This window comes from Ambystoma mexicanum, chromosome 2p (genome assembly GCF_040938575.1).
Source record: "Ambystoma mexicanum isolate Mex_15411 chromosome 2p, UKY_AmexF1_1, whole genome shotgun sequence".
Taxonomy (NCBI): Eukaryota; Metazoa; Chordata; class Amphibia; order Caudata; family Ambystomatidae; genus Ambystoma; species Ambystoma mexicanum.
Genome location: NC_090923.1, coordinates 291,972,980 through 292,045,068, shown reverse-complemented (window position 1 = coordinate 292,045,068; position 72,089 = coordinate 291,972,980). Strand labels below are relative to the sequence as shown.

Here is a 72,089-nt window from a genome sequence, read left to right as displayed (position 1 = left end):
CGACATCCACACAACAACAATCCCCACGGACCCTGGCATGACTCCTGTGTTTGTGAAGCAATATCGCTTGCCTCTCGCATCCATGGAGTCCCTTACTGAAATAATTAAGAACCTTGAGTCCCGGGGAATAATCCGTCCAGTCCACAGCACCTTCAATAATCCGGTGCTGGGAATATTGAAGCCAAACGGCCAGTGGAGACTCTGTGCTGACCTTAGGGAGCTCAACAAACGGGTCCATACTTCCCAATGGCCTCTTCCCTACATTGACCAAGGGCTGGCCCAGATTCAGGGGTCACAGGTATTCACCGCAATAGACCTGACCAATGGATACTGGACTGTGCCTGTCAGTAGGGAGGACCAATACAAACTGGCTTTTACCTTTGGGGGCCAGCAGTACACATGGACCCGGACTCCCTTCGGATACCTCAACTCCGGCAATGAATTCAACATTTTCCTACATAAGGCCATGCCCGACCTGGGTGCAAGGGGTAACCTGGCTTATGTAGATGATGTCCTCATCAAAAGTTCATCTGTGGAGGAACACATAGCGGAGATCCGTTATGTTCTGACACAGTTGAGGGCCGCCGGAGCAAAACTTTCCTTTCAGAAAGCACAGTGGTGTAGAACCCGTGTTAATTTCTTGGGGCATGAGATTACTCCTCAGGGTCTCTGTCCCCAGGAAAAGAAAGTGGAAGCACTTCAGAAACTGAAAGACCCCACAACTCTGCGGGAACTAAGGAGCCTCCTTGGACTGACTAATTACAGCAGAAAGTTCATTGAGGGCTACGCAGAGATCACCAGACCCCTGATTCATCTCCTGAAGGGGGGGGTCAAGTGGGAATGGGGTCCAGAACAAGCCGAGGCAGTAAAACAACTCAAAAGAAGCCTCTCACAAGCGCCTTGCCTAGCTTACCCTGTCAGAAACAAGGAGTTCTTCCTGGAGACAGGGTTCTCTAATACGTGCTTGACGGCAGTATTATATCAAAAGCATGACAAGGTCAATAAAGTAATCTCCTATGCGAGCAAAGCTTTATCCTCTGTGGAGGAAAAATTCAACGATTGTGAGAAGGCACTCCTGGCAACGGTGTGGGCATTGAAGAATTACCGCCCGTTTATCCAGGGGGAACACATCATAGTGGAGACTCCACACCAGCCTCTGCAATATCTCCAAAGTGACAGAATCCGGGCCGGAAATGTGAGTAATTCCCGAATTACTTCCTGGATTCTGTCAATGCAAGGCTTTCCTGTGGAGGTCCGATATGGCCAAAACAAGAAGAGTCCCCTCGCGCAAGGTCTGGCTGACTTGCATGATTGTGCCAGAGAAAACTGTCTCGAGGACGAAAGTCTAAAAATAAAGGACAACATGGAGGCATACCTTAATTCCCCCCACAAAGTCTTTGAAGAGGACAAGTGTGAGGGAATGCCCACTGTCTATGTGGATGGATGCTCTTACCATGTTGACAACGACGGGGAGAAAGAACTGGTGGCCGGCGTAGGGAATGCATGGGTGAATGAGTCCCCAGAACCCTCCGCTGGATACAAAAATGGTCCCCGAAGTAGTCAGGTGGCAGAATTGATGGCTGTGCATCAGGCCATCCTCGCTGCTGTCCAGCATCAACTCCACGAACTGGTCATAATCACAGATTCGGATTATGTACGGAACGGGTTCGTGGAGCACCTGGTTAATTGGAAAACCAGAGGCATGTTATGTGCTAACAACAAACCCTTGAAACATGGGAAGTTGATCCAAAACATTGATGATCTGGTCACCTCGAATGAGATGACCATCTATTGGAAAAAGATCAAGGGTCATTCCAAAGTAGAGGGACCAGACAAAACTGGAAATGACTTAGCTGATCAGCTGGCCAAAACCGGGGCCATCCAAGGGGATCTAATTGAGATTGAGTCCCTGTTGGGGGAAATCCAGGTCACTGCCATCACTAGGTCCCAGACAAATGCTCACAACGACCTTTCAATGGCACAATGGAGTAAGGAGACCCCTGATGCTGATTTGATTACTGCTCAGAAGGGGGATCCAATTATTGGTAAATTTTACCAGCACCTTGAGGACCCTGAGAACTTTCCCCTGACGGATACCGATTACATTGGGAAAGAGGACCTAAGAGTGTTGATGAAATGTCCAAAAATGTTCCGGATCCAAGACGGTTTGTTGGTAAGGAAATCCAAAGCTGGCCACGATCAGTGGGTGGTTCCTACCTCATTCCGAAGCCTGATGTTAAGTCACGCCCATGATGCGGCCACCGCCGGTCATAGGGGGTTTCACACAACATTGGAAATCTTAAGAGAGGTTGCATACTGGCCACACATGGGGCAGGACCTCGACCAATATTTGAAGGGTTGTCTTGTGTGTGCACAATTTCAGCCGACATCCCTCACGCACCGGGCGCCTTTACAAAAGCGGGGGATGACACTGCCATGGTCAGATTTACAAATCGACTTTGTAGGCCCTGGGATTCGCTCGGCTAGGGGGAATAAGTACATGTTGACTGTGACATGCTTGTTTACCAAGTGGGTGGAATGTCTCCCAGCCCCAAATTGCAAGGCAGAAACTGCAGCTGCCTTGATGATTAACCACATCTTTTCTCGTTTTGGTCTACCTCAAAGGATTGAGTCAGACAGGGGTAGCCACTTCACCAGTGAAGTAATGACAAAGATGTGGGAGATACTGGGGTCAAGAGAAAGCTGCATATTGCTTATAGACCAGCTTCTTCTGGGGCAGTAGAGAGATATAACCGGACAATTGTGAGCATATTAAAGAAGTTTGTGGCAGATTCTGGGCCAAGTTGGGATATCCGATTACCTCTGGTCCTAATGGCTATCAGATCTACCCCTTCATCTGCAACCAAAATGTCACCATTTGAGTTGATGACTGGGCGCAAGATGGTGCTTCCTCAGCATTTGCTCTACAGGACCCAAGAGCAGACACTGATAAATGCCTCCACTACTCATGAGTATGTGGAGAATTTAAGGAAACACCTTCAACATGCTTTTGCTTATGCTCAGCGGAATCTAGAAAGATCGGCTGATAGCATGAAGACCCATTATGACCTGAAAACTTCCAGGAAGGAATATCAGGTGGGAGACCGGGTCTATCTATACAACTTCCAAAGGAACCAGGCCAAGCAGCGCAAATTTTTGCCTACATGGAAAGGACCCTTGGAGATCATCGACAAGATCTCCCCTGTGGCCTACAAAATCCACATCCCCAAAGGTCCTTCGGCAGAGGGGGAAGACAAGTGGGTCCACATTAACCAGCTAAAGTGTTGCCATCCCAGGCACACTCTGCAACAACTGGAGGAATCCTCTGGAATCCTAGCGGGTACTGTCTCAGACTAATTCAGTTCCAATCATAAAACATACCACATCTAGTCTCTAAATATTGTGATTTGCATGAAACTGTCTCTTAGTTATACTGTTTTTTTTATCAAAATAAGAATGTAATGTTTCGTCATGATGAAATGCATATGCTGCCCCACTATCTCAACAGTGGTGGAAAAACGTCTATGAGTAGGTATTGCCGCTCTTCCTTTGTCGTCCTAGGAGAAAGAAAACCTGAAGACGGGCCAAGGAGGGCGATCCGGAGACCGGGAACGAAGATCCAATGGGCCCAGTGGACCGCCCAATATTCCCATCAGGACCGGCGAGGAGAACCGATCGATCAGTACCGGATGGAGAAGAAGATGATGAACTGTGCCATCTACAGAGTAGGAAGAAGATTATGCGGACAGACCGGTGCGTGGGTCAAAACCCTTTGGCACGCGACTCCCCATCGACTCAAATTCAAAGTGCAGTCGCGTGGGGGGGCTTGTTGGGTGTCCTGACCCACGTTTAAGCTATCATGCTACAACATTTGGTGCTGTGGGCTTAGAAAATTCAAGATGGCAGAAAACCCACATGTGCGCCGAAATCCAGGAAAGCTGCGCAGTTTGTGCGCCCACCGAAATGGTTGCCTCACTTGCCACCCACCAGTGCGAGAATGAAAGGCTGGGTTGCCATGAGGGAAATGGGTTGCCAAAGGAAAAACCGTAGCGCCGGTTAGCTTCAAAGCGCTTTAAAACCACCATTGGACTACCCGCACAGTAGTCTGAAACCATTGGGAATGGCAATGCTGATTGCCAAATGCAACCTAGAATTGTTGGGAATTCATTCTTAAATCCCAAAAATGGGTGCAGTACCAGTACTCACCACTATCCAAAAGCCGGCGTTTTAAAACCACCCTGTGTTTCTCTGAAGGCAAGCCAAAGTGTCTATTTTAAACATTGCAACATGTGCAAAATATTCACTGAACACCAGCAGACATTTGGCAGAATGAGGTTTTGTGTGCTTACAAAATCTGGGAAATGAAGAGCCCAAAACAATGCTTATAACAAAACTGCTATGGAGTCAGCAGTTTAAATTGCACTGGATTTAAAGACACTAAAATCGAAAATGTTTAGATTAAATGAGTGACCTATGTTTGGTGTCACATGCCTTTGTAACTGTTGAAATGTCATAGTTTAAACTTAGAATCAGCATTCTAGCTGCATGTGTAAAATTGCAAGTTAATTTAAAAAGCAACAAAAAAACATGACAGTTAGCTGAAAGTCTGGCTTAAGGAACTGAATTCTGCCTGGCAACTACCCCCATCAGGAGTGAAACTTGAGTCACAACTGTGTTCCCAGGCCCATCTGCCTTTTTGCTGGCCACACTAAGGATATGCCATCTATCTGATAATTGAATTACCTGTGCTCTGCAGGAAAGTGAACAAAGCCCTGTCCTGGCTCAGGCAAAGGTTTTATTGGCAGGAGTCGTAAATGGTCGTAAAAAGTGGCTTCCTCCTGAGGAAAGGGGAGGAGCACTGCCTGTGAGAGCAAGCTGGCTTGGCAGAACTGGAAAAACCAGAAATTCAACCTTGTGCTGAGGGTAAACGACACCCCTTTGGAGCCAGAACATAACTTTAAAAAGATGAATAACTCATAGAGCGGACATGTGAAAATTTTATAAATGATACCATAATTCTTGTGATTTTTCTGCCCACAGTTTAAAAGGTTTTTAGAACCGGTGGTATGTTCAGGGGGGTGTCAGCGGAAAAGTGGATATAACTCTAAATGTATGCATGTTAAAAATCTGAAACTTCATCAGTTAATGTCCATACTCCCTGCGCACATGTATGTAAAGTTGGGTCAATGTCAGAAATTGAAAAATCAATTAAAAAGTGAAATATGTGCCATTTCTGAATGCAAGCTCCCAGGAAGAGCAGAGTTTGAACAGGGGATACCTCCTGTAATGCATGATGGGTGCATATGATTTTAAAACAATATGTACCTCTGCAAATATGTATTTGTTTCAAATCTAGATTTGTGTGTAAGTTGACAGGAGGAGTGGACTTTCTGCAGGCTGTAAAATGACATCACTCTGACCCAACCTAGCTCCCCCAATCAAATGATAAATGGAAGTTTGACCAATTAGAAGCTGAGAGAGAGGTAGGGTCTGTGATGCTAGAACACACCCACATTCTAAACACATAAAAGCAGACAGACAGGACAGATAGGGACCTTCAAATCCATCTGCCGCTGGAAGCTCTGCTGGAAATATCCATACTTTACCTCCATCAAACCTCCAGAGAGCCAAACTAGAGACTTCAATCTATCCAGAACTAGAGACCCAGACCAGAGAACCAGAGAGAGCTGACCCAGATCACTGTGAAGAGAGAGACCAGAGCCCAGTCTAAAACCTTGACCAGATCCGTGATGAGGCCCATTTCACTCAAGAATATAGTGTGAGTACATAGCAAAGCTGTGCAGAACCAATCTCTTAGTTAAAATAATATAATTCAATCTATTTAATCTAAGTAGAACTGCCTCCTAACTGTCACCTGTCATTTGTAAAGCTGTCACTTGTCATTTTCTAGTTGCAAGCTGCACTTGTCTTTTTGAACTTTAAAATTTCAAATCTGAAAAACGACCTTTATTTAATCGCTCATATCTCCGCGACCGTTTGTGCTAGAGACTTGCAGTAACTTTCCTCAAAAAGCTGGGAATCGTGGCTTTTCTACGAACCTAGAACCGCATTCCTACCCCATATAGTTTTGCCGCAATCGTGAAAAACGCATTCGCGAATTTTACCGCGATTTGCAAATTTCTTCATGTGTAAAACTCAGCTGCTGCTTGCCTTCCATTTGCCAGAAATTCGTTTAACCTGCTAATCATTCCTGAATCGTTGCAAGAGTGAGCCTGGACTAATATTAACTAGATACCACTCACCCTGAACCTCTGAAAGGGAATTAAAAGCATTTCCAGCATATTTCTCATCCATTGCTAGCACATATCAAAGCATTTGCCTGTGTTTTCAAAACTCCTATCTGTTTTCTGTAGTGTAAGCTTGCTGGGGTGAACTGAATCACATTTGATTGCATTTCTGAGAACTGTGTGTTTTCCTTCCATTTCCTTGCCTTGCATCAAGGGGGGGGAGGGGATTGCCAGAGAAAAGTGATTACATTGTTTTGTTGAAATCATATTGAGTATTTCTATACTGCATTTCATTCATTCAACCTTGCATCCATTTGAACTCTATAAAGCATTTTGTACCACCTTCTTCTTTTGTTCCTATTCACCTGTGTGCTACCTTATCCATTTCATGTCAACTCCTTATTGATTATAGAGAAGCGTGTTAGTGCCAGATTCTCCATTGTTAATCTTTATCATATCAGATTAAGTGTGATATTCAATTATTAATTTATTATAAAGCGTGATATAATATATATTGTTTAAGTTATCAAATAAACCTTTTAACTTGCAAAACAGAACTACTTCTTGGCTCAGTGGGGTCAGGGGGATTCCAACAGAGGGGTGTTATATAGGGGTAGTCATCCAGAACGCATGCACTGGACATAAAGATATATCAATAAGGGTTTTCATTCAGTATTCTAGACTAGACGTTGACTTGGCTGTAGTGCTGAATTGAATCCTCTTACAGACAGTAGATAGAACTGCATAGATATACGCCGATGACTGCCCAAACAGAGAACATGTGGGCATTTCTTGCATGGAAGGTTCTGAACATTTAACATTTCTGTTTGACTGACGTCCATAGTGCAGTGAAGGATTCCGATGTGCAGCAATCATTCTCCGTTTACGAATATTGCAGGTTTTGCCAAGAAACAAACCAAAAGTGGAGAAACCTTACTCAGATAGTGACATACAATGTCACCCAAGGTGACGTCTGCTATAATATGGTTCCATGTGATCATAACGAATCAAATAATAATTAAAACTTTTTAGCTAATCATAAATAACGAATAAATATAGATATTTTTTGTTTTTAAATTTGGGGAGTCCCCCTCAACCCCCCGTTTCCCTTACTTTATTACCACACCCAACCCCCTCCCCACCCATGTTATTCCCTTACCCCAACCCCATATATACTTGAATAGAAAATTCTGTGTTTTTCGTTTTTTAGGGTTCGTTATAAAAGTCATTCATTATTGTCGATTCGTTAACATCACTGTACACCCTATAAAATGACCTGTGAACCAAAAGAGGCTGGCAAATGTCAACAGCTGAACATAACCAAAGAGAAAAACGGAACTGTGTTTGAGAAGCAGTTGTGTTCAAGCGCTCCAAGCACATGTATCAATGTCAATGTCAATTTGTAATCATACAGTTGTAGCTGCTAGCCACTTGAAGCATGTTAAACTTCTGACAGGATGGCTTTATTGTGTGGTAACTCTGCATACATTTCCATTCCAGCTAATATTTCCAGAGGACCATGTGCTTTAACACGGCTTAGTTTAATGATGTTTCCTTTGCAATCAGCATTACATCTAATAAGATGATCAACTTTTGAATCTATAGGGCTATCACCAGACTATAATTCAAATGTGCACATGTTGTCAGAATTAGAGGTTTTAGTTCTTGCAAATTCATTTGTCAGAGTTTGGGGATTCGCTTCTGGGGGCTATAAATCATTAAATAAGCTAGTATGTTTAGTGATAAAGGGACTCAGCCATACCTCTCAAGCCTTCAAGGAATGTCTTCTAGATAATCAAACTATTAGAAAGGCAACCTTACAAAATTGAGCTGCTATTGATTCATTGGAGCTGAAACATAACCTGGGTTGTAACGCATTTGAAGGCATGTGCTGTTTTAATTTAAGTGACGATTCCCAACCTATTGAAAATCACATTCAAAGTCTGAAAGACTTAATGGAACAGGTAACCCAATATCATTCTGGGAATTGGTGGGATTGGTTGTTTTCTTTGATTCCAGATGTTGGAGGAACTCTGCGTTACACCTTTGCTTGTTTTGTGTGTTTGTTGTGATCATATTTTTTTGTTGTTGTTGTATTTGATGTATTCCTAACTTCATTATGATGTTTTGCCGGTTTCAGAAGTGACTTTAGTGCCACTGAGTTATGGAAGTGAAATGTTCAAGGGTGGATTGTAATGCTTTTGACTAAAACATTGCACCTGTGTGCAGTGCATATTGGGCATTTGATCCAGGCCTCAGTGGAAGCTGCACTTGATGCAAACTCGTCTCATATTATTCCACTGGTAAACATGTTTTCAGCGCTGCCTATTGCTTAGGGTATTCTGCATTGCTCCAAGGACGTCTTGGAGAGAAGATGCATGCATAGGCTAGAATGAGCTGGTGATGGCTGGTACCTGATAAAGTTGTTATGGAATTTGCTAAAGCCAAAGAAATGGTATGTAGTTGTTTTAACTGCTTCCTTGAGAAAGGGAAAGGTTTTGCCTCTTGAACTATGGTTCACTCTGGCCGGGGGCCCATGAGATCTGTCAACAGCTAGAGACTTGGAAATCCAGAAAGTTCTTGAAAATGCCATCATGCATTTGTGGATGGCTTAAATATAGGTGTTCCAGAGCAATCAGACAGAAAGCTTCACTGGAGGATGGACGTATCGCTTCAGGCCCATTGATGCCAAGATCTCTCTGTCTGACTATTTGGAATCTTTTCAGGGACTGCTGGCGAGATGATGGTGTGCCTTGTGGCTGTGTCAACGGTAATGTATTTTATCTAGATTTCTTTTATGCATTTATATATGTTTTTATGAATAAAGAGGCTGTATAAAAGCCATTTTATGCCTAGCTGAGTGTGTGTGTGTGTGTGTGCGTGGGTGCGTGTGTGCGTGCGTGCGTGCATGTGTGTGTGTGTGTGAATGTGAATACTTGCCCTCCAGCACCCAATGTTTTTCATTCAGTGTACTGGGGAGAATAATGGAAATATATACGTGCATCCTGTGAAAGGCAAAACAAATGGGAAAGTTGGGGTTTGAGCCCAGTTTTCAATGTGTTACAGTTTGTAATTTGACAGCAGGCTACACCTCCTGCCATCCCATCTCATCTTTAGTTTTATAACACCGTAAAGAGGTGGCAAAGCTAGAGAATTCATTGGTAGAGCAGAGCCATTGCTGAACTAGGTGTTCTTTGTTTGCTCTCAGAGTCAAACATGAGCTAGCATGGCAAAAGACCCATACCTGGTTTCCTGTCTCTCCAGGCCGAAACAAAAAAAACCCTATGTAACCCCACTGCACAACCTAAGACCCACACTTGTCATTCTTCCTCTTCACTAATATGCTTAGCAGAAATTGTTACAATTGTAACAAAATGTATAGAGTAACACTATATGGTATAAGCACATATATGTGAGGATTTCTCTACAAAAGAAAATTCAGCACAGCAATGAAAAGGTATTTCCTCAGGATCACATAATGGATGAAGTGCGGAATGTGAGGACTTGATACCTGTCTTCCTGGTTCCATAGTTTCCAATTTAGGAAGCAGGGTAGACTTCTTCTTCTCCTATTCCATCTTCCATATTAGAAACAAAAAAATGCTTTCTGCAAAGTTGTTATTCAAGGGCTAAACTAGTATACTGTTCGATAAATATGGTTTTCAAAGCACCAGTGTGGAAGGCTATTAATCGTCTATATCCTGAGGCAAATACATGTGAGAAGCAGGCTAAGATTATAATTATGATGAAAACGCACTATAATTAAAATATTAGTCTGTACAATTGTGTGTACTTTCAAAGAACCAAGTCAAATGATAAAGCAACCTGAAAAAGATATACAAGAAGTAGCAGTTAAAACATATATTCATAGAGCAAATATGCATCACTTAGTTAGACAAAAGAAAGGTCAGGCCAGTCCCACAATTGGGTGCAGTAGCATGCAGATCAGATAAAGATCTCAGCAACAGTCAACCTGCTGACCTACCATTCCAGATGAGTACTTTTGTCTCATTTACCCTATTGTCCTTACCCGTCACCCTCTGGTGTCCTTCCCTTGCACCACATTCTCAATGCCCCCCTTTAGTGCCTTCATTTAACTATTAACTCAACCCCTTTCCCTTCCCATGCACACACCTCCTTCCCCTGCCCGCATTCATCCGCCACCAATTCCTTGCCACTCACACCCTCTAATTTCCCATCACACCAAGTCCATGCTTTGCCTCGCACTTCCTTCTGTTTCCTTTGCTCACAGTTAAGACAGTAGGCCCCCTTGATTTGCCAGTCAGCATCTGCCAGAGTGTGTGTGTGTGTGTGTACACAAGATTCGAAGGATTTTGCCTTTTTTGATTATTTATTTTTACATTTTGGAGCTCTGGCCCCTGGAACAACAGCCCAGCCAGCCAGAGTGTGCGCCAAGGTCGAACCCTCTTGCTGTGCATTCATACCAACTCAAGATGGATAAAAGGGAACCGTGATGGAAGCAATATCTTTGCTGACGACCCTGCATATGACCTTGAGTATAGATGAACATATAAAGAATGCAGGTCACCTGGGGGGTGACGAAGATATGGATCACAAAGAAATGACAGTATGAACAGAAGATGAAGGAGATTGAAGAGCAGGATATAGTTGAGGACTCAACCAGATAGGGGAAGGTAGAGGAGCAGGTAGATGTGTTTTCCATAGCCCCCGCCCCCTCAACACCATCATATTTGAACAGCAGGAGAAGAGCTCTATGTGGTACCCTATGTTTTGTCCCTATACCTCATCGAGTGTATGAAAGATGATATGCACTCAGGCAACCATACTGAATGGACCCTCATACTGAAAGAGTGGAAGGATGTCAGCACACACCTTTTGGAAATTATGGAGCGCTGAGTGAAATCTGACGAGGGCAGAGTGATGTCATGAAGAAGATATACAAGGACATACTGAAACGGTATGAAAATACTTAAGATTGACAATGTAACTGGAGTAACAAGAGAAACATGTACGAAAAGATAAAGTAATCATATATACAAAGATGATAAAGTAACTTGCTGACCAATAAGTATAAATACGCAGTAACGCAAGGTAGATGAGACTTATAGAAGCTTGTTATAGAGGAAAATATAAGATGGCCAGGACGGCCATGATAGGAAGATGGATGACGGCTTGTGTCAAGACTCAATTCATCTACTTCAGAGACAGACCAGGGATGCAGAGTGAGGAGACGGTGGAGAAATAGGTTTGTGTTCAAAATAAAGAGGAGTCTGGTTTGGCAAAGATCAAGGGTGCTATTTTAAGGAAAAATTGCAAGGCACAAGGTGAGGCAGATGGATGAGCCATGGACATGAGACTTATTTCTCTTAGATAAAAGAATAAGAAAACATTTGCAAGAGCCCAAGTATTGGACAATTAACAGTGGACAAGAAGAGTGAGCAAGTCTCTAAAGGTATAAGAGGAGCAAGAACACCCAGTATGAGCAAATCAAATAGCAGTAAATAGGAGGTTAACATTGACAAATTTGCAGTCTCCTCACACGTGATTCAGAAGTAAAAAACAAAGGCTATTCATTAAAGTTTGGATGAAGATAGTGATGTGCTTATACTCCCTCAAATGTCCCAGAACAGAGAGAAGACTACAAGGTCAACTACAGATGGGAAACTTTGGCTTATGGCCGGACTGATGAGAGATGATGGATTAATTGCAAAAGTGGGGAGTAATCTGACGAGTAATCTGACATGACTCAAGCACCTGGGTTTCGTTTTGCTTGCGTGCTGCTAATGAGCTGACCAACCAATCAGTGGGTCTATGGGGCAACATGCTATACAATGTTACATAGACCAACCCACTGCCGTTTTCTCTGTTATAATCAATATTATACCTATTCAGAGGTAGATTGAGGCGTGCCTTACAGATAAGGGGCAGCCAATGAAGTACCAACCCCTATGTATATCATAGGTATATATGTTCCCATAACCAATCCTTCCATTCAATAGGTTTTGTAGTTTGCCACATAGGATGATGTGATAGAGGATGCATATTGGGGTATATAACATCTGTATAATCAAGTTTTTGTGTGAGTGTGCAACTACCTGTCCGATGTCTACCAGTTTGCCCTGCTCTTAACTCCCTGCATATGGCCACTGTACTCTCGTGACCCCTGTGACTCTCTTTCCCTCACAATTCCTCCCTCTGGTCCATCCCACTCTGCCGGACACACCTTGGATACTCTCATCTCATCAGATATCCCTCTCTCCAACCCTCTAACTACTCCTTTCTCCTGGTCTGACCACCCTCTCCTCTCACCTTAAGCTCCCTGGCCCACAGACGATGCCTCTACCTGCACTGCCAGTCTCTTTCTCTGCCATTTGACCAATGAAACTTCTGGCAGTCGTTGCTTTTGCTTCCACTTTCGTCCCTCCTACCTACCCTACCTCTGACTCTTCTACTGACTGTGCACTGGCTAACCTCCAACTCTCCATTATTAACACTCTCGACATCCTTGCCATGAGGATCCGCGTGAAGCCTGCCTCCAAATGCAACTCTTGGTATGACTCCGACTTGGCAGCTTTGAAACGCAAATGCAAAGTTGCCGAGTGGAAGTGGCAGGCCTCAGGTACATCCTGTGGAAAACTGGACTGCTGCCTGCTCCAAAGGCAATATGGTCTCACCATCCACTCCAAGAAGAGAGCGTTTGTCCAAGCCTGCATCTCTGGGGCAACTAATAACATGGCTGAGCTTTTCAAAATCTGCAAGGAATTTACCAATCCTACTGCAGTTTCCTCCTCTCCTCTTCCTTCCCAGGCCCTCTGCCCTGCACTGCCTCCCACCTCTCCACCAAAACTCAGGACATCCTGTCCTCACTGTCATCTACCCGCCTCCCCACCCCCCTCTTCTCCTGCCTCCCTTGACCCTCCTCCTCCCCCGCCCATGCTCTCCTTCTTCTCGCCCATTGCACTGGATGAGGTCTCTAGAGTAGTCCCCTCTATGAAAGTCTCCTCCAATCAGGTGCTCCCCTAATCTTCCAGAACTATCAAGGACAACATCTACTCTCTCATCCCTTCATTGGTTGACCTCTGTAACCACTTCTATGCCACTGACTCTTTCCCACAACCCCAAAGGCACTCCTTTGTGCACCCTCTCCTAAAAATGCCATCTGCAGACTCTTCATGCCCAGCTAACAATCACCCTATCTCTATCACCCCTTTCTTGGGCAAACTCATGGAGAATTTGATCATTCCCCAACTGACCCATCACACCAAATCGGCTGGGTACCTCCATGACCACCAGTCTGCCTTCACAGCATCCAGGGGCACGAAATCTGCTGTCCTGAACACCCGTGAAGACCTGCTCCTAAACCAAGACACTAACTCTCCCTCTGTTCTCAGCTTTCTCAATCTTTCCTCTGCCTTTGACGCTGTCAATCATGCCATCCTCATAAATCATCTCTGTGACACACTTGGCATCATGGACCAGGCATTGGCATGGCTGGCCTCCTTCCTTTCAAACCGACCCTCCCAAGTGCAATTGGGCCCTTTCCTTTCCTCCACCTCACTCTCTACCTGTGGCATCCCTCAGGGCTCTATCCCATCGCATTGGCTTTTCAACATCTACCTTCTCCCCCTCACCCACTTGATCTCCACCTTCTCGCCTCACGTCCAGTGTTATACTGATGACACTCAGCTTTCCTTTAGCTTCCTTCATATACCTCCTCCCCTTCATCTCTCACACCTGACTGCCCAGCTGCTATTCAAGCATGGTGTGCTGCTAACAATCTCTGCCTTAATGTCAGTAAGACAGTGATCCTTCTCATTGGGACCCCTGCTCCCTGCCCCCCCACACTCTCTGGCCACCCTCCTTGGGTCTTCTCCCCTCATCCTCATGTGAGGCTAACAATCTTTGGGTCACCGTTGACTCCTCTCTCTCCTCCCGTCCACACATCACGGGCCTTGCCAAGAAGTCCAACTTTCTACTCCACCTCCTCAGAGGCATTCTCCCTTTCTTCACCTTCCGCCAGAGGCTCAGTGTCTCCAGAGCTCTGGATCTCTCTAGCTGGACTACTACAATAGCCTCTTCCTCAATCTGCATCTTTCTTCCCTTCGCCTGCTCCAACTAATCCAGAATAGGGCTGCAAAACGTATCCTTGACCTCAAGCTCAGGGACTGCAGCTCTCCAGACCTTTTGCATCATCCGCAAGGCTGTATGGGGCCTAGGACCTCTCTACATCCAGCTCTCTCTCCCTAGAAACATCCCTGCTATAGTTATTCAGTCCTCTAGCCCCAACTCTCTGCTGGTCAGACGCTTCTCCAAGTAGAGTGGGAGGTAGACCCTTTCCTTGGCAGGAGCCTCCCTCTGGAATGCCTGCTTGTCGCACTCAGATTTGAGCCAGATCTTCTTAATTCCGGAAACTGCTCGAGACTTTGCTTTTCTCCTCCTCCTTCATTCCCCCCCTCCTATGCTAATGTCCCTCTGAGGCTGCGACTGGTGCCTGGTCCCTTATGAGTCTTACAGTGGGTCAGGCTCTCCCTGACCAGTCCCCCCCCCTAGCATCCCTACAGCACTTGCCCTTGGGCACCCTTGCTGGACGAGCCTGATTCTGGTCCACCCCATCCATCGCACACTTCCTTTTCCCACTTGCCCTTCATGGCTCCACTCAGCACTTGCTTAACCCCCTGCACCCCCACTCCTGCACTCCCCCCCCTTGTCTGCTCCGCAGCCATGCCCCTGCTTCCATCCCTCCCTTGCACTTTTTTGTTCTCTGCACTTGCATGGTAAGAACATCACAAGGACTAGTACGACCGTTAGGTTTTTTCCTATGTTCCCTCCCCCCCCTTTTTTGTCTTGTGACGCCTGGAAACACTTGTGTATACGCGCCATGTATATGTCCAATAAAAAATAAATGCAGACACACATTACTAAATTACTGTGAATGTAAGCAGACGTCCAACAGAACAACTTGGATTATTGTACATCACTCAGGCTAAACTGTAAACAGACAGAACATCTCAAAGAGGCCTAAACCCCAAAGTTCAGCCATCCATTGCCTGCCAAGTGTATGGCCACAGACTGGAAACATCCACTGACAAACACAAATCAAACCAGAAAAACGATGGTCTGGAGGCTAACCCAGAGCTGTGTCAGTGGTTATGAAGGATTAAAATCTTCCAGCCATTACCTTTCTGTTTTGCTTATTTGGTAAGTAACCTGCCGTTTAATTTTGTTAAATGGGAAATAGAAAGGAAGGGTGTTGCAGGTCAAAGTAATTGCAGGGTTTTTTTTATTTGAAAATGTAAAAAGCATTAGCAGCTCTATGACATCACCCAACAAAAGGCCAGTTTTGTGATCTTCTTTGGTCCTTTATATCTTGCTTAATGGCAGCCTCCTCCAGCTTCTAAGCACAGGAACCGGAACCGGACCCATTTTGCACTGCATCCTCTTGTTCAAGCAAGTGCATTGCCCCAGAGCTATCCTTCCAAATATATTTTTGCTTTGCTTTAGGGGAAACAAATGGTTTACTACAAAGGTGTAAGGCAACTTCATGCAAATGAATTATTTCACCTTGCGTCTATCTACAGTGTGCCTGTGATGCAGGTCTGGCAGACCTCGGTCAGTTCACTCAGTGCCCAGGCAAGATTAGTGGCAGAAGCCACTGGGGCACACCCATCTCAGACCAAGGGAAACACTGATGAGATTTGTGTTCATGCTGTGCTGTCACCAAGTACTGCAGGTTGCCCTTACCATTCCCAGCTAGCTAGACCTAGCCCCCACTTCCTTCCTGTTGCTACAGTACTGGGTATGAGCTGCACAGACAGCCCCACCTCTAAACCCAACCATTCAGGCATTCTTCAATAAGGGACTGCCAACCTGTTAGAGATGGCAGCTTTGGGTTTTCTCCTGCATCCCTGTTATTTCTCCAACTAACGAGATCTAGAATCCAGATTAAAAAGGCAGTGGCACATTTCGCTGCATTTACAACTACCTTTTTCAGCTGCAACACAGATATCTGATCTTGGCACGGCCTCTTTGTCCAGTGGCCCAGGGATCGCAAGGGCAGGCCTAGGGGTAGCAGAGGGGGAGCCAGGAGTAGCAGCTGCTACCCCCGGCAACCCCCAAATGGTGTCCCTGGTGATCCTTGCTCCTTCCCCCTGCACGTGATGTTGTACACCCATTTCACCAAATCCCAGAGTCAAAAGAACATCCGCTCTTCATCTAAAAATGCTGCTGCGCGTGACGTTGGTGCATTCAACGCTGCGCGTTCCTGTCGTTAGCATTTGTCGGAGTTCATGTTCAACTGTTGTCTTGGAAACGCCAGTTTGTTATTTTCCTGCACTATTTTTAATCTGCGCCAGATGCAATTAGCGGCTCTTGGTTTTTAATTGCGGCTTTTCCAGTCAGTCCCGAAAATTCAGCCACCCGAAAAAATCTTCGAGTGTTCTTTGAGTAACAGACTCAAAGTGCGATAGTCTGTTCAACTTGCATTACATCCAGTGCACGCTCCTGACTGCATGAATAGTGGCATGTGACGAAAACACACTGTGTTGTACTATGTACAGTGCAGAACTGGAGTGCCCCTAAATAAATAAATAATTGCTAAGTTTAATATAATAACATACAAACATCGAACGAGTTTGGTCCTGGATGTGGTTTGCACAAGCCCTGGGTTGTATTAATTAGGTGCGACCACTCTCCGGTGTTTCTATTCCGCCGCCTCTCTAGCGAATGTACGTGTAGTAAGGAGCGCCACCGCCCCCCCCCCCCCCAACCCCTGCTGCCCTCCAGTTTACACTCCTCAGTCCCTGATTCCCAGCCCTTCAACCAGAGACCATTGACCGCGCGCCCAGTTCCCCGGTTTCTGTAACAAGGGCCCCCATTGCAGGCAGGGAGTGTGTCCGGGGCATCCCAGGTCATGCTGCCACAGTGGCATCATTGTGCATGATTGACAGCCTGAAGAGGCGGCGAGGAAAGGGCAGCCTGGAGTGCAGACCACCTGTGCCGGCAAATTACAGGAAGGGGTTCCCAAAAAAGCCCAGGCAATCAGGGCGGGAGGGCGGGCGTGTGTGTGTGTGTGTGGAGGGGGAGGGGAGAATCTTACTGTAAATTCATGAGCGGGAAACTGACTCAGTGCCTTGAAAATAAAACTTGTACCAGAATTAGTCGCTTTGCCAAATCAAGCTTTTTCAAATGTCAAACGACAGTGGCATATATGGACTGATATGTATACTGTCATTCTGAGGCATACGACGTGTTTCTACGTAAACACGACCCTTTTTGTATTATGAACAATACGGCGTTTGTTTACGTGTTGCACTTATCGTCTTCTCTTGGTGCTGATGTCCATAACAGGTGTTACTGTCCCCCCGTGTAACGGAGCGTAGAAGGTGCGAGTAACTGCAGTCCTTCCAATATGCCATGACTGGTCACACGCAGATCTCAGAGCCAAACTATTGACCCACTGAGCTATCTTGACAGCTGGCTCATTACTCTATCTGAGAACATAAGATACGGCAGGGACTGCAAATTGCAATGGACGCTTGTGCCATGAAATGTGCATGTCTGTCTGGCGCCCCTGTCTCCCCATGACATGCATCACCTTCCGTAACATGCGAGGATACGCAGATGTGCATGTTGTGTCGCGTAGTACACCGATAATAACCAACACACCCGTGTATTTGTGTTAAACGGGCACGCCGTCGGCCCTCCACGGAGAGGTGTGTTGCTCTCAGTCCCGAATACAAAGTAAAAATGAGCACTACTATCAAACACTTACTAGAAGGGCGATCGATTAAAATAAAAATCGATCTTCCCTCTCTCGTCTACTATACACAACGCTCTGTCTCATGACAATCACACAAATTACACAATGCTTGCGAACATGATTTCTGGTGCCATCATACCTGCCATGTCTTCCCACCGAATATCCCAATATCCGCTTTGTCCCACTGACACCATTATGTTGGTATGATATGATATGGCATTTATAACGCGCCTATACACAAGTGTTTCAAGGCGCAACGAGGCAAGGGAGGGGGAACAGAGGTAGGAAAAACAAGGATCTTACTAAGCCAAGTGACATTGAGATCACGCAAGTGCAAGGGAGGGGGGAAAGGGAACGTGGACGGAAAGAGGAGTGGGCAGTGCAATACATAGGATCAAGGGTGAAGAATAAATAAATAAATACATAAAAACAATAGGTAAAGTGTGGCCAGCGTGTGGCAAGTGCAGGGGTAAGTGAAGACATCAACCGTCAGGAGCTTGGGGACTGTAGGGCTACAGAAACAGATTTGGTATCTAAATCAGAAATGATTTCCTGGCTCAAATACTTATTGACACCCGAGGAGACCATGTTTAAAATCCTGGCTTTCCAGTTTAACAGAATGTGTGATCCTGGCTAATTCACTACACTTCTTCTTGGTCAATCCGCTTATTTCCCAGACTTGAGGGTGTTTCATAATGCCGTCTCTTGCTCACGATGTCGATTTAGGAAGCACGCTTTATAATTCCCTCTCGCTCGTGGTGAAAAAACCGCATTATCCTGGGCAATGTGGTATCTCTGCCGACTTAATTGTCTGCATCCGCCAAGCCCGGTGATGTTTAATAACAGACTGATTTACAAAAATGTGCTTAATGGGAATTTCCCATGTTAAGACATGTTTTGTAAATCAGGCCCTAAATGCAAGTACTAGGCGTACTATATATTCAAGCACATGGTGTATTTATTCTGATTATAAGAACAAGAAAATAACCCAAACTTGCAACGACACAATACAGGAGAGGATAACAGAAGCACCAGACGAACCGAACAGGATTACCAGACACAACCAAGACGATGCTGTTATCTATATCCATGACACACAACGATGACGCAATTGTAAACAAGTCGCCACCTAATTCTTGAAAAAAATACAACGTTAAAATAAATAACACAATGGTTAGACCCTGTGACTGAACAAACGTCTCTTGAAATGCAGAAAAACAAAGTACATAATGGTTCACAAATTCACAAACAATGAACTCTCGCCAGGTTCGTTATACAATGCATGTTCCCAACGTGCTGTGTATCTGGCTGAATCGCTTTCATGGAGCGCTGCATGCGATGTATCTAGCTGAATCGATTTCATGCAGCCCTGCACGCGATGTATCTGGCTGAATCGCTTTCATGGAGCGCTGCATGCGATGCATCTAGCTGACTCGATTTCATGTAGCCCTGCATGCGATGTATCTGGCTGAATCGATTTCATGCATGCGATGTATCTGGCTGGATCGCTTTCATGGAGCGCTGTATTGTGTGCAGGCGATTTCACATAAATGTGATCTTTAAAATTAAGCAGCCCTTCAGATCATAAAATACTTTATTGGAAAATCGTAAATATAATTCGCTTTAAAAACTGCTGGCAGAAATGCAGCTGGTACTCCTTTTAACACCACAGGATCGTAGACAGCACTGGCGTCTAAAATAACAGGGACAGTCTGCTGAGGTTCCTCGCGTTATTATACATTAAAAAACCCACAATGCAATCATGTACATTTCGGCAACGTTTAAACCGGTGCAGAAGAAAAGAGCTTCAGTTCGGGCAGTGTTCATATGTACAGGTGACACCCGGATCCCTATCGGATATGGCATGTAAAGGGCCTCCATTATAAGAATAATCCGCGAAGCCCGTGTGTGTCACATCTCCCGGGCAAATCAGTTGCTCCTGTGCCGGAAAACTGCGCGTGTGTGCGCTTATTAGGAAGTGTCCGGATTCTCAGTGTAAGCGAAATCCAATTCTGAAGACTAGGATATTCGAAATTGACTGGTGGGGTCTGCCATAGTCAAACGACCCCCGCTCTAACTCTTGGTGGGGTGCGGAGGGTGACTAGTCTGTAGTTTATAAAACCAAACGCTGACTCGAGTCTTTGACTCAAGTCTATCACACGAACAAAGGCAGCAAGGGGGGCCCTGGTCAGGGTGGGCTGCGGGACCGTGTTCCCAGCGACTGCGTTGGCCTCAGCCTGGGTCCGCTTCTGAGCAAGGGCCCTTTGACCGCTGGGTATCGCTTCTTCTGTAGGAGCCCTGTCCTAAAACGGACCCCTTCGCAGTCGGGCCTTGCTCTGGGCCGATGCCCCTCCTCAGCAGGGGCTCTGTCCTCGGCTTGGCCCCTCACTCCTCCTGCGAGCCGTCGCACTCTGGGGAGTGGAGACTGTCTGTCTGTTTCTCGGCCTCCTTGGCCCTCTCCTGCTCCGACAGCTGCTCGCTCGTGGGGATGGAGTTCTTTTTTGGACGGCCCTTGGGTTTTGTCGGCGACTCCAAACCTCCTCCTTGCAACACCTGTAAAGAGACCACGTTTTAAAGGCTGTTTTAAGGCACGAAAAGGTTTACAAATACCCGCTAAAGAGAATTCGGATAATACTAAATAGAAATATATACATTCATAACCTTCTAATGAAACAGCTGTTCAACGTCTCAGAATCAATAGACGCGTCCAATGTGTCAGTTTCTAGGGTGCCATGATGGATGCATGCTCTTAAGTAACATTGTATCGTTATTAGACCACTCAAGATGCGCGCTCACTCCCCCGCCCCCCTTTGGTTCTCAACCTAGCAATCTATGTATCTATGTGCCTACATGTCGGTCCCATGTGTCCGTCTACCTGTCCGTGTGCCCCACTAGGCCCCCCAGTGACTGGTGTAACAGCGCCGATACGTCACTGGTCAGCGACTCATAACGGATGCCTGCAAGCGTATCTACTGGTTCATGGTAATATTGGAATAACACTATCACGTTAGAATCCTCGGTTGGGGGCGGGGGGATAGCTCAAGGGCAGCGCGCGTGTCTTGGGAGCAAGACAACGTAAAGCAACACAAGTGTTGAACGTGTTGCATATGACATGCTAGTCGTTTGCACGCGGGCCTTGCTTTTACTGATGACGTCATTAGGAAATGTTATTGTGTATTGTTGTTTTCCCACTCTGCTGGCCTGATCCTCAGTGCCCTGCCTAATACTATCCGTCATACGCACAATGGATACGTGCGCGCTGGCCCCCACAGTGGCGTGGACTCAGAGTAGGCGGCCACCAGGTTATGTTTTTACTATTTAAAGTACTGTTGCACACATTTTCGTGAACATAGTGCGCATATCTACAACCCTGGCTCACCTTTGCCTATTTCTTGTGTTTTTTGCACGTCTACAATGTTTTTAATTATTGACCGCTTTTGACATTTTTTCTCCTAACAATGGGAGCGGCTTCGATGCCACGTCTGTTTGCGCCATTACCTTTGCTGGCTTCGATGCCAAATCTATCTGGGCAATTCCCTCTGCTGGCCCGATGCCATGCCTGTCTAGGCCATTCGCTTTGCTGGTCCTGCTGCCATGTCTGGGTGCGATATTCCCTTTGCTGGCTTCGATCTCACATCTTTCTGGGCCATTCCCTCTGCTGGCCCGATGCCATGCCTGTCTAGGCCATTCCCTTTTCTGGTCCTGCTGCCACGTCTGTGTAGGCCATTCCCTTTGCTGGCTCTGATTGCACGTCTGTCTGAGTAATTCCCTTTGATGGCGTGATGCCACGTCTGTGTGGGCCTTTCCCTTTGCTCAACCGATGCCAGGTCTGCCTGGGCCATTCTGTTTGCTGTCCCTGCTGCCATGTCTGTCTGGGCCATTCCCTTTTCTGGCCCTGATGCCACATATGTGTGGGCCATTCCCTTTGCTGGCCTTGCTGCCACATCTGTGTGGGCCATTCCCTTTGCTGGCCCTGCTGCCACGTCTGTCTGGGCCATTCCCTTTGCTGGCCCTGCTGCCACGTCTGTCTGGGCCATTCCCTTTGCTGGCCCGATGCAACGTCTGTCTGGGCAATTGCCTTTGCTGGCCCTGCATCCACGTCTGTCTGGGACATTCCCTTTGCTGACCCCCCTGCCACGTCTGTCTGGGCCATTCCCTTTGCTGGTCCTGCTGCCATGTCTGGGTGCGCCATTCCCTTTGCTGGCTTCGATCTCACATCTTTCTGGGCCATTCCCTCTGCTGGCCCGATGCCATGCCTGTCTAGGCCATTCCCTTTTCTGGTCCTGCTGCCACGTCTGTGTAGGCCATTCCCTTTGCTGGCTCCGATTGCACGTCTGTCTGAGTCATTCCCTTTGCTGGCTCCAATGCCATTCCTGTGTAGGCTATTCCCTTTGCTATCCCCGTTGCCACGTCTGTCTGGGCCATTCCTTTCACTGGCACCGATGCCACGTCTGTGTGGCCCATTCCGCTTGCTGACCCCGCTCCCAGGTCTGTCTGGGCCATTCCCTTTGATGGCGTGATGCCACGTCTGTGTGGGCCTTTCTCTTTGCTCAACCGATGCCAGGTCTGCCTGGGCCATTCTGTTTGCTGTCCCTGCTGCCATGTCTGTCTGGGCCATTCCCTTTTCTGGCCCTGATGCCACATATGTGTGGGCCATTCCCTTTGCTGGCCCAATGCCACGTCTGTCTGGGCTATTGCCTTAGCTGGCCCTGCATCCACGTCTGTCTGGGACATTCCCTTTTCTGGCCCTGATGCCACATATGTGTGGGCCATTCCCTTTGCTGACCCCCCTGCCTCGTCTGTCTGGGCCATTGCCTTTGCTGGCCCTGCAGCCACGTCTGTCTGGGCCATTGGCTTTGCTGGCCCGTTGCCACGTCTGTCTGGGCCATTCCCTTTGATGCCCTGATGCCACGTCTGTCTGGGCCATTCCCTTTGCTGACCCCCCTGCCACGTCTGTCTGGGCCATTCCCTTTGCTGACCCCCCTGCCACGTCTGTCTGGGCCATTGCCTTTGCTGGCCCCCCTGCCACGTCTGTCTGGGCCATTGCCTTTGCTGGCCCTGCTGCCACGTCTGTCTGGGACATTCCCTTTGCTGGCCCAATGCCACGTCTGTTTGGGTCGTTCCCTTTGATAGCCGTGACGCCACATCTGTGTGGGCCGTTTCCTTTGCATGTATTTTATTTCTATCACACTCATACACAGCTGTTTAAGAGCGCGACTAGGCAAGGGAGGGGAATGGGGAGAACAAAACAACACAACAAACGATCTTACAAGGCCAAGTGATATTGAGAACTAGTACCTGCATGGGAAAGAGAAAAGGGGGGAAAGTGCATGGAAGGGGGAGGGTGAAAAGTGCAGAGGAGAGCAGATAAATAATAATACACAATATAAAAAGAAAATGGAGGCAATAAACAGTGGTAGTGCAGCCAGCAAGTGGCAAGTGCTGTGTTGAAGGCGGCAGACTGGGTAAGCCTGGTAAGTGGACAAAAAGAAGAAAATGGAGGGCCTGTATGGGGACAGATACAGTCGCCAGTGCACGGGGTGGTCAGGAGGCAGTGCAGGAGGGTGGCAGGGTGAGCAGGTACCTGGGCCCTGGTTACAGAGGGTGGCCAGGTGCACAGTGCCAAGAGAGAGCAAATCCGCAGGGGGAGGGGGAGTGAAGACAGAAGCAAAGAGGAAGGTTTTGAGGTGCTTCCGGAACCGGAGATGGTTCTCCTCAAGTTTTAGAGTGGCAGGGAGGCTGTTCCAGAGGGAGGCCCCAGCCGAAGATAGAGATCTACCCCCAGCTCGTTTCTTTGAAAAACGATTGACCCGGAGGGAGTTAGAGGTAGAGGAGTGAAGAGCTTGAGAGGAGAGGTATTTGCGGAGGGATAGCTGAAGGTATTTTGGACCCAGAAAGCCTTGTGGACAATGCAGAGAGTTTTGAATTTAATCCTTGCATCCACTGGGAGCCAATGGAGAGATTTTAGAGCTGGAGAGATACGATCCTAGGGTTTGAGGCCAAGGACAAGTCTTGCAGTCCTGTTCTGGATAAGTTGCAGAGGGAGGAGAGTAAAGGCAGGTAGATTTATAAAGAGGCTGTTACAATAGTCCAACCAAGAGTTTGGGAGACAGTGAGCTACTGAGGGAAGGAGAGGAAAGGCAGAGTACCTCTGAGGAGGTTCAGTAGGAAGTTTGACTTTTTAGAGACCGCAGAGATATGGGCAGAGAAGGAAAGTGTGGAGTCAAAGATGACCGAGAGGTTCTTAGTCTCGCAGGTAGGGGTAGGAGGAGGGCCAAGGGAGGCCAGCCAGAGAATGAGGGGAAAAGGATGGAGATGGTGTGCCGATGAGGAGGATCTCAGTCTTGCTTGCATTCAGACAAAGATCATTGGCGGCACACCCATCTTGAATGGCAGTTAGGCAGTCAGAGATGAGAGAGGGAGAGGAGGTGAGCGAGGAAAGTCAGAAAATGAGTTGAGTGTCATCAGCGTAGCACTGGAAATTTGAGCAGAAAATGGCAATGCAGTGGCCGAGAGTTTGCAGGTGTTGGTTAAAGTGCCAGGGTGAGAGGTTAGACCCCTAGGGAAACCCACAGGTAGAGAGGAAAATAGATGATAGGAAGGACTCAGTTGGACCTGGGAAGGTCGATCAAAGAGGAAAGAGGTCAGCCAGGCCCGAGCCTGACCAGTGATACCCAGGTTATCACAGAACGGTTGAGCACGATGGTGTGGTTGACCGTGTCAAAGGCAGAAGAGAGATCAAGAGGGATGAGGACAGAGGGAATGTTAGAATTCGGGTTGGAGAGCACATGCACGTCTGTCTGGGCCATTTCCTTTGCTGGCCCGGCTGCCACGTCTGTCTGGGCCATTCTCTTTGCTGGCCCAGCTGCCACGTCTGTCTGGGCCATTCCCTTTCCTGGCCCTGCTGCCACATCTGTCTGGGCCATTCCCTTTCCTGGCCCTGCTGCCACATCTGTCTGGGCCATTCCCTTTGCTGGCCACGCTGCCACGTTTGTGTGGGCCATTCCCTTTGCTGGCCCCACTGCCACATCTGTCTGGGGCACTCCCTTTGCTGGTCCCACTGCCACGTCTCTGTGGGCCATTCCCTTTGCTGGCCACGCTGCCACGTCTGTGTGGGCCATTCCCTTTGATGGCCCCGATGCCACGTCTCTCTGGGCCATTCCCTTTTATGGCCCCGATGCCAGGTGTGTGTGGGCCATTGCTTTTGCTGGCCCCGCTACCACGTCTGTGTGGGCCATTCCCTTTGATGGCCCCGATGCCACGTCTCTCTGGGCCATTCCCTTTGATGGCACCGATGCCAGGTGTGTGTGGCGCCACCAGCCGAGCACCTGACGGGAGAGCAGGTGCCTCTCGCATGAGCAGTCCCTCCCGCGGTTTCAACCTCTCCCCCACCCCCAGGCAGAGCCGTGTAAAACTGAATGTTGTCTTTGGCTGCTCTGTAATTTATACGTCCCAAAATACAACGAGATACTGGATAAATCATATATTTGACTATGATTTGCACTTTCAAACAGGTGCGGTCAGGCACGTGTGCACAAACGCTATTTGTTTAACGTGAATTCAAATTCCTCCCCCATGACTACAACTACCTACAGGGTGCGAATCACGAATTACATGGGCATTAGTAGTACTACTATAAATAATCTCCCCTCGCCCCTGCACCCCACTCTCTGTCTCTCGCCGTCACCGTGTAACTCTTTCCTGGCTTCTCGCTCCTTCTTTTCCTCTGTCTGGTTGCACCCTGTCTAATTTTCTAATTTTCCTCCTTTCTTTGATCCCCCTCACCCCCCTCTCAACTCCTCTCGGTCTCCCTCTGTGGCCCTGATTTCCTGGAGGAGAAGGAGAGACACCCCTCAATGAGGAGAATGATATAACAGGTTATTCATAACGCTCTTAATACCCAGAGGGTTGTAAGTGCGGAGCCGGGGATCGAACCTGTGTTGCTTCGTGACGTCTTGTTACCAAGGCGAGCACGCTCCCCTGGGCTATTCATCACGAGGTTGGGGACTCCTCTTGATAGCAAATATACGCAGTTCAGGCAATTGGAGGGGCGGTGCAACAGTCATTTTACTGCTGGCAGGGGTTCAAAATATAATCAAACACTTGGAAAACGCGCATCGAACCTTTAGGGCGTCTGCGGTACATTTTAAAAATACACTCCCTCGAAATCTGGCGGGAAAGTTAGAAGACCAGATTCCCGATCGTGTGCCAGCCTTCGCCCCTTCTCATGGGCCGCCGAAGTTACCGTGGCATATACTATTAATCTGGACATGCCCACACGAATCCTCGTGTATCCTGGCTTTAAAAAGATGAACTGAACTCACCCCCAAACATAAGAGTTGACCATTAACAACATTCTCAAATTCAAAAAGGGAAACGGGTGTCATTATAAACAGCTCCAGTCCCAATGCACGCCTTATTCCAGACAGCCAGGACTCCAGTTGTCGCGACTGCTCAACACTAGAGCCTTTTTTCTGCGAAGGTGACACGCGGTATGATGGGACAAAGAGGCCTTTTGACGGGGGCTGGGGGGTGGCGACCCGTGGAGCTATATTCGGTGTTGGACAAACAGGAACCGTTTCACTGGATGGGAACGGAATTAATCATGTTAAGCGAATGGGAATTGTATCCTTTCACATCTCAATTAGACAGACGTTTTACATTACTGTATTACCTTTATGTGTGCATGTATATATAAGGAAATGAGTAATACGAGTGTATGAACGAAGATGTGTTATACAATAAGAATACACACAGAGGATGAATGTTTTTCTAAATGTGTTTACAAAGAGTATAAATATATGTCACTAATCTTTCCAGAGTGTTCGTTTTAGCTGTGCTAGTGAAGCGCAGCAATCGCCATTTCAACGGCTTCTTGGCGCTATGGGCTCTCGCCTAGTCGGGCGGTTATTTCGCTGCGGGTGGGTGGCGCGCAGTGAAGTTTTCCCTCAGCGGAGAGTGGGCGAGAGAGAGAGAGAGAGAGAGAGAGAGAGAGAGAGAGAGAGAGAGAGAGAGAGACTGACTCTGCCTGGGTGGCCCAGTGCTGAGGCTTCCACAGAAAACTGTGTGCCAGTGTTACTTTGTTATAAAAACAATTTTTAAAAATGCACACGCTTAACGGACACCCAGACAGTTTCGGGGAAGCACAGCCACACTATTTTTAGCTGGGCTGGGAGTTTGCTGGGTTGTTTGGGGGTGTATTTTTTTTGTGTAGGTCGTGAGAAGGTGTGGACGCATATCCTGCCCCGTGCCTTCGGGCGGATGCATTCTATATGACCTGCATTCTATAAGGCCATCTACTCTCCCGAGGGCCCGCGGATGAAACAGGGCTCGGTTCAGTAGAGGGTTGGGGGGTTTATGAGGGGTGCTGCGTTGCTCAACCATCTCCCTCCTGATATTGTGCGTTCACGCATGCGCCACACGGGCAGGGGGTATACTCACTATTTTCTTCCATTTCATCCTTCGGTTTTGGTACCACGTTTTCACCTGGAGTTGACTGAGGCCCAGAGAGTCGGCGAGGTCTATTCTGCAATATAATGGAGAAGCGTGTAAGCAGGGATCTCCCAGATGTGTATCGACATTCACTCCATCACGCCAATGCTCTCGCCGGACACAAGCAGAACCCCCACAAAATGTGAACACATGCATTGCAAGCCCGCCAATAGCCTCATTGCTGGGGTGCCGAGTAAAACAACGAATACACAACGTGGCAATGGAGGGGCGTGCCGTGTCTGTATGCGTTCTAACAGTCGCTATCACTTTACTTGCATTTTTCTTTCACCGGGTTATGTTTTACGATTTTGTCCAAATCTAACTGCCATTAAAAAGAAAAAAGTGTCGTTTAACATTGCAATTATTTTTTCTCGGAAACGATGTGGAAAAAGCGACTTTAAATGTTAAATGTCACCATTTGCTCGTCGCAGACGACCCACGGGCGCATGGTTTGATTTACAATAAGGGTTGCCCGTTCATACAGCGCTGCAGCAGAAAGGTTCCAGATTTGCTGAGCGGGCGGGACCTGTGGGGGCACTTCCGTTTCCGGAGTCTGCTTCCGGTAGCGTTCTGCCTCCGAGCGTCAAGTGATGGAATCCTGTAGTTATTTCGGATTTTGAGAACTCGCCTTCGGGTGCGCGGATGGTTTGGGTGGCAGAGTGAGCCGTATAAGCTGGCACCGATGCTTTTACTGGGGCTATTGGATGTATAGGGAGTGCTGAGCTCCATTAGCGGACATTTCATGCCAGTATGTCTAGGCGTCCCCTTAAAGGTATTGGGTGTTTGACCCGGTGGTTAGAACAATTGAAAGGCTTCTGCGTAGATGAGGTGCGACCCAATGATATATGGAAGGAAAGAACATGAGAGCCACAGAGTCGGTTAAACACATGTCTCTACATATCCCATGCTCATGGAAAGAATGGACATGTTTACTACATGGATCTTTAATACGCATCAGTGAAACGGGCCCTGCTTTACACAGGAGGCGGGGGTGGAGCATTGATTGTGCGCTTTCATGCCCTAGAATGAACACACTGGGGCTGTTTACATATATGACACACTAATACGAAGTGTGGGGAGGGCAGGTCGCTGCCCTGATTATGACAATGTCTTGTGCTTGTGTACGGAACATGTGACTGGTGTGGGTGTGTGTGTGTGTATTTTCCAGTTCAGATACCTCGGCAGGTTTAGAGCCCCTAGGCATCTGTGTTTAGCTGTCAGGGCATAGGCTTGAATCCCGACAGGATCAACACATCGCGTTGTCCTTAATGGCAGATGCATTGCATATAATTACATTGGCCCAAGTCAGCTTTTATTACAGCGCTTAGAAGCGAAGGAATCCCCCATGAAGCGCTATATAAAATCGTGTTATCATAGCCCTAGTGCTGGGCACAGGAAACAGCTCTGCTCTGAGGAAATACCTCCTATGTGCATAGGTGCGGTGTGCACACCTGTGTATCCGGGAAGCCACTGGTGTGTGCGATTAGAGGCCGAGCCCCGACCCAAAGGTAGGCACTGGTATGTTTTGAGTGTGGGTGCCGAGGAAGAGTAAGTCGCGTGAATGTAGTTGCTCGGGGTTGGACCGGCCTACAGGGCAAGGCACGAACTAAAAACACTAAATGCATGAGTGGGGCAGTTTTTTGGGGGTCTTAGTGGGCCAGTTTTTCGGGCCAGGTGTGCCAGTTTGATAAGTTACTTCATCGTGTGGCTAGTAGTTTTGACCACTGTTACTGCTTTCCGTCTCCAATTAGACATTGGCGCGTGAGTGTATGCAGGGTGCGCATGCACCAAGCAGAGGCCGTCTATATTTGACAGTGTTTCACCGCGAAGTGTCTGCTGTCACGCGCTCGACAGTGACTGCGTGATTGTGCATGTGTGATGGGGGCTCATATCCTTTCGGGAAAATGTAGTGTGGTGGAGGGTTATTTGATGTGCGTAAATCCGTCGATGATTGCGTTCTAAGTTCACCGATGTATCTGTGTATGGTGGCCTGTGTAGGGAAGGCGTGCTTGGGGACACGCCTGCACGTCGGAGAATGTACACTGAGGGACACATTTTTCAAGAGGCTGGTTTTAGCGGGCCCAGAGAAGCTGGAGTGACAGCGCCCCCTGCCTCCTTCCTCGGATGCGTCACTGAATCGCGGGCGCCCCTTGGCCCCCGCCCGCCCGCCCGCCCCGCCACGTCCAGCCCTCCTCATTACCTGTCTGGCGTGGAGAGGTATTTCTGCTTCTCGAAGCGCTTCTCCAGGCCCATGAGCTGGAGCTCGGTGAAGACGGTGCGGCTCCGGCGCCCTTTCTTGGCCTTGCTGCCCTGCTCGTGGCCCCCGCCTGCCTCCAGCTTGCCCCGCAGGTGCAGCTCCAGGGGATGGTGCGGAGACCCGGGCCCGGCCGAGAGCAGAGCCGCGCTGAGCGGGGAGCCCAGGCCCGCGCAAGACAGGGGCCCCAGTGGGAACTTGAAGACGCCGGCCTGCTCCGCCTTCAGCAGGGCTGCGGAGACAGGGGAGAAGGGGAGGCACTCCATTAACTCGAGAGACGGATATGCACAAACACACCAACAGCAGCATCGACACCTTCATTTATAAACAAGAAGCGAGCATTCGCCCCATCATTCCTTGCACTGGGGCCATCATGATTAATACCTGCAACATGTGCTGCTTTGCGACTTTGCATGTTTGTTTTCTTTACAAGGAACCATTTCTGCTCACAGCTACAGACGCCGCTGTAGCGTGGTTGTCTTTTTTTTATTTTAGTGTTTCTTTTTAATTATTTTAAATAGATTATATTAACGCCCAGAGGGGCAATACATGGTCACTAGTCAGCTGCGGGCGGTATACACAACTATAGAGGTTGTTTTATTAAACTAGACTGCACTGGCCGGCCTGCACCCAATGTGGCCATTATGGGTCTGATTCATGGTACTTTGAACGAGATGTCATTCATGGAATTATTTGCACGGTTCAAAGTCACTTTGCACTGCGGAAAAGTGACTATGCGCTGCTGACACACACCCTCATTCATGAAACTGTGCAAAGTGTATTTTTGCAGTGCAAAGTTCATTTTGTACTGAAAAAAACACGTTGTACTGACTTAGCACTGCAAAAATACAGGGCCCAGTCCGTGGAACTTTTTGCAGGGTACAAAGTGACTTTTTGCACTGCTGAAAATTGACTTTGTGCTGCCAATACAAACCCTGATTCATGGAACTGTGTAAAGTGTATTTTTGCAGTGCAAAGTCATTTTTGCAGTACAAAATGAACTTGGCATTGACTTTGCACTGCAAAAATACACTTTTCACAGTTCCATGAATCAGGATGTGTTCTGGGAGTGCAAAGTCACTTTTCAGCAGGACAAAGTCAATTTGAACCGTGCAAAAAAATTCATGAATCGGAACTACACTCTGCACAGTTCCATGAATTATTGTTTGTGTCGGCAGCGTGTGCGCAAAAAATTGAATGAATCAGGCTCTTAATGTGAGCTCGTTATTGGCTAATCAGATGTGCAGCCAGAGACACCGGGCCTGATTTCCAAAAGTGTTTTGCATCGGCACAATCACACTGAAAACGTTTTTGTGAATCAGACCCTACAGGCGTCTTATATTGAGGAGATTCCCCGGAGACAGAGGATCCGAGTCTTTCAGATGCTTGTTACCGACAGTGTCGCGCTTCTGAGCTGCACGCGTCTTAATTTCGGGTCAAATCAAGGTGAACATGTTTAAAACGGGATTGCGCTGCCACTCTCCGCCTACACTTCCGATGCATGACATCAGTAGCAGCCCTCTCCAGGTCCCCCACCCCACATCCACGCCACCCACGTAAACAAGATAAGGCGGATACAGTCAGATATATACCAATGACGTCGCGTTCACGAGGTAGCCTCGCGAGACATGCACCAATGACGTAAAGTGCACAAGGCTGCCCGGAGTCAGACATGTACAACGGCCGGTACACAAAACCCATGGAAGACTCCAGTAAACTATGCAGGACTGACGTCAACAACTCAACTCAGCGTAAAGTGAGAAATGCGTTCCACTGCCGTCCCTAACACAAGAGCTCCCAGAGTGAGCTATGTCCTAGGGTCGTCAAATGCACAAGAGCGCCTAGAGTGAGCTATGTCCCAGGGGTGTCAAGTGCACAAGAGCGCCTAGAGTGAGTTATGTACCAGGTGCGTCAAGTGCACAAGAGTGCCTAGAGTGAGCTGTGTAGCAGGGGCGTCAAGAGCACAAGAGTGCCTAGAGTGAGCTATGTCCCAGGGGCGTCAAGAGCACAAGAATGCCTAGAGTGAGCTATGTAGCAGGGGCGCCAAGTGCACAAGAGGGCTTAGAGTGAGCTATGTAGCAGGGGTGTCAAGTGCACAAGAGCGCCTAGAGTGAGTTATGTACCAGGGGCGTCAAGTGCACAAGAGTGTCTAGAGTGAGCTATGTCCCAGGGGCGTCAAGAGCACAAGAATGCCTAGAGTGAGCTATGTAGCAGGGGCGCCAAGTGCACAAGAGGTCTTAGAGTGATCTATGTAGCAGGGGCGTCAAGTGCACAAGAGCGCCTAGAGTGAGCTATGTAGCAGGGGCGTCAAGTGCACAAGCGCGCCCATAGTGAGCTATGTAACAGGGGCGGCACGTGCACAAGCGCGCCCAGAGTGAGCTATGTTCCCGGGGCGTCACGTGCACAAGAGCGTCTAGACGCCACTGGCGTCAAAAACACAACGGACGGATTTACAAAGCGTGTTTCAATGGTATTGCAAAACGCGTTTGTAAATCACGCCCAAAACGATCTCTAGTGAAGTGTGTAGCACTGAGGTCAAGTGCACAACTACTGGCGTCGCCTCTTGTGAACATGATAAGCACGGGACTGCCTCGAGTGAATTATGAACCTATGATAGGAAATGTGTAAGATCTCATCGACTTTCCATGATAAATGCATACTAGTCCCTGCGGTGAAATGTGTACCACTGACTTCAAAATCCGAACACAAAAAAGCTGATAATGTACAAAAACCCGACCGTGACGTAAGCCCATGCTTGTTCAGACCTCCGTCTGCCATAGGCCCATTCACCCCACAGCGCTTCGAGACCCTAGCCATGACAGCAGGAACTATACAAATATCAAGTCATCTCGAGAGAAATGTGTATCGCGGACGTCAAACGGACAATACCGCCCGGCCCGCAAATGGAGCCATGATGTTAAATGCCTGAATCTTCTTGGAAGGGCGCACGCGCCACTGACGACAAAAGCACAAGACCCCTTCGCGTGAAATACGAAGCACATGGGCTGCCCAAGAGCGCACAGGATGCGAAACATAGCCATGGCTTCGAAAATGCCACCTGCGGGTACATTTGCAACCACTGGCGACTGGCCGCTGTGACGTCAAATGCACCCTACCACGCGGCGTGAACTCGGAACCATGATTTCATGCCTACAACCCTAGCTTCAAGTGCATATGTAGTAGCATTGTCGACAAAAGTACCAGGACGACTCGACTGAAATATGCCACCACGGTTTAAAATACACACGCCCACATTCAGCAGTAACATATGCACTGCGTGCGTGCAATGCGCCCTAACATCTATGATCCAAAATGGAGAAAACCGCATAGCACCACAGACGCAACAGCAAAGGGCAGCCGCGAGGGATACGGCTGCTTCTATCGCCAAACGCACCCAAGAGCGCCGAGGGACAAACATGAAGCAGTGACGTCCAACGCATACTATCACGTGGAGTGAAATTGTAAACATGGTTGGGTACCTATATCCTACCTTGGGGTAAATATGTAGCACCTATATACAACGTACAAGACCGCTTCGACTGAAATACGTAACCACGGTTCAAAATGCATAAAAACGCGTTCAGTTCGCTGTGCACCACAGGCGTGAAATACACCACAGTGAGTGAAATATGCACCAGGACGCGAATGCAAATCTGCATTTATGTGTTTAAATGCAGACTACCGCACTGAGTGAAATATGCACCGGGAGCGTAAAATGCACCAAAGGGTATGAGGATATAAAAGGCAGAAAACCACCTCCAGTGAAGGTGAGTGGCACGAAACGACCACACCACCGCATATACACAACAACACGCCGAGGGAAACGCGTACCTCATAAAGGAAATGTAAGGGGCTCGGTAGTTGCAGACAGTATGAATTATTATGCACACATGTCCCTTGTGGTACTAAGCCCTCCGTCATCAACCAAAACCCTTCCCACGACGCGTGCCCAGTACTTGTGCAGCCCGTATATGCGGGTATTACTGTACACTAACGGCCCAGGTCATGCAGGCCCCTAGGCGGAGCGAACCTTGAAATTGGCTCGTGACCCACAGTCGCAAATGGCAAGGCCTGCCAGGCTTTGTGTGTCGGATTGACAAAAGCGGGTTTCAGTAGCGCAGTCCCATTGAACAACATTGTGTGAATCAGGGCCGAAATATGTAAATCAGGCCCAAAGTACCGAAACCAGGCTGTGTGGGAACACTTGTTACAAATTGTGTATTTTGAGGAGTATTTGTTGGCCCAAAAAACGGGCACACGCCAGCGCTCCGGGCATTGCTCCACGGGCGAGTCTGAGCGCGTGGCGTACCTCTGTGCAGTGCCCACACTCCGAGCAAGAAAGAGAACTCTGCCTGGCGTCACTCCGCAACCAGCGCAACTTGCTCTTGCAACTGTGAATGTGACTTAAGGCCCTGATTCATGGAATTATTTGCGTGTAAAACGGATATGTGCGTGCCATTCTGCCCGCAAATCGTTGTTGGACAAATGGGGATTTGCGGGCAGAATGGCACGCAAATCCCAGGTTTGCACGCAAATAGTTCCATGAATCAATGACTTAATTCGCTCAGAAGGTGATTCAAACCACTCGGTGGCTGCGAATTCCCGCACGAAGCGCTCACTCCAAATTACAAAATGAAGTTGAAGGCCAAGAACGCCGAGTCTTGCACTAGGGCGCTCCTAGTCGAAACAAGGCTTTGGAGCGCAGCATCCATTTGCGCAAGTTCTGCGCGGTTCTCGCTCGCTTCCGCATCCCGTGTCGGAATAAGGCGACCCGTTCCTGCTGCCTCCCCACCAGGTCCGGGGAGATTCGGGGCGCAGCATCCATCTGCGCAAGTCCTGCGCGGTTCTTGCTCACTTCCGCGTGCCGTGGCAGCTAGCCTCCCAGCCAGAGAATCACAACATTTAGGTCCTGATTTACAAGAGTATTTTTCAATGCCACAATCCTATTGAAAACACATTGGCCCAATGGGCCTGATTCATGGGACGTTTTTCTGTAGGATTGCGCCATTATAAAACACTTCCATGAACCAGACCCATTGTAAATCAGGCCCTAGCCCCTTAAGCACGTTTTAGATATAGCTCTTCCCGACCGAAAGGCCAAAGTCATTATCCAAAAAAGTAACATGCTTTAACCGTGCACCCCATCTAGAAAGCACTTCGCGTTTGTAAATAAGACCCATGGGCCTGTTTCACAGACGCCTTTTCTAATGGCGCAATCCCATTGGAAAACGCTCTGTGAATCAATTCATGTGTATTAAAACTACAGTGGTCAAAGTGCAAGCATTTGAACAACTTCAAAAATGACAGAATTGAGCTGTCCCACTGCACGCAGTCGGCATTAGGCCCAGTGACGAAATGTAATTATTTTAAAGTTCGCAAGAACCCTCGTGGACAGCCGCACCGTGTAGATCGAGGGATTTCAACAACATTGTCTTTGCAAACCAACAACCTTCAGTGATCTTCATTTGTAATTACGAACAGAAAGTGCAACGTGCCTCTATATATATAAATACTCCGAGGAAATTGTCACCAGAGAAAGTCGTCTGTTGTAAAAAGACATGCTTCATACGCCTTTTACCATCCTATTGTGTTTAGGTGTCTACGATATTTTACAGCAATGTTTTTGGTTATTCTATTGAAATGTATCAAGAGCTGCGGTGCCCATTAAAATACACGCAAACCACTTCAATTACCAGCCCCTACAAGCACCGGAATACCTCGGGCGGTCTGGGCGCTGCGAGGTCAGTCAATTGATCTATAATTGACGCAGAACTTAACTACTGGAGTATGTATAGTGTATGGGGCTGTCAGAGCGCTTCGAGCGGACTTAAACGTCCTTTCAGCGCTCTGCAACAGCTGCACACCATAAATGGGTTGTTTATATTGTATGGGGCAGCCAGCGCGCTTCCAGTGGAGTCCAGCGCCCCATAATCGGTGCACTGCACATCTGGAGGATAGAAGCCTGGGCGCTTCGAGGCCAGTTAGGCGCTGCAACACGCCAATCGCGACTGCGGTTGTTGTCGAAGGAGGCCCGGATTAGGTGTGTTATTCGGAGGTGTGCCTGAGGTACGCACAGCTGAACTGTGGGTACACGGCAGCGCTAACGTGATGACAATGTTTCTCAAATGACACGGAAGTCTGTCCAGATTGGGACAACCCCATAACACTCTGAACCTTGCACAAAGTGTGACCTGTCTCCTTTCGTGTTTACCCAGCTATTCAGAGCAGCACTGGGTGTTTACCCAGCATTCCTGGCCCATTCGATCGCGTCAAGCGCCAAGAAAATGTAACTGTATTTATCTTGAGCTGAACGCTGGGTGCATCATGAAAGAGCGCCAAGTGATGCCTCCGCCACCCCCTCTGCAAAAAGGGGGGCATGCTCACAGCCAATAGAAAGTGGCGAGCTATTGAAGTACACATGCCCTTTCAAAGAGGTTTAGAACTGCCTTTCACGTTCGGCGTCTCTCAAGTGGCGACCCTCCCCCATAACCATACAGGTGTAGAGAGAGCCACGCCGCTTTGGGGCGCCGCAGCAGGCTGTGCCACCACATGAAAGCTTCCCCGGGATTCTGGCCGGTGGTTTTCGCAATCTGAGACTACAGCCAGAGAAAGGCCACTCCAACGTGTCTGCCAGGGCCTCCAGCAATGAGGCACCGGCAGGTGGACGCGGTGGAGCCGAGAAAGGTCGCCGCCGGGGCTGCCCACTCGTGCATTAAAAGACACGGCATTCGCATGTGCAATATATGCCATCGCAGTGCGCAATATATGCCATCGCAGTGCGCAATATATGCCATCGCAGTGCTGAAAACCCGTCCCCCCCCCCCCCCAACAACAGACGTGCCTTGAAAATTGGTTATTGGCTGCGAGTGTTAGTCTGACCTCCCAAACACCCACAGTATTCATTTATTTTATTGTATTCACTGGATGTTGGCAAGGCGCCTCTACAACACATAGGGCACGATTCGTGTATTTTTTTTTGACGGCTCAAAGTGACTTCGCACTGCTGAAAAGTGACTTCCCACTGCGACACACAGCCTGATTCGCAGAACTCAGCAAAGTGTATTTTTGCAGTGCAAAGACAGCGCAAAGTTCATTTTGTACTAAAAAAATGACTGCACTGCAAAAAAATACAGTTTGCTCAGTCCCATGCATCAGGGTTTGTGTCGGCAGCGCAAAATCACTTTTCAGCAGGGCAAAGTCACTTTGAAACGTGCACAAAATGCCATGAATTCGGCCCTATAATGTTTCGAGGCGCCACAAGACAAAAAGGGAGTGGGAACAAGGGAGAACGGCACAATAGCGGCGCTACTAGGCCTTGTATCCGTGGGTCTACCTGTCGACGGTATCCGAGTGTCTGCCTTGCACTTGGTGGCTACCGGCCTGTCTCTCCGCCCGGCCGCCCGTCTACCTCTCCGTGTGTCCGCCCACCTGCGCCTCGGCTCGCACCAGCCCCTGCAAAGCGAGAGAGGCGAGCACCGGCAGCTCGGACGCCACGCCACTGAATGGCCGAGCCTCGCATTCCAGGCGCCGGAAGAGCTGTTTTCGGAGCAGCCCGGCTCCTTTCTTTGTGGGCACATAATGCTGTTTGCACGGGTTTAAAAGGCCTTTCTTCTATAGATATGCTCCGGAGCTCGACGCGGGGGTTGCAGTGACACGAGGAGCGCGTGCCATTGAATCTTTAAGTCGGCAGATAAATAGACCGGCATTGAAAAGCCCCCTCCCCCCCTTTGGCATTCCGTGTAATCCCGCTGCTGAAAAGCGCCGAAGAATACACCGACCCCTCCCCACCACCTGGCTGCACAATGCGGCTGTTAGTTTGAGCTCAAATACTCCTGGAACGCGGCTGGCTTTTAACCTGCTATACTGGGTGCATTCACTTGCATGCACTGTCTTGGGAATGCCGCTGTGCGCTGTCAGGCCTCCCCGCACCTCGCAGCGCTAGGGCCGGCTCTGCGGGCCAGGTTACCCCCGGCAGCGGATCATCACCCGCATTCGGCTGCTCCCTTCCCGAGCGCGGCCCGAGTTTCCGAGGCCCACATCACCAAGTTGCCACCGCCCTCCTTCCCGGGCCTGGTGCCGGGCGACGTTTCCTACAGAGGTTGAGTCATAGCCAGTGCCTTTGAAGAGCTGGAGCCGCCGCTGCTCGGGAGCTGCTGAAGCGCCTCGGGCGGGCCACGGGCGCTTGCAAATCCACAGTCTATGATGCCGGCTGTTCTACTATTATTACTCCTCGTGCAAGGCCAAGCAACCAGAAGAGTTGTATTATAATTATTATTTGTACTGCCATCATCATTACCCATGACATTATCTTTTAGAAAGCATTTCAAGTTGCAATAGATTTTGTAATAGTGTTAGCACTTGTAATTGTAGTAATAGCAGACAGAGGTAACAATCACTAATCGAGGGAGGGAGCGGACTTAAAAACTAGCAGAGAGAACCGTGGCATTTGTCTAATAAAGGCATCATGGCTGCTTGCGGTCCTGGGTTTCGTTTTTGGTGCGACCTGCACTGCCAGCATTAGCAGTAAGATTCATAATATCACGTTGTTTGCAACAAGCCGTAACATTAAATAAAAAAAACAATAGCACGGCTGCTGCTGCTGGTAATAATAGGTAAAATAATAAGAACGTTACGAATAGTACACATAGCACTTCCCATATCATTACTAACACTCCTACTAACAGGAATACGAGGGGGCTAGCAGTTGTGAACATAAGAATAACAGTGATATTAGTCACGGTGCATGTGACATGTGTGCATGGCACTTGTCCCGTTCATGCGTGAAATAAGAGGGGTGGTAGCCGGGGCTCGTGTGCAGGGACGGGGATCGTACCTAGGTGGCTGTGGTAGGGCCTGGCCGACAGCAGCGCCTGCACCCCGAACTTGAGCAGCTCCCCGGCCGGCGCCGAGACCTTGGAGTCCGGGTGGTCGGTGAGGATCTCCTCGATCATGAAGCTCCGGTAGCGGTGGGAGCGGTGGTCGTGGAAGGCGGCTTCATGGGGGAAGTACTGCGCCCCCAGCTCCAGCGGGTGCTGCATTATCCGCTTTATATGGCGAAGCCTGTTCGTAACTAATCGAAAAACCCACGAAGTCAGCGTCCTGGGAGCTCCAGATGTTCAGCAGCAGGCAGGGTCCGCGAGCCTGGCTCCGGCAAGGCCTGCCATCTGGGTGAAGGCCCCGCTCATCCTGGATCCGGTGGCCTGTGGTCCCAGGGCGCGCCTCCTATTCCCCAGTGCACCCTGGTTCGAAGCCCCCCACCGCGGAAGCTGAGCGGATAGTCTCCCGGACTCGGCGATCGGTGGAGGCTCTCGAGGGCTTCTGTGGCAAGAGCGGAGATGCCTGAGCTCCAGCAGGCGGAGCGGGTCACGTGACGGGGCCTTGGCCACGCCCCGAGCCGAGAAGGACAGCCTATGGGATCGCTGTCATCACATGGGCGCGGCCTTGAAAAATGCGAACTCTTGCCGGAGCGAAGAGGGGGCATATGTGAAGGGCAAGGAGGAGGGAGGGTGGGAAGGAGGGGCTTGCGGATCTGGGGAGATGGACAGAGAGACCGGGGATATCATAAAGTGAAACGAAGAAAGGGGTCATCGATCTGGGGTCAAAAAGGTAGGTGCATCCACAGAGAAAAGCTGATAAGGACCAGAAATATGGGGCGGGGATAGAAGGCGGGGCAAGACACGAGAGGATGCGACCCATGAGGGAAAAGAGGGGGAAGAAGGAGTCAGTGGGGGGATAGTGGTGAGTAAAACGGGAGCTAGTGATCAGGGAGTTAAAACCATGGAGGGGGAGTGGAGAGGTAGTACCAAAGATTAAAAGGGACCAGTCAATCAATAATAAGAGCAAACAATAGAGATACGGTATGGGACTACAGAACTGCAACTTAAAAGCAAAGAAAGTGGTCTTATTTCATGTAAGAGTTCTGAGTTTAATATAGCACACTACTGCCAATTGTGTGTACTCTTGGCACTTTGGGGCCTGCAGGGAAATAGGTTGGGGTTGGTTAGTATGAGCAGAGGTAGACATGTAGTATTACTGGGGTATTTATTGCAACAGAGCTCTTAAAAAATCATAGGAGGGAAGAACACTGTGGGGGATTCAGAGATAAAAACAGTAGCAGGGCGAACAGGGTGAGGGATTCAGAGATACAAGGGAGCAGAGATAACAAGTCAGAGATACACAGGAGCAGGGAGAACAGGGTGAGGGATTCAGAGATACAAGGGAGCAGAGATAACAAGTCAGAGATACACAGGAGCAGGGAGAACAGGGTGAGGGATTCAGAGATACAAGGGAGCAGAGATAACAAGTCAGAGATACACAGGAGCAGGGATAACAGGGTGTGGGATTCAAAGATACACAGGAGCGGAGGAACACAGTGAGGGATTCAGAGATACACGGGAGCGGCAAAAACACGGTGAGGAATTCAGAGATACACGGGAGCGGTGAGTGGGGAGAACAAGTGAAGGATTCAGAGATACACGGAGCGGTGAGTGGGGAGAACAAGTGAAGGATTCAGAGATACGCAGTGAGGGATTCAGAGATACACTGGAGTGGGAAGAACACAGTGAGGGCTTGAGAGATACACGGAGCAGGGAGCTAACAATGGGAGGGGGGCGGGGGAGTGGGCAATTTGGTAGCAAGCCATCGACTAGCTCCCAGGGGAGGAAACAGTGGGTAACATATCCCCTTTTCTTAGGTAGGGTGTGAAATTGAAGATTGTTTTGCTGCTTTGTTGCTTTGCTGACGGGAGGGGCGAAAAGGCACTAAAACCGTGCGTTAGCCTTTTACGCTGTGTTGATTGACTCCCTTGCCACACTGGGTGACATTTGTGTATTTGGAAGGCACACGGATAGGCACTGATCAAAATGTTTTATCTACCAGCACACACGCTCCAACTACAACCAATGGAGCATCTCAGCCCGCGTGTAGTTGCTCTGAATTCCCGTGGAATCCGTCTAAATGTCTCTCGCCACCAGCGCACATGGCAGGAGTCATTTCCGATTGTTTGCACTGCGAGGCGGAAACATGCATGCAAAGCTGGAACTGCCAGGATTTCCTGTGCATTATTTGCACCTTGTAGTAGACACGCAAGCAACACTGCATGGAGCGGTCACACAGATGCTGCCCCCTCTATGCAGTGAAGGGACTGAAAAACACCCCCCACCCCCAGTGGTTTTGATATGATATAATAGTTTATTTATATAGCGCCTATACACAATGTGTTTCAAAGCGCTTCAAGGCAAGGGAGGGAACAAGGGAAAATACAATGACATTCTTACAGGAACAGTAAGGATGTGAAATTAACTCTAGTACTCGGCCTGACGGCATTTCAGATAGTGCAAGAGCTAAGACAGGTAAGGAGGGAGTGGGGTAAGGAGGGGCAAAAGGAAACAGGCAGGCGAATACCTGCTAGGCCTGATGATATTTCTGGTAGAGCCAGAGAATACAAGAGGGGAGGAGGGGGAGAGGGACAGAAGAAGCGACTATAGGCCTGATGGCATTTAAGATAGTGCTGGAGGACAAGTAAGGGGACGGGGGAGGAGACAGACAGTTGTTGTTATCATACTAGGTCCAGGGACAAATCTGATAACATAAGTGCATAGAATAAAGAGGGAAGCGAGCGGGAGCAGAGAGTAAAAGAAAAACAGTGAGGTGGGAGAGCAGAAGGAACTCCAGTGGGATGGGGTTTGGGCAGGGCTCCAGTTGAGTGTACACGCGGGTGGACGGAGTCCACCCACTTTATTCAGAGGGTGGACTCAGCCCCCCCCCATTTAAAATGAGAAACATTGAATGGCTTTTTTGAATTTATAAATTAAAGCCGACCTTGTCCTCAGGTTTGCAGGTCAGACACTTTAGCCTGATGAAAAATAACAAACAACTAGAGGTGAAATGTCCCATTGCAGTACTGCATGTTCCAGGGAAAACATTTGTATTGGTTCTTGGAATTTAAAACGTGCACACTTGTCAACGTTTTCAAAAAATCTATTAGAAGGAAATATCCTCTCTTGGTTTTGTGTGTGCATTGATTTTATGAAAGGCAAATGCCATTCGTACTGTGCAATTTGGGGCGGTTATGCAAAGCCAATTTAATGAAATGTGCATATTTCACCTTGATATGCTAAATTCTGACGACAATATATCCCATTCCGTTTGTTGATGAGTCCCCCCACTTTTATTTTTAGGAGTTGACCCCTGGGTTTGGGTGTACACCGTGGTCGATTTGCAGGCTGTGCACACGAGCAACGCGTGTTATGGTACATGTCAGTGTTTCGCTCTTATGTGGTGGTGCTGGAGCCTTGATGGGTTTTGCAGTGATGTGTGGCAGCTCGAGCATCTCGAGTCGGTGCTATGCGTGGGCTCTTGGTGCGGGAGGGGCTAAGTGGCCTGGCGAGATGTCCATTGTGGCAGGAGGTTGAAACGGGTACTAGGGAGCAGGGCGCATATACGACCACGGAGCAAATAGGAAGTCGCACTTTACCACGGAGCCGATACCACCGTAGAAACAGCGGGGAGCCGATGTATGTAAGGAGAGATTGGAGCAAATATTGCAGTGCCGATAGCAGGGAACACAACTCATAATGCCGAGAGAACCTATCACACGCCTGGAAGGTACAGTCACGTAAGTGGGATCGGTGGGGTGATTATAAGGTAGCTGAAAAGGGCTTTGCGAATGATGTTTAGGAAACAAGTGGTCCCGGGGCTCAAGAGACGCCAGGAACCGGGGCTTTGGCAGAGCAGGGGTGGAAGTTAGAAGCAGGCGGTTAGGATCCATGGTCTGGGAGGTCCCGGGGAAGAAAATGTGGCCCCTGGCTTGGGGACAGCACAGTCAGGTGCGCACCCCAGGGGAGCCATTAGCATTGAGATGGTATCAGAGGGGGAGAAAGACTGTGACTGGCAGCACTCTTCTTACGCTTCTCGGGCAAAGGCAGCCAGAAGCGCCCTTAGCGAATGTTTCGAGAAGAAGAGCGGGACTGGGAGAATGCAAAGGGCCCGGGGAAGCATGGATGTGGGATGCGCAAAGAGCAGACGGGGGCCAGCGATCAGGGCAGGGAGTCAGATGGGTGCTCACTCACGGGGCTGTCTGCATACACTTCATGCAATCCGGATCCATGTGGCAGAAAGATAGCGCCTTTAAATAGATGCAGTCGTGGTAATGACGAAGCGCTGTTATTTACAGTGCTGAGAGAGGGGAAATGACTACAGCAAGCGCTACATAGAAAACAAGCACACAAAACATACTTGGTTTACCAGCATATTTCAATGAAGACGTATGTTATATTTTCAAGTTGATTTAGAATGTGGTTGAGTGCTTTGCAAATCTGATTTGCTTTTTGAAATACAATAAAGTCGACCTCATCTAATAAAACAATGCAGAATCTTAGAATGGTGGTGTGAAATTAAAGCAGAGAAGATAGGAAGTAAGATGCCTCTAGGGTAAATCGGAGACTGTGAAGACCCGGACTCAATTCCACGTTTCTTCACTTAACCACATTGTGTGATCCTGGTGAAAACATTTCCAGCCCGATTAACAAGCATGATTTAACACGGGAAGGTCCCATTGAAAACGTGTGTTAATCAGGCCCTTGGTTTCGTGAGGATGTACTTTGCCTATGAAGACTACACTTGGTGTGTGAGGCTTTGCCTGGCACAAGAGGGCACGAGGTGGGTATAGAAAGCTGCATTTAGCATACTACTGCAGTGCCTTAGCATGGGGACTCTATTTAGCATATTATTAATATGCTTGGCATGGTGGGCTCCTGGTTTATGATCCGTCTGCTGTCTGTGTCCCTGGCACCATCTTTGATATAGAGTTGGAAAATGAAATCGCCCTTTGTCTGCTTTACTGGTATTCGTGTTTTTATTAACCGTACACTCATGGTTGTGTTTTTCACATATGTGTTGCTTTTTTCTTTGATTTCATCAGGCCTAAAGGCCATACGACATCAATGGCAGTGATGTTTTCAGGGTCAAAGTTCATTTGAGGACACTTGCTGTGATGTCACCTACGCTATACGTGGATAAAGACATTTCAAAGGGTAGTTGCGCCTTCCGGGATTGTATTGAAGCCTAGTAGGAAAGGCGGGCTCTGTGCACTGCGCTCACACACGCAATCCTAAAATGCAGACACCGCAGGCTCAGTAAAGCGCGCACAGCGGTTTCCAGCCGAATACTTCGAGTACATATCCTTGGGTATAATGAGGCTCACTGCACAGTAGAGGTTTTCTGAGTGCAGGGGCTCGTGTGGGTGCAGTTTCAGGGGTGGCCTGTCCTACAGGGACGCGGGAGCTTCCCGGTGCCTCTGAATATCCTGGTGGCGGCACCGAGCCAGAGACATGTCAGAAGGAGCCTGCCGTGTTCCCGACTCTTCTCGGGGCCCTCGGTCTCTCATGGTGCATCCCCGAGACATGAGGCCTGATTTCTCGCACCGGCTGCTGCACTCCGAGTGGCCGCCCGTGCGTTCCTCTCATCGGGCCCAGGCGTTGCCAGTGCTCGGGTGTGTTACCTGGACATGCGCTGAGGCGCGGGCCAAGGCGCTCAATGTCTGCTTTGTGTGCGGGAGGGAGAAGACTCATGTTTCCACCTCCGGTGCCAGCCGCGACTCCAGTGCATCAAAGCGCCTTTTAATTGAATTGATAACCGCCCTCCCTCAGGAGGGGGTCTGAACAATGCGAGAGCTGTCAGCATTTACGCGCGCGCCTTCTCGGCAGCATCATTCGCACACTTGGCGCGCGCGTGCAGAGCCCATGTGACGCTGGGGAGAGCCATGAAGTAATCGCGGTGCCGATGAGAGGCGAACGCGTCCACTTGAGATTACGGGCGCAGTGCAGCCGTCCCGCGGCCGGGGCGGATATCAGCCACGCGAGTGCATACCGCGCACGATATCCCCGCGCAGTTAGACATACGCTACGCGCAACTTCAAATACGGCTTTAGTAACGAGTCCTTCTGAAAGAGGCATAGACCCCACACGATGTCAGGGATACAAAACACCTCTCCCGATTACAGGGAAAGCACATGTATTCGCGACAGGCAAGCTTCACTTTTCATATTAGTTTTCAAATGCGGTCCGATTCGCAACTCTGAAACCGCACATTACTTATTTCATTTATTGAAACGTGTGCCTCTCTCACACTTATATATACACAGCAATAAAAACAATGGTAACACCTCTTTCAGGTGGCTGGGCGAGTCAGGCAGCGCGCGTATTATATCTGTCATATTGGCTGTTATTCGGTTGTGATTTCCTTTTAAGTAAAACACGCTTACGCGAGGACCAGGGCGATGCGTTATTATGTGTGCGCCGTATCTTGCTGTTGCGCGTATGTGTATGGGGGATTTTGCTGTGCGAGGATTCGCGTAAATACCCTTCCCGCCTCCTTCGTCTTGCTCACGTGGATGCGTGCCCATTGTGAAGGCTTTAGCCCGGAGGCTAGATGCGATACACGGAAAGACAGCTCTTTATCCAGGATACTCGACTCCGTATCTTGCGTATAGATCTACGCACATCCATGCAAATGCGCATAGTCCGAGTGACATACCAGGTGTAACGTAAAGGCGGAATAGTCCCCCTCCCCTGCCCCCACTCACACCCATCCACCCACAGCGAGCTGCATTATTGTGTCATTGCACAGCGAGCTGCATTAGTGTGTCATTTCACGCACAGAGACAATCCAACTGGCTGATTAAACAGCGATCAAAAGAAGCCGACACGCCCAATACATGTCAATACACACAACTTCCAAGAGGCAAGTGCAGTAAACTGGCACGAGCACCACGAGGGGCCAGAACGCGGCCACCCGACCTGCGAGCACCTCTGCCGAGGTGTTTGTACGGAGGCTAAATCGGCCCCGAATAAAGGAAGTCGCGGGTCTCGGCGTGTCGGCAGCGTGTGCTTTACGTGTGAGAGCGGCCTTCCCTACTCAGAAGAATAGCCCACGGTCAGTTCGTGCGGGACCACTGATAATGGGGGGCGGGGGAGGGCGGGGGAGGCCTCGGCCCCCTTCCAGGCTTTCTTTCCATTGCACATGTTTTTCTGACAGGAGGTCGGCGAAGTTTCCCGATCTCCCCCTACAAAGACGAAGGGCCTGATTTCTTAGCGCGGCCAAAGTGACTTCACTGGTGCAAATGAACTTTGCACTGCCAACAAACAACCTGATTCATGAAGTAGTGCATAGTGTATTTTTGCAGTGCAAAGTGACTGCACTGCAAAAATACATGTCACTTTGCACCAGTGAAAAGTCACTGTTCACCACGCTAAAAATTCCATGAATCCGTAGAGCCCGATTCACGCAGCGTTTTCCTGTGGCATCGCGCAGCGTTTTACAATGGCACAATCCCATTGAAAAACCGTTGTAAATCAGGCCCTACATTCTTTATTTGTCGGAGTGCGCATCGATGTGCTCCACAAACTGTTAAAGCGACTAGTTGACCTTCACTCTTCCGCTGGTGAAAAGGTCCACATTCTACAAATTCATATTGCCACGTTTCCCCCTAAAGAAATGCCCCCCCCCCCCCCACACAGCGAGCTGCATTATTAAGTTATTGCAACCCAGTTTAGCGGTGCTCGATTTGTTGAGCTCGGGTAGCAAATAGCGGAATCGGATTTTAACTTTTGATTTAAGTTCTCCCCAGACTTCCACAGCGTAACTTCCTGAGCTATGTGACCGTGAGAACGGGCACGTGCTATGTTGGCCAGAATTAAAGCACTACAAAGGAGTCAGAAAGTGAACGGTGATCACGCGTTCCCATTAGTTTAACGACACCTCACACGCATCTTGTGTGTGTGTGTGTGTGTGCGTGCGCGCGCGCGCACAGGCGTGTGTGTGTTGACTTTGGAGCTCTCGGGCAGGTGCTGTTTCAGCTTCACGCGCCGTGAGATTACGCAGCGTTGAGTGACGCTTTTACGCGAGGAGGCTGTCGTCAGTGTCATGCCCCCGTTTGACACGTCGCCTGATGGACGAAGCTAGATTTTACATTGCAACATTGTTACTTCAGGAATAACGCAATTATGTCATATCTTTGAATTGCAGAATACACCCAACAGCGGGACATCACCCGTGGAATCGTGAGCTTGCAAGCCATGGGAAGACTTCTTTTTTTACATGTAAAATAAGAACACCAACGCATTTCCACGGCCCAATAAGATATATTCTGGGTCTGTTACCGGGACAAATATAATATTAGGCCTGATTTACTGAAGCCTTTTTTCTGTGGGGTTTTCACTCTGAAAAACGCGTTTGTGAATAGGGCTCAGTGTTTCCTAATATTGCATGCGAGAAAAAAAGACAACCGCATTTTGTTTGTGGTTCTCTTTTTGGGGTTATCCAGACTCAAAAGAACGGGTCCAGTTTCTGGCTCGGTTTTAAGGCTGGCGACCTGACTGCACGGGGGCTCATGGCACAGAGAGCCTGATTTACAAACGCGTTTTCAAATGACACAACCCCACTGAAACGGGCCTTTTAAGCCGGGCCCCACACGTGTAATATGGCGCTATAAAGCCACCGAGAGCGGCGGCTCAGCCCGAGTCACAAAAGCGTTTTTCAGAGTGGAAAAAGCCACAGAAAAAGCGTTTGTAAATCAGGCCTACTCTTTTATAATGCTTTAAATACCCCTCAAGAAAGCCAGGCCACATCGGAAAATGTCAGACTGCGGTCATACACACGGTGACGCGTTTTTCAAGGTGACTTTCCCTTTCAAAAACTCCTTTCTAAATCAAGCCGTGACCCCGAGATCGAGGGATTTACCAGTCCGTAGAAAACTACCGGCGATATATAAACCGATGGCTGATTAATCTAGACATTTTCGGTTATTATTTAAAGCAAACATTATGTATTTATTTATGAGAAAGATACACACCCATGCTAAAATGTAAAACTATGGAGTGATGATGTATTTGATGCTTGTTTACTAACTTTTTGGTTGTTTAATAGTAGAACCAAGTGCCGTTTGACCCATCACACCTGCGTCGTTTTCTCTTCTACCCCGATATTATTTAGTGTGCGCGTTAATACTCCCGCTTTGTGTACGCCTTCCATGGCCCCGGGGACGGGGACGAGCGACGCCAGCACGCCCGCTTGCGGCGTGTCGCCGTCGGTCAGCTGCGCACTTCGCAGTGTCCGGCTGAGCACACCTGCCTTGTTTGTTTGTTTGTTATACCCCTAATGCGGAGGCCGCAGGTAGCCGGGAGAGAACACACACACACACACACGTGCGGCGGGGTGTCATCCTCGACAACATTTTTTGCTGCGATTCGAGAGAAGCAGGATGGTGGGCGGAGTGGATGGTTGCGCGGGGATTGCTCATTAGATCTACATGGAAGAGGGCCCGGCCAAATGAATGGGACACAATGATGTGCAACAAAAGTGTGTGGGAGTGGGGCAAACACCCTTGCCCCCCCCTCCCAATAACATTATGCCCATGCTCTCAACTGTGTGGTCTTCAGAGTTAAGAATGTTGGGTATTTCCCTCAAAATGTAGACGTTGACAGCAGTAACATCCTGGACAGTATTTTTGTTTGCTTGTTTGTTGCTTTCTGCTTCACCGATTAAACTTAGAACATGCCAAAATATCACAATACAGGTTGGCAGGAAAAATAACAGGAAATGTATGTTACATTGTTTACAATGACAATATAGCAACTCTGTAGTTGTACTTCAAACTCAAAGCGCTTTTGAGGAACATTATTAATGTCTTCCCCTGTGACCAATCGGTGAGCTGAACCACTCCAAAAAGCTTTAGCTAGTTGCATGGGAGCGAACATACACACGGTGCAATTTAAAGTGTTGCTCTACACAAATAAGAAATATATGTCTGGCAGCAGTGTCCAATGTCTAAATGTTCATTGTGGATACACAGAACAATTGGGGTGCGGGGAGTGGGGGGGCGTAAGTGAGTCTTTCGAATGCTGTGTCCAGTGAAGTCGAAAGATACAGCAGGAAGGCCCGCATCTCACATACGATACGTTGCGCGATCTGACTCCCCCCATATGGCCTTTCCATGTCACTCACACGACTTGCCTGTTAGTGGTATGTGTATGTTTGCACATCTTGTGACATTACAGATGTCATATATTTAAAGTTGTACACATGAGGATGTCATATATATATATATATATATATATATATATATATATATATATATATATATATATATATATATATATATATATATATATATATATATATAATATTAAATGCTACATTTAAGGGCCTACATGCATTGCACTGCAGGGTGGGAGCTTTCTGCACATAAGGAGTCCCTTGGCCCATGATCAGTCCATGGAAGTGTACAGGAGATCGCATCATGCATAGTCACACCTGCTAGAATGAAAACAATGCACATGCCTTGGGACGACTATGCCCTGTAGCGAATCCATCCCTCGGCAGTGCCGCCACATTAAGAGTAACCCGTGGATGGGATGGCACCTTCCGCCTCTAGGGCATTTCAGGCGATTTACCTGCTAACTGAGGTTGACTAACTGTGGACAGACACGTTATTATTTTATTTAGTTTATCGTTCTAACTGATTTTGTTTCTTTACATTTTATTTTCCCTTATTGAATTGGAGTATTATCTTAAATATTATATGACGTTTTCCGTAGTTTATATGTAACTGGTGTAAAAGTTTAATTGTAAACTGCAAAATACCAACCATAAAAATGAAGAAAACAATTCGTTATACTGCATGTGTTAGGCATGTCAAGTTTACAGAAATAATTCATTTAGCCCGTCTCAGTTGAATGTGATCTGCAGTGCTATGACAAAGACGTAACCAGTGCTGCGGAAAACGTGGGAGAAAATAATTAGCAAGCACTCTGATTGGCTCCCAGAGGATCACATGACAACATCAGGTGGCTGGAATTTAGCTTTAAAGTACACTGTATTGCTATTCCCTGTAGTCACAGAGGATCATTTGCACCATCCAAGGGTCCAGATGAAAATAAAGCCTGGAAGCCATCTAGAGAACTCTGGTTTGCTCACAGATGGGTCACGTGACACACAGCCACAATTATCTTCTCTTGCCTATTTTTTCTACCCACCATCATGCACCTTTAGTTTGCTCCATTACTCCTTGTACTCAATCTCCCTCTCTACCCCTTTTCGTTTTGCCTTCAGCCACAACTCGCCCAACTTCTACCACACTGTTCCTTCTCCCCATGCCCGTACTCTCCCTTTACACCCACTGTGAGGAATTGCCATCGGGCAAGGGTGTAGAAGTCCTGGCTTTTGTATTTGTAATAATTATAAAAGGATGTGGGTAATTCCATCATAGAAAGTGTGGTCTGTTAACCAGACCTCCCTTTCATCAAACTCCAAGTCAAAAGTGTAGCGTACACATGTGTCCTGCTGCCTCATTATTCTTATCTGCAGCACCTGCTGTCCAGTGGCGCAGAGCAGGTTCAGAGGTCAAGGGTATCCTGCTTGACAGTTGCTGTGATAACAAAGTCACTGCAGTGTAGAGGTTGCGTATACATCTTCACCTCCATTCCAGAACCACAGAATTATGATGAACTTTCATCCTGGTGGCAGTTTAATATTTAAACATACGGTTCTATGAAGGTTTGCCAACTATTACTCTCTGACTCACACTTTTGCCAAATCGCTTTTGCTGACCTTTCCACTTTTTTACTGCAAAAATGCAGAGATGACCCCCTTCCCGCATACACCTTTACTACCTCCACCTCTGACCCCCATATATACCAAATCCCCACTTACCATCTGTATTGTTGCAGCAAAAAAAGTGGCGAAAAGTTGGCAAAAACAAAATCAGTGAAAGTGTAGGTCGGCGAAATTGAGCTACAGCAAACATAAATCATACCTGAGTTTGGATATGGTGGGTGATAGAACATATAATTATTAAAGCAACATATGTTCTGTATCATACAATTTGCTAATACTGTGAGCCAGGCCAGACATGAACAGGCTGTGTGTATTCTCCTCAGACTGGATTTCTCTGCTGCAACCTGCAGGACAATAGGCGTATGCCTCTATTTTGTAGGATATATCTATTGGGCAACAATTAATGCAAGGAGTCCCCACCCCCCTCACCCCAATCAAAAGCACCACACCAATATTTCAATAGTTTTGGGTTCTTCAGCACATGTTGTTCTCCCCATGATCATGAAACATGATTTTATTTGGAACTAAGTGCGTGAATACTGCTAATCTTACAAATAGAAACATTTGACTTCCAGCCAAAGGGACTTCCTTATAAAAAGACCACATTAAAAACAGAACCAAACAGAGTGTAAGACATAAGATAAAACATACTGGGCTGTAAAAGACAAGATAAGTTACTCCCTAACCTTTCCCTTTCCGGTTACCCAGGTGGGGGGATCCTCACACAGAATTGTGTATCTAGTCTAAAGAAAGCCTTCTGCCACTGTTCATAACTAACCTGCCTTTCTTCCCCAATCTATAATATTACACCACACTTAAGAATTCACATGCCTATTTAAAACTGTGTGCAGTTAGAGCATTTATTAGTGAATTTAAGTATTGTGTGTTACCACATAGAGTGCATATAATTTCCATTCTTTGAACGTTATTGTCCAGAGTACAAACTGTTATTATTTATACGCATATATTTTGGCACCAACCTTCTTTTATATAAAGAAGCTGTGTTATCACCCAACATAGTGTGTGGACATTTCTTTGTGGGTGTTTGGGGATTTACTGTACTTAAGAACCTGCCCGCATCACCTCCTGAGAACATAAGTCTTGGTTGGTCGTCCATTCTACAATATAGAGAACCTTGGCTGGGGTTGCTCTATGCCTTTGTCCCAACCATATTGAGGACAGAAGTACAGATACACCCTCCAGTCTTTACCCTCGTGGTACAGTGATGGTGAAGAGGAAGTACCAAACACGATTCACACTCCTGCTGCCCCTTTTGAAGTACCAGGAACATTCACGCCGAAATATGTGACGTATGATGAGCAAATAAACCAGCAGAGAGCCGTAGTTGGGCTCTCTCCAGTACCTATTAGAACAACAGCACCTATTGAAGTACCGACACCTAAGAAAAAAGTACGGTACCCATTGAGAAAATCATATCGACAAGTGAGACAGAATGATGATTGTCAGAATGTAATACCTGAACAAGCTAAGAAGATACTGAAGGAAGATGTATGGTGACGTCATGAGAACCCAGGCTGACTCACATATAGAAGATATAACGACCTGAGAATGACAAAAAGAGACAAACTACCATGGATAAGCGAAATCCCGAGCCTAAGGTGAAACAATTGATGTCAAGATGTCAGAAACTTATGCCATATGCACAATGAAGATATTCAGCTAATTTAAACGTGTACAGATGCAAGAAACCGCAAGAAGCCAAGAAATCGTGAGGCTTGCTTATGCTTAGTAGCAAAATAGATGGAGGCAAGCGCCACCTATACATATAGGTACCTCAAAAGAGCACTTTATATAAGTATACTTCCACTAAGCACAAGAGCAGAATCAACCAGAGGTTACTAAAGGTCTCAAGAGGAGAGTTCCGCAGCAAACAAACAGAGAATTAAAGATAGAAAGAAGCTCAGCCGAAGGTAACCATGCCAAGAAGCCATGGTCGTATCAGCTGGAATAGGCCAACAGTGGATACAATTAAAGAGAAAGAAGAACTGAGTATCCTGTTCAGAAAGGTCAAGATAAGCCACGGATGGTAGAAGACAGGCAGAATTAAATCAAATACACGAAATTGCATGAAGGAAAGGCTGATTTCACAGGGTTGGAATCACGCGCCCAGGCAAGCAGGAAGGGATGAAACTGTCACACCTACGCCTGGTCCTTTGCCATAATCAGACACCTTAACTTTCCAAAACCAAGAAGCAGACTCAAGGCCAACTACAAATAAATAATTGACACATGATCACTGAGGTGATGATTGTAATAATAATTGGAGGGAAGCTGGGGTGCAGGCAAACTCCCTGCACCTGGCCGGCTATTCTGCACACTGCTAAGCACAAGTGGAAAAGTATGAGTGAGGTTGATGCCAACCCAATCATAGTGGACCATGTAATTTAGGGTCCTATAGTTAATAGAACCAATGAGACGTCATACTTTTAGTGACGTTTACAGTAGCCATTTTGAAGGAAGGGCTTAGTTGCCCCACCTGACATTGTTTATCCAATTCCCTCGAGCCGTTACCATATACAGATATAGTACCTACATTAAAGTTATCCTCCTAGAACTAATCAAGCTGCATGCTAATTTCTAAGAGTTACATGTCAGTGTTGACGAATTTTTGGTATAAATGTTATGTTTTTTAAAGATTAGTTCGAGTTGAAGCAAGAAGGAAGATCAAGCAATTGCTGATATTCATTGAACTCCCCGTTTTTTGTACTTGTCATTAAACAGACTCCCTTTGCCAAACTATTGAGTTGTCATTATTGATTGGGTGCAAGAGTTCGAATCTGCATCCCCATCCATCTCAAGGGTGCTGCTGCTCCCCTTAAAGTGCTGTTTGGAAACCCCCAGTCCTATGGTCCGGCTGGGGTCCATCTTGCACACTTGGTAGCAGAGATTGATGGTTCAATTAGAATCGATTAGATAAAAAACCCATTGGCCGTCGACATAAATAACTCTGGGTCCTCGGCAATATCACAAGTCCTTTGCCATCTGGCTGAGTAGAACGAAAGCTCCCCATAGAGAGTTGTTAGTCTAAGTAAAAAACCTGCAGGTTAGGTCTGAAGGAACCTTTGATTTCACCCAAGAATCCCTTCCCACTTCTACGAGCAGCCGATCGGACGAACAGCACAGAGAGGCGGTAACGAAGGCGGTGATCCCGAGTGTCCAGAGAGGAAAAAAATGTGAACAGTGAGTAAAAAGACTGAATGCTTTGGCAAAAAAGTGCATGCCTTATAACAAGTAAGGGAAGGTAACGGAGGGAGGTGGGACAAAAATAGTGTCAGAGTAAGAGTATAATGGATACATAAGGGGAAAATATTGACTCAAGGGTGGGCGAGCAATAGAGAGAGATATCGGGAGAATAACCGATAGAGAAGTATACGCCCAGATATCTAGGTTTTAATAGAGCACTAGAAGAAGCCTTCATTTAAAGTCCTGAATTAATAGGATGATATAGGAGACCAAAATCAATTAAAGACGATCTGAAAGAAATGGGCTTACATTCCATATCGGAATAACAATAGGGCTAGACTGCGTCTGAGGAAACAGATAGCATGATATTTACGTAGCCGGCCGGAGTCTGTCTTGTCTGTTTTGTGTTCTTCTTTATCTGACGTCATGAGGTCAGACATTTTTTGGGGGAACTAGCATGAAAAATGTGCGATTGAATAGACAAAATGTTGTGTGGTATGGATTGATGGTTGTTGTTTGAAAAAATAAAAGTAACATTTTTGTGAAAAAACGGGATTGGAGCTTGCGACGATTGGTGCTCGCTCATATTGTTGATCTTGTTTGTGAAACGTAAAGCATAACAAAGTGCTATATAAGGAGAGGATAAACAGGTTTACGCATGAAAGACGTTACCCCATTGGTACACTTGTGCAAACAGTTGCAAAACATGCACCTAAGCTGAAACAGTACAGTGCAGAATTGGTTTAAAGAACCACAAACAAAATGTTTATGTCATGGCCCCAAGGTGGCTCACTATCTAAAACGGTCCTGCAACACATGATGACATATTTGCACACCACGTATACTGGCAAAAAGTTAGATAAACGCCTAGCTAGTTGGAAGATGTACCAAGAGGAAAAGGAGGGGGAACCACTGGTAGATTGGATACTTAACAGATGCACAGAGGGGGTGAAATGCATTCTGCGCCACCCGCTCTGTCTGAAACAAAAAGCAAAGCAAGAAAAGACGAAGGAGTATAGCCGTTGAGGGAGCTTAAAGCAGCCACGGAATGTAGCAACCTGTCATATGAGTCACTTATGCAAAGTAGTGACAAAAGCCCAGACAGAGAAAAGCAGAGAAAGAGATAGGACAAGGACAAGGAGAGATGCAAAAAAGAAAAAGGAGACCAAGCACAAGCAAGTACATCTCTAGATACAGGTAGAGAGGGAAAGAGATGGAAAGGAGATAAGGACAGGGCTGATGAGAGAGCATTCACACAGAACAAATGGATGGGAGGTCAGATTTTATTAAAACTCAATGGTAAAGGCATTGAGGATATGAGACCAGAGCCAGATGAAGTAAAAAGGAAACAGAAGGAAAAGAAAAAACAATTGAGAGACGAAGGAGCTAAGAAAAAGGATCAACAGAAACGAGAGCAGTTATACCGTAAGGAGCAAGAAAGGAAACGTGAGCATAATCAGAGAACAGCTGAGGATCAGGACAGGCAGGTACAAAGGAGAATAGAAGAAGAACAACAACAAATACGAGAGAAGAGAATAAAAAGACGAATGGATGAGGAAATACGAAGGGCAAATGAACGAAGATATGCGAAGAAACAAGAAGAAGATAGGGTTAGAGAGGAAGCGAAGAAGCACAGAGAATTTGATGATGACATAGAGCGCAAACAAAGACAATGAGCATGGGATCTTAAATATCTGGAAAGGGAGGTTAAAAAACCCAACCCAGTAGTAGACTGGGAAGACATAGAAGAATTCTTTCCTGGGTACGATTTAGTACCAGGCACGTCTAGGGCAAATATGGACGATGACTTCAACACCAGAAGCATCGGAGAGATGATCGATAGAATATATGGTGAAATGGGGCTAGAACAGGCACTCCAAGGGAAAGGAGAGGACGATCTTTAGAGCACTCAGTTGTACGACACTGAGGACGCCTCCCGATGTAGCAGAAATAGAGAACTGTACCTAGATAGGTTGACGCTAACAAGAAATGAGTAGGATGAGAGAAGTTGCACGAGTTGGGCACAGACAATATCAGACGCAGAGAGAGAAGACTGTGAAGAAAGAGAAGATGAGAGAAGACGTGAAAAACGCTTCTTTAGGGGAAAGGGAATAAGATGGTCAGATTCTAGTGGTTCTGCACCAAAGATGTCAGAGTCAGCCACACAATCAGACCGTCACAAAGGAGTATCTTACGGTCAGAGGGGGGTGTCTCCACCACCCTATGTGAACAGAATAACAACATTACCAGGTAGACGGAATGTGGGAATACTACCCCTGCAGTGGATAGAAAAAAGATGAGAGAAGAAAAGGAGTGCCGTGTGTCACAATTCCTGTTACTCAAAAAAGGAGGACCCAGGCCACACATGGATCGGGAAAAACTGAAAAATAAGCTTCCAATGTTGACATTGGGAGCCGGAAAATGGATACATGAGTTAGAAAAAATGACAGGAGGGAACACATTAGCTATCGGGGATATTAAGGGTCTTTTCATCACCATACTTGGTGATAGAGTTGACGAAGTATGGACACGTGCAGGTTACCCTGGTGTAACTATAGTTAATACTGCGCATAATGGAGTGCCATTTAACAATTGCAAAACCCAGTATGCAAAGCATTACGAGTGCTATACCCAGATACTTCAGACATGGGAGCTATAATGACAAGTAAGATTAAGGAGTCAGAGGATCCTTTGCTTTACATCCAGAATTTCCAAGACGCCTGGGTGCTGGAAACTCATGAATCTTGGGGGAAATCCATACCCGTGTTTTACCATATATTATTCGAAGAGCTGCCAGATCAAGTACAGAGGCAGCTCAGGAAATTGGTAGGAATTGAGGCCAAACCATGGGCTGATATACAGTTGACCATAGCACACTATTGGAGGCTGCTGCAAGAGAAAAATCACAAAAAAGAGGCTTCACGAAAAGGCGAAGAGGCAAAATTAGTGCAGAAGAAATTGTCAAAATATGCCATTGAAGGGGCAATGATAACTAACATAGACAGATTAAACATACAGCAGGTCAATAATCAAAGGCAGGTTGATCAAGGCAATAACGGGTTTTACCCAAGAGGGAGAGGCTTTCGAGGAAGAGGATGGCAGAATAATCAGGGAGGTTTCCAAAACATGCAAAATGGTAATCAGGATATGTCAAATGGGCAAATAATCACACCACTCCCCAATATGTTGGACGTGTGGGATGACAGGGCATCTAGCGCGCACATGCAGAAGCCAAAGCATGGTACAAAACGACCAAGGAACAGGATGGGAATCCACCTGTGTTTTTACAGCAAAATGGAAATGGAGTTGCACAAAATGACACAGTGCAGCAGCAAGCGCCTGGAGCACAGCAAAGTTTGCAGCCTCAGAATATGACAAATTTTCCGCAAGGACAGTCTCAACAGTCGCCGATGCAACTGTTACAAACAGCAAGTACAGGGTAGGTGCTGAATTCTGGAATAAGAAATGACTCTGGTGATGGAGGAAGTCCATTCACTCAACATGGGACAGCTGGATTAGGACAGCTCACTGGAAACCTGATGTGTTCTATCCTATCAGTGACACCAAACCCTCACGAGGAACCAAGGGTAGATATCTTAATAGGGGATAAAGAATATTCTTTCTTAGTTGACACAGGTGCAACACACTCTTGTATACGTGAAGGCCAGTTTTCTTTGTCCAGCAATGCCATAAATACTCAGGGCTTCAAAGGAGCAACAAGTCGTGTTCCTTTTACAAAAGAACTTCCAGTTTCCATAGGAGAATGTGACAGGAATGTGCACTGCTGTATTCAAGGCAGACCGCAGTAAAGATATTGGGACAAGAGCTAATGACGAAGTTAAACATGACAATCTCGTTCACAGAGAAGGACATAGTATGTTCAACTTTAGGAATGCATTATTTGAACGTATGCAAAATGATCAGAGCATGCGCAGGACAAACATCCCTGAGAGCTGTTCCATTGGAACCAGAAATATTCGCGTATGGAGCGTGCATATTAATGCCATGGCTACCAGGCCTTACAGACAAACCAATGAGAACCCCAGATGAGTTTCTATGTAGGCTAAGAATACCTATGCATGAGGAAAAGGGACGAGTGTTTCCCTTGGTAATACACACAGCCATACTGTGAGGAAAAATTGCGTTGATCGATGGTTGTGATGATGAAGGCAGACAATGGTGCACAGTAATCACCATTAAGGAAGGATACAGATTGACTGACAACACTCATGATGATCTGTTTGAAGAACAAACAGGTGTAGATGAAACGACAGTTGAGGTTAATTTCATTTATTGGGTGAAAATGATCAAAAGAGAAGCGCCCCAGAGAATGATGCTGGCACAAAAACATCCTGAATATTTTGATGACGACATGGCAAAAGTGCCTGTCTCAGTATGAACTACAGGCCCTTATGAGGTAGGTTCATTGAAAGTCTGAGAAGTGAAGATTAAATTGAAATCAGGAGCAATTCTACCAAAAGCACGACAGTATCCCATGTCTAGGTAAGCAGATGAAGGGATTTTCAAAACAATATCTGCCATGATGGAGCAGGGCATTTTAGTGATGTCAGAGTCATCATGTAATACTGCACTTTATCCTATTAAAAAATCAAAGGGAGGGTCTTGGCATTTAATCCAAGATCTACGCCCAATAAATGATATTGTAGAGGCCGAGTTCCCTCTAGTCACTAACCAGTCCACAATCTTATGTAATATACCCGTTAAGGTATTTCACGATGATTGACTTGAAAAATGAATTTGTCTCAATCCCATTGCACAAAGACTCACACGATTTGACATCATTCACGTCAGACAAGTTCGTCTGAAAAGTATCAGGTTACCTCAGGGGTACAGTGAGTCTCCGTCGATTTTCAACAGAGTCCTACAGACGAACTTAAGCAATATCAAATTAGAGAGTTTGGTCTTGCAATATGTGGATGACATCTCAATATGCAGTACGACTGATGAAATGTGCAGGCACGATTCTATTAAGTTATTGACTGTATTGGCTGAGAAAGGATATAAAGTTGACAAAGACAATTTACAGTATTGTGAATAAGAAGTGCTGTACATAGGCCAGCTAATCTCACATGAGGGGAAAAGGGTTCCCCCTGAAAGGGCTGAATCCATATTGAACACAGCCAAGCTACACACAATAAAACAAATGCAGAGTTTTCTAGGATTATGCATTTATGTCAGGTCATGGGTCTTTGACTACAGCTCTTATACCAAGTCCTTGTTACAAGCCCTAAAGAAGGCACAGGTGACAAATGAAAAAATCGTGTGGACTGAGTTCATGGAAGAAGGGAACTAAAAAAGGCCATTTGCACGGCACCAGTTTTAGGGATTCCCAATCATGCAGAGGAATTCTACCTGTTTTCACACACAAATGGCAGTGTTATGATGGCAGTACTAACACAGAAAACCATGCTGGGTACAAGCCCCTGGCATACTACAGTGGTAATCTAGACCCAGTGATGCGGGGTCACTTCCAATGTGGACAAAGTTTAGCTGCCGCAGCTTTCACCATAGAGTAGGCTCCAACCATTGTGATGGTATGCTCAATGACGTTGTTTGTCGAGCACGCACTATTTGCCATTTTAGAGAAACCAAATGGCACATTGACATCGCAGAGAGCTTATGAAGTGATCATATCAAATCCATGGATTAAAATAATCCAATGTAAAATAGTGAACCCAGCTATGTTTATAGCAGAGCCAGTCACTGAAGGAGAGCCAATCCATGACTGCGCGAACTATGAAGAATTTTATGATGAGATTCCCTGAGTAAAAGAAAATGCATTGGCAGAAGGAGAAATCATCTTCATTGACCGTTCTTCGAGAATCGATCAAAATGATGGGCAACGATATACAGGCACCGCTGTGATGAAACACATGGCAAATGAAGAATTTCGAGTACTCATTAGTGCACGATTACCATCACATTATTCAGCACAAGCTGCAGAACTATTGGTGTTGATACTTGCACTCGAGAATCACGCAGACCAGGAAGTGACGGTGTACAGTGACACCGCCTATGTGACATCAACAGTGCATGCAGGTCTAGCGCACTGGAAAAGGAGGGGCTTCCTCTGAGCGGACGGCACGCCAGTGCAGCATGCAGCCTTATTGGACTGGCTCATTAAGGTACTACAACTCCCAGTGGGCATAGCGGTTGTAAAATGCGCCGCCCACACGAAAGGGACAGATTTGGACAGATTTTATCTCACATGGAAATCAAGCAGCAGACACTTAAGCCAAGTGTGTGGCAACTAAATACAAAATAATAATGAGTGTGGATATAACTGATGTGCATGAGAGAATGATTGTTGCATGAAGTGAACCTGAAGGTTACAGTAATATGGAGAAAATCCAGTTAACGTAAACCCCTCCGAAAGCTTGTGGCGAAAAGATAGCACTGGTAAACCGGTGATGCCTATAGCTGTATTGAAAATAGCACTTGAACAGTTACACTATCCAGCACACATGACAAAGGAGAATCTAGCAGCGACAATTGCCGAAGACTGGTTGATACCGAACTTGGCATTTTTTATGGTGAACTGTATAATCTGCCAACAGTTCACAGCTGGGCATACACTACAAGTAATTAGAGGAGTCATCCCAAGGCCTAATGGGCCTTTTCAGCACTTGCATGTTGATTATGTTGATATGATTCAAGTATGTAATGGGTACAGGTACCTAGTTGTTGTGGTGTGTCCATTCTCTAGATGGATAGAAGCAGGTCCATGTACACACCCAGACTCTACCTGTGCGGCCACATTTTTGGTGAGGGAGGTATTTCCCAGATGGGGAGTATGTGAAGTTATAAGGCCAGATAATGGTCCTCACTTTGTTACCGCAGTATTTGAACAGATCAGCTTGTTGCTTGATATAAAGCACAAGTTTTCATCGGTGTATCATCCTCAAGGGAATGGGATATGCAAGAAGCTCAACAGCTTGTTAAAGGAAAGGATAGCCAAGTTGAAGCTTACTCTAAAGAAGGGATGGCTACACTGTCTTCCACTGGCACTGTATGCACTCAGAAACCAGCCTGGTTCTGACCACCATCTCACACCATTTAAAATTGTGATAGGCAGAAGGATGCACATGCCATTAACACCCGAGATAGAGCTAGATGTGATGCCCAGCCAACAGGGGAAGTGTTAGGATGAGAAATGCAAAATTACTTGAATTGCATGATATCTTGCCTTACTGTAATTTCAGGACAGCAGCAGCGATGACAAGAAAGGTGCAGGGCAGCACAGAACACAGAAGGAGATATTGCAACAAACCAAGTTCAGGGTTTATGTGTACCACCATTTTTCCCTGGGTACACGGTCCTGGTGAAAAATCACATGAGAAAAAAGTGGGACGAGCCAAGGTTAAACGGTCCCTTCATAGTGGAGGACGTCACGCCCTATGCAGTCAAGTTGCAGGGAAGAAGAGCTTGGATCTTTTTGGGTGACATCAAGCCATACATCGGAAAAGACCCTCTGCCCTCACCCCACCATGTAGAGGCTACAGACAATGGGGAAGAACCACAGCACTCGCAGCCTAGTTCCATGACGAGGAAGAAGGACGCATGACCAGCAAAGCAAAGGCAAAGAACTTTTGCGCAAAGTTGTGGCTTAATTTTGGACATTTCCTCTGAGCAAAATAAGGGGAGAAGGACATAAAAACACGGACACTCTGTACATCCTAGCTGCAGGGTGAAGAAGAAAATTGCACGTATAAGCCACAACATAGCTTGTTGACTTTGAACTTTGGAATAAGTCACACTGAAGCCTTGATAAGAAAAAGATATGCCAAATGTTGTTCGAGGGTTCATAAATTGGAAGACAATACAGTATCCTGACTCTTTTGACACAGAAGCATTATTTGGACTCACTTGTGGTGTCACTCAGTAGTGACATCACTAAGGACGTTTTTATCTATTTCAAGGTAGTATTGAGATCGTACCCATTGCTATTGGGAAGGCTCACTAACATCACTGAATTTCTTCAAGATCCTGAAAACAAAAAGACAATAAGGAGGCTGCTCATCCTGACTGCTGAGCAGTTCCTTTTGCTTCCGGAGTACAGGGGAGACAAGACAAATCTCCCTGTCACTAGAAGATAGCAGACTAGCAAGCAATGGGTTTTTTCGCCTAATTGAGTACTTTCCAGAGCTTGTGGGGAAACCTGCCAGTGTTGATATCCTCACTTTCATCAGAGACCCAATGAATACTACACAGATGAGCATGCTCCTGCATGGTATTATAATGCAGGTTGAACTTTCTAATCATCATCAGAATTACCGGAGAAGATTGGAAATATTCCGTTGAGGGACAGATCATGAAAGTATTGCCAGAGGAGTTCACTCCTGTTTATGCTGACAAGGAAACAACATGTCGTCTGGAGTGAAACAGATAAGAGGCATTGACTGGGAGCTTGTTTATTTTGAACACGCAAATAAAAGACTTGCTGAACTCATTATCTTATTTGACATTTTCGTATATGGAAATGAGGACTGTTTCCAGAGACAAGAGATAATCAATTATTCAGGCAAAGAGGATAATCGTTCCAGTATCTGTAACCTTGAAGCAGAGACAGCAGAATTCAGATATACCACTATCTATAATGTATTAAAGAGTTTGTTCTTTCCTTAGATGATTGAAATGGGCAGCCAAAATAGTAATCCTGTCCTCCTTCAGGAGGAGAGACGCTCATTTTGGCCCAGAAATAAGTCCTATAAATTGACCTACAGAGGGATTATTTATCCATGTATAGTGTTCATTATTGTATTACTCTCACTGACGATTAAACTGCATTTTCTATTGGCGTACAAAGCGTTCAGATTCCAGTGCACCCACCTGATGATGTACGCATGAAACCCACTATGGTGCTCAGACCTTACATAGTCATTCCAGTCCCTAGAAGGTCTGATAGATTGGTGAGCGAACTTGAGATGGATGTGATTAGCAATCACACACACACACACATTTGGTAACAAATAAAATGAACCGCCGGAGATAGGGTCGGCAAGGTAAACACAAGAAAAGGTTAATGAAAGACACACATACGCAAATGATGAGTGCACATACACCTAGTCTAGTGTCAATAACTGCAGAATCAAAAACCACAGAATGGGGGAAGTTTGGACAACTAACAATGGGAAGCTCCACACCAAGAGAAGTCAAAAGACAAATGGAGAAAGCTGAACTTTTAAAGAGACAAAAGGAGTTGGAGAATAAACAAACAGAGACAGCATTGACAAGCTCACCTAATCCAGCAATGAAAGGGTCAAGCTTGAGTCCTGCAATACAGCCACATGCGGGAACAATAGCAGTGTCAATATGTAAAAGCAAAAAGAGAACTGTCGAGGCTGAGTACCACAAACAGAAATACACCAAACACAGGCTTATAAAGATTCTCAGATCTTTATTCAAATAACTGTACAGTGTACAAAGAAACAAAGTATCAGATAGCTATCTGGCCCTCAGTACATCACAACGAATACCAGCCGTTTCGGTGTGAGAAGTGAGAGGTACTGGACGTCTACATATTCACATCTTTTATACAATTCTCAATCGCAATGTCCAGCCCCTCTGCAGGTCAATCATTCTTGGAATAGGGTTCGCACCGAGTTCTCCTCCAGTTAGACCGACTATATGCATATGGATTACATCTAGTTTATAAAACAAGTTACAATGGCAACAGTGTATCGTAGAATTTCACATTAAGCCTTAGTACATGTTTAATACAATGTATTTCAACAAGTGCTCACATTCAGTATTCAAACAACATTGTATTCAATGTATGCCCGCGGCTCAGACCTGTTGGCGTGAGTAATCCTTTGATCTTCAGGTCAAACATAGGACATGGTCTTATTACACGACCCAAATATTTAGCCTACAGGCAGTTTAGGCATTAACCTATGTAAAGGTCGGGACAGCTAAGGTTAGGAGCAGGAGAACAATGCCCACCATTTTAGAGTACAAAGTGACTTTGAGGTGGAAATCAAAATGGCGGATGTTCCCAAAATGGCGGCTAGGTCGATCTAAGGTCGGAACCTTGCAACGCGGATTTCTTCGCAGAGTGACTGGGCTTAGGCCAATATATAAAATAAAGGAGGAATAATATGATATCCCGTTGAACAAATATGGACATTCATAACCAGAGCAAAAAAGATACAAGCAGAAAAGGAAAGAATTACCAGACTTTCCCCTACTCAAATGGTACAGATGGAAATGCCTGGACCATTGATGGAGATACCCAAGAATCTTCCAGCAAGAAGAAACTATATGGCTGTGTTTAAGGATGTGGTTATAGCAAACTACAGAAAAACCTTAAGAATCAGAAGAAACACACAAGAAGACAATAGTGAACTAAACTACTACCTGGACAGCACAGCACACTTGGGAAATAACATATGGTACCAACATATGAAAGAAGTTGTAAGACAAACTTCAGAGGAAGAATGCTTTGGTTGTGCACTCTTACCATACAGCATGGGGAAGTCGAAAATCTTTGTAGCTGTGGAAATAGATGTCACGACAGCACACTGTCTATCACACATAGCAATGTGCAAGACCAGAGGCCAGTTCATGGGAAGTGATGCTTCACTCAAATGGGCAGCTGAAGCAACTGATCCAAGTGAAGACGATTATGTCCAGGATGTAAAGACAAGAAACTTGGAAAAACAAAGAACATTGTGATCAGATATGAGAAGCCTGGAGTTAAAGGAGCGGAGATCAGAAGAGAGACAAACAAAAGACTGAACATCCAAGGGAAAACTACAGAAGAAGCTTGAAGATTGAAAGAAAGAGACCAAATGCAAATTTGGGGAACAATGCTTTCTCCAGACGGATGGGAGAAAGGAGTAGTGATCTGTAGAGCATGGATGATCATCGGATTGTAAGAGGATTCAATTCAGCACTACAGCCAAGTTAACGCCTAGTCTAGAATACTGAATGAAAACCCTTATTGATATATCTTTAGGTCCAGTTCATGCGTTCTGGATGACTACCCTTGTATAACACCCCTCTCTTGGAATCCCCCTGACCCCACTGAGCCAAGAAGTAATTCTGTTTTGCAAGTTTAAAAGGTTTATTTGATAAATTAAAATATATATCACACTTTTTAATAAATTAATAATTGAATATCACACTTAATCTGATATGGTAAATATTAACAACGGAGAATCTGGCACTAGCACACTTCTTTAATCACTAATGAGTTGACATGAAATGGATAAGGTAGCACACTGGTAAATAGGAACAAAAGTATAATGTGGTAGAGGATGCTTTATGTAGGCTCAGGTGGATGCAATATTCAATGAATGCAGTACAGAAAATACGCAATATGATTTCAACCAAACAATGTAATCACTTTTCTCTGGCTACTCCCCTCCCCCCCTTGATGCAAGGCAAGGAAATGGAAGGAAAACACACAGTTCTCAGAAATGCAATCAACTGTAATTCAGTTCAATCCAGCAAGCTTAAACAGAAGTTTGAAAACACAGGCAAATGCTTTGATAGGTGCTAGCAATGAATGAGAAATATGCTGGAAACGCTCTTAATTCCCTTTTAGAGGTTCAGGATGAGTGGTATCTAGTTAATATTAGTCCAGGCTCACACTAGCAATGATGCAGGGATAGTTAGCAGGTTAAACGAATTTCTGGCAAATGAAATCAGGCAGCAGCAGTTTTTTTACATGTGAAGAAATTGCAAATCGCGGCAAAATTCGCGGATGCGCCGAGCGCTATTACAAAGGAACCGCAAGGACTATCTCTACCGTTTTGGGGTCCTAGGAAAGCCTGGGATCTCAGCTTCCAAATGAAAGTTATTGCAAGTCTCTAGCCCAAACGGTTGCGGAGATATGAGTAATTTAGTAAAGGTCGTTTTTGGTTTTGTAAATTTTAAGCGCACACTTTTTCAAAATGACAAATTTTACTAGAAATGACAGGTGACAGATAGGAGGCAGTTCTACTTAGGTTAAATAGATTGAATTAGATGAATTTAAACTAAGAGATGTGTTCTGAGTTTTGCTAAGTACTCACAAGAGATTTTGAACAGGAAAGCGACTTGGTCACGATCTTCAGTCTGGTCAGGTCTTTCCGGATTCTGCTCACAGCGCCTGGTCTGGTCTCGGCTAGGCACAGCACTGCTTTCTCTCTGGTCTGGTCTCTGCTAGGCACAGCACTGCTTTCTCTCTGGTCTGGTCTCTGCTAGGCACAGCACTGCTTTCTCTCTGGTCTGGTCTCTGCTCTGGATAGATTGAAGTCTCTAGTTTGGCTTTCTGGAGTTTGATGGAGGTAAGTATGGATTTTTCCGGCAGGGCTTCCAGCGGCAGATGAAATTGAATCCTCTATGTGTCCTGACTCTCTGCTTTTATCTGTTTCTTGAGAATGGGTGTGTGTGTTGCATCACTAGACTTGCCCCTCTCATTCGTCATTGGTCAGGCTTCCATTCCTCCGCTTGATTGGCAAACTGAACTGTGAGTCAGAGGGATGTCATTTTATGATCTCTTGAAACAACCTCCCTTATCATCTGTGCACCCAAATCTATATATGATCAAAATACATACTTCAGAGTTACACAGTTGTTTGAAATTACATATACATGGTGTGGCTGAATTTAGCCATGTCTATGTCCAAATCTGCTCATTCTCGGAGCTTGCATTCAAAGAGTGTACATAATTGACTTTTTAACTGCTTTTTCAATTTCCGACATGGACCCAACTTTACATACATGTGTGCAGGGGGTAGGGACATTAACTGATGAAGTTTCAGATTTTTAACATGCACACATTTAGAGTAATATCCACTTTTCCGCTAAAACCCCCCTGAACATACCACCGGTTCCTACCACGTCTTAAACTGTGGGCAGAAAAATCACAAGAATTATGGTATCATTTATAAAATTTTCACATGTCCGCACTATGAGTTATTCACCTTTTTATAAAACCATATTCTTGCTGCAGGGGTGTGTCTTTTCAGGTCACATGGTACAGAAACCAGTCTTTCCAGTTTCTGCCAAGCCAGCTTGCTTCTCACAGGCAGTGCCCCTCCCAGCTTCTCCAGGAGGAAGCCACTTTTTACGACGTCTGTAATAAAAACCTTTGCCTGAGTGGAGAGGGCTTTGTTCACTCTCTGGCAGAGCACAGGAAATTCAATTATCAGATAGATGGCATATCCTTAGTATGGGCAGCAAAAGGAACATTGGCCTGGGAACATAGTTGTGACTCAAGTTTCACTCCTGATGGGATCCGTTGCTAGGCAAAATCAAGTTCCTTAAGCCAGACCTTCAGCTAACTTTTTGTTGCTTTTAAAATAACTTGTAATTTTACACATGCAGCTAGAATGCTGATTCTAAGTGCAAAACTATGACATTTCAACAGTTACAAAGGCATGTGACACCAAACATAGGTCACTCATTTAATTTAACATTTTCGATTTTGGTGGTTTTAAATCCAGTTGCAGTTAGGCTTAAGCTGCTGACTCCATAGCATTTTTGTTATAAGCATTGTTTTTGGGCTCTTCATTTCCCAGATTTTGTAGGCACACAAAACTCCATTCTGCCAAATGTCTGCTGGTGTTCAGTGAATATTTTGCACATGTTGCAAGGTTTGAAATAGGCATTTTGCTTGCCTTCAGAAAAACACACAGTGGGTTTTAAAACGCCGGCTTTTGGATAGTGGTGAGTACTGGTACTGCACCCATTTTTGGGATTTTCTTGGATTAATGCATTCTAAACAGGAATGGTTCTTACATGGTAGTAAATCCTTGCTTAACATTGTTTTGATGGGGCTCCTTACAGTAAGATGGTTATGTGGAACCCCACAAAAAGGGTTGAATCTTTAAAGTGGTCCAATGAGTCACGATTTCAGCAACTTTTTGACATCAGTAAAAGTGGATTTTGTTAACAAAGACCTTTCTTTACCCTGGTGGGTGGCAAGTTAGGTAACCATTTTGGTGTGCGCACAACTGCGCAGCTTTCCTGGATTTCGGCGCACTTGTGGGTTTTCCGCCATCTTGAATTTCCTAAGCCCACAGCACCAAATGTTGTAGCAGGGTAGCTTAAACGTGGGTCAGGACACCCTACAAGCCCCCCCACGTGACTGCACTTTGAGTTTGGGTCGATGGGGAGTCGCGTGCCCAAGGGTTTTGACCCACGCCCCGGTCTGTCCGCATAATCTTCTTCCTCTTCTGTAGATGGCACAGTTCAGCATCTTCTTCTCCATCCGGTCAGATCGATCAGTTCTCCTCGCCGGTCCTGATGGGAAGATTGGGCGGTACCCCGGGCCCGTTGTGTCTTTGCTCCCGGTCTCCGGATCGTCCTTCTTGGTCATCCTTCATGGTTTCATCTCTCCTAGGATGATAAAGGAAGAGCGGCAATATCTACTCATAGACGATTTTTTTTTCCACCACTGTTGAGATAGTGGGGCAGCATATGCATTTCATCGTAACGAAATATTACATTCTTATTTTGAAAAAAAAAAAAAAAAAACAGCATCACTAGAGACAGTTTCATGTAAATCACAATATTTTAGAGACTAGATGTGGTAGGTTTTATGATTGGAACTGAATTAGTCTGATACAGTACCCGCTAGGATTCCAGAGGATTCCTCCAGTTGTTGCAGAGTGTGCCTGGGATGGCAACATTTCAACTGGTTTATGTGGACCCACTTGTCTTCCCCCTCTGCCGAACCACCTTTGGGGATGCGGATCTTGTAGGCCACAGGGGAGATCTTATCGACGATCTCAAAGGGTCCCTTCCATGTAGGCAAAAATTTGCGCTGCTTGGCCTGGTTCCTTTGGAAGTTGTATAGATAGACCCGGTCTCCCACCTGATATTCCTTCCTGGAAGTTTTCAGGTCATAATGGGTCTTCATGCTATCAGTCGATCTTTCTAGATTCCGCTGAGCATAAGCAAAAGCATGTTGGAGGTGTTTCCTTAAATTCTCTACATACTCATGAGTAGTGGAGGCATTTATCAGTGTCTGCTCTTGGGTCCTGTAGAGCAAATGCTGCGGAAGCACCATCTTGCGCCCAGTCATCAACTCAAATGGTGACATTTTGGTTGCAGATGAAGGGGTAGATCTGATGGCCATTAGGACCAGAGGTAATCGGATATCCCAACTTGGCCCAGAATCTGCCACAAACTTCTTTAATATGCTCACAATTGTCCGGTTATATCTCTCTACTGCCCCAGAAGAAGCTGGTCTATAAGCAATATGCAGCTTTCTCTTGACCCCCAGTATCTCCCACATCTTTGTCATTACTTCACTGGTGAAGTGGCTACCTCTGTCTGACTCAATCCTTTGAGGTAGACCAAAACGGGAAAAGATGTGGTTAATCATCAAGGCCGCTGCAGTTTCTGCCTTGCAATTTGGGGCTGGGAGACATTCCACCCACTTGGTAAACAAGCATGTCACAGTCAACATGTACTTATTCCCCCTAGCCGAGCGAATCACAGGGCCTACAAAGTCGATTTGTAAATCTGACCATGGCAGTGTCATTCCCCTCTTTTGTAAAGGCGCCCGGTGTGTGAGGGATGTCGGCTGAAATTGTGCACACACAAGACAACCCTTCAAATATTGGTTGAGGTCCTGGCCCATGTGTGGCCAGTATGCAACCTCTCTTAAGATTTCCAATGTTGTGTGAAACCCCCTATGACCGGCGGTGGCCGCATCATGGGCGTGACTTAACATCAGGCTTCGGAATGAGGTAGGAACCACCCACTGATCGTGGCCAGCTTTGGATTTCCTTACCAGCAAACCGTCTTGGATTCGGAACATTTTTGGACATTTCATCAACACTCTTAGGTCCTCTTTCCCAATGTAATCGGTATCCGTCAGGGGAAAGTTCTCAGGGTCCTCAAGGTGCTGGTAAAATTTACCAATAATTGGATCCCCCTTCTGAGCGGTGATCAAATCAGCATCAGGGGTCTCCTTACTCCATTGTGCAATTGAAAGGTCATTGTGAGCATTTGTCTGGGACCTAGTGATAGCAGTGACCTGGATTTCCCCCAACAGGGACTCAATCTCAATTAGATCCCCTTGGATGGCCCCGGTTTTGGCCAGCTGATCAGCTAAGTCATTTCCAGTTTTGTCTGGTCCCTCTACTTTGGAATGACCCTTGATCTTCTTCCAATAGATGGTCATCTCATTCGAGGTGACCAGATCATCAATGTTTTGGATCAACTTCCCATGTTTCAAGGGTTTGTTGTTAGCACATAACATGCCTCTGGTTTTCCAATTAACCAGGTGCTCCACGAACCCGTTCCGTACATAATCCGAATCTGTGATTATCACCAGTTCGTGGAGTTGATGCTGGACAGCAGTGAGGATGGCCTGATGCACAGCCATCAATTCTGCCACCTGACTACTTCGGGGACCAATTTTGTATCCAGCGGAGGGTTCTGGGGACTCATTCACCCATGCATTCCCTACGCCGGCCACCAGTTCTTTCTCCCCGTTGTTGTCGACATGGTAAGAGCATCCATCCACATACACAGTGGGCATTCCCTCACACTTGTCTTCTTCAAAGACTTTGTGGGGGGAATTAAGGTATGCCTCCATGTTGTCCTTTATTTTTAGACTTTCGTCCTCGAGACAGTTTTCTCTGGCACAATCATGCAAGTCAGCCAGACCTTGCGCGAGGGGACTCTTCTTGTTTTGGCCATATCTGACCTCCACAGGAAAGCCTTGCATTGACAGAATCCAGGAAGTAATTCGGGAATTACTCACATTTCCGGCCCGGATTCTGTCACTTTGGAGATATTGCAGAGGCTGGTGTGGAGTCTCCACTATGATGTGTTCCCCCTGGATAAACGGGCGGTAATTCTTCAATGCCCACACCGTTGCCAGGAGTGCCTTCTCACAATCGTTGAATTTTTCCTCCACAGAGGATAAAGTTTTGCTCGCATAGGAGATTACTTTATTGACCTTGTCATGCTTTTGATATAATACTGCCGTCAAGCACGTATTAGAGAACCCCGTCTCCAGGAAGAACTCCTTGTTTCTGACAGGGTAAGCTAGGCAAGGCGCTTGTGAGAGGCTTCTTTTGAGTTGTTTTACTGCCTCGGCTTGTTCTGGACCCCATTCCCACTTGACCCCCCCCTTCAGGAGATGAATCAGGGGTCTGGTGATCTCTGCGTAGCCCTCAATGAACTTTCTGCTGTAATTAGTCAGTCCAAGGAGGCTCCTTAGTTCCCGCAGAGTTGTGGGGTCTTTCAGTTTCTGAAGTGCTTCCACTTTCTTTTCCTGGGGACAGAGACCCTGAGGAGTAATCTCATGCCCCAAGAAATTAACACGGGTTCTACACCACTGTGCTTTCTGAAAGGAAAGTTTTGCTCCGGCGGCCCTCAACTGTGTCAGAACATAACGGATCTCTGCTATGTGTTCCTCCACAGATGAACTTTTGATGAGGACATCATCTACATAAGCCAGGTTACCCCTCGTACCCAGGTCGGGCATGGCCTTATGTAGGAAAATATTGAACTCATTACCGGAGTTAAGGTATCCGAAGGGAGTCCGGGTCCATGTGTACTGCTGGCCCCCAAAGGTAAAAGCCAGCTTGTATTGGTCCTCCCTACTGACAGGCACGGTCCAGTATCCATTGGTCAGGTCTATTGCAGTGAATACCTGTGACCCCTGAATCTGGGCCAGCCCTTGGTCAATGTAGGGAAGAGGCCATCGGGAAGTGTGGACCCGTTTGTTGAGCTCCCTGAGGTCAGCGCAGAGTCTCCACTGGCCGTTTGGCTTCAATATTCCCAGCACCGGATTATTGAAGGTGCTGTGGACTGGACGGATTATTCCCCGGGACTCAAGGTTCTTAATTATTTCAGTAAGGGACTCCATTGATGCGAGAGGCAAGCGATATTGCTTCACAAACACTGGAGTCATGCCAGGGTCCGTGGGGATTGTTGTGGTGTGGATGTCGGTGCGACCACAGTCATATGAGTCTACCGCAAAGAGATCTTGGAAATCCAAGAAAACTTGTTTCAACTTTTGCTTTTGTTCCAGAGTCACACAGGCATCAGCTAGGTTGACTCTCTCTTCCACCATCTGCCTGAAGCCTGGAAAGACTTCTGGTTTGGCTATCTCCGCGGCCTCCTCCAGCTGGGTGGAGAAGTCCCTGGTCAGAGTGCTGATTTGGACCGGAGGCTTCAGGTGGGAAAGGCAGCCCTCATGGACCTGGAAAATCACCTCATCCCTCCTGAAGTCACAGGTCACATCTTCCTTACCATAGGGGCAGGAAGTGTACACCAGGAAGTTCCCCCCATGCCGGGTAAAAATCCTGTCTGGTGTTGCGTTGTCATCACTGTCACTGTCAAAACAGTCCTTGGGGATGGGTCCTAACAGTTCATTTACAAGATCAATGGAGAAATGTCGGTCATCAACCGCCATTCCAATAATGGTGCCTGCGGCTAGAGTAATACTCTTTAAGTCGCTGTTATCCACCTCTATTAGAATGGGGTCATGTTCTATGTTGACTAATGGAGTCGGGTTTACCCCCAACCCTTGCTGTTGGAGAGAAGCATTTAGATGTATGTAA

General features: G+C 46.8%; 1 protein-coding gene across 1 annotated transcript; it reads right to left on the bottom strand.

Moving 5' to 3' along the window:
* Positions 1-19,563: 19,563 nt before the first annotated feature.
* Positions 19,564-39,055, bottom strand: BARX1 (BARX homeobox 1). The gene is made up of 4 exons (XM_069643582.1): positions 38,567-39,055; positions 29,680-29,965; positions 27,429-27,513; positions 19,564-20,540 (listed from the first exon to the last, which is right to left on the bottom strand). Exons 1-4 carry the CDS (start codon positions 38,769-38,771, stop codon positions 20,373-20,375), a joined length of 744 nt encoding a protein of 247 aa, XP_069499683.1. The 5' UTR covers positions 38,772-39,055; the 3' UTR covers positions 19,564-20,372.
* Between the last annotated feature and the right edge of the window lie 33,034 nt (positions 39,056-72,089).

Bases quoted from the DNA above. Each gene is read 5' to 3' on its own strand.
- BARX1 (XM_069643582.1), bottom strand. From the start codon at position 38,771: ATGCAGCACCCGCTGGAGCTGGGGGCGCAGTACTTCCCCCATGAAGCC. The intron at 29,966-38,566 runs GTACGATCCCCG...CTGTCTCCGCAG, and splicing joins GCCCTACCACAGCCACCTAG to CCCTGCTGAAGGCGGAGCAG. The intron at 20,541-27,428 runs GTGAGTATACCC...GTCTCTTTACAG, and splicing joins GGATGAAATGGAAGAAAATA to GTGTTGCAAGGAGGAGGTTT.